This window comes from Pelobates fuscus, chromosome 8 (genome assembly GCF_036172605.1).
Source record: "Pelobates fuscus isolate aPelFus1 chromosome 8, aPelFus1.pri, whole genome shotgun sequence".
Taxonomy (NCBI): Eukaryota; Metazoa; Chordata; class Amphibia; order Anura; family Pelobatidae; genus Pelobates; species Pelobates fuscus.
This window is the reverse complement of record NC_086324.1, coordinates 45,295,072-45,367,160: the sequence shown is the minus strand read 5'-3', so window position 1 is coordinate 45,367,160 and position 72,089 is coordinate 45,295,072. Positions and strand designations below refer to the sequence as shown.

General features: G+C 41.1%; 2 protein-coding genes and 1 long non-coding RNA gene across 4 annotated transcripts; 1 reads left to right on the top strand and 2 right to left on the bottom strand.

Annotated features, from left to right (window-relative positions):
• Positions 1-16,669: 16,669 nt before the first annotated feature.
• NFE2L2 (NFE2 like bZIP transcription factor 2) lies at positions 16,670-39,133 on the top strand. Its single transcript, XM_063429776.1, has 5 exons — positions 16,670-16,886; positions 35,890-36,165; positions 36,261-36,353; positions 36,754-36,921; positions 37,241-39,133. The coding sequence occupies exons 1-5, from the start codon at positions 16,845-16,847 to the stop codon at positions 38,429-38,431; spliced, it is 1,770 nt and encodes a 589-aa protein (XP_063285846.1). The 5' UTR covers positions 16,670-16,844; the 3' UTR covers positions 38,432-39,133.
• Positions 39,134-42,995: 3,862 nt separating this feature from the next.
• LOC134571490 (uncharacterized) lies at positions 42,996-47,750 on the bottom strand. Its single transcript, XR_010085199.1, has 3 exons — positions 47,151-47,750; positions 44,162-44,247; positions 42,996-43,720 (listed from the first exon to the last, which is right to left on the bottom strand). It is a non-coding gene; the product is annotated as an uncharacterized LOC134571490 (long non-coding RNA).
• Positions 47,751-50,092: 2,342 nt separating this feature from the next.
• HNRNPA3 (heterogeneous nuclear ribonucleoprotein A3) lies at positions 50,093-57,080 on the bottom strand. Of its 2 annotated transcripts, XM_063429774.1 has the most exons (12): positions 56,999-57,080; positions 56,031-56,057; positions 55,530-55,652; positions 53,640-53,786; positions 53,346-53,556; positions 53,007-53,096; positions 52,797-52,913; positions 52,098-52,178; positions 51,720-51,854; positions 50,748-50,870; positions 50,592-50,661; positions 50,093-50,501 (listed from the first exon to the last, which is right to left on the bottom strand). In XM_063429774.1, exons 1-11 carry the CDS (start codon positions 57,017-57,019, stop codon positions 50,609-50,611), a joined length of 1,128 nt encoding a protein of 375 aa, XP_063285844.1. In that variant the 5' UTR covers positions 57,020-57,080; the 3' UTR covers positions 50,093-50,501; positions 50,592-50,608. The 2 variants fall into 2 exon arrangements, with proteins under 2 accessions (XP_063285844.1, XP_063285845.1); XM_063429775.1 differs by lacking the exon at positions 52,797-52,913.
• Positions 57,081-72,089: the final 15,009 nt, after the last annotated feature.

Here is a 72,089-nt window from a genome sequence, read left to right as displayed (position 1 = left end):
GTTAAACCCCCGGGCCTCCTGATGCCTCTGTCCATACCCAAGAAACCATGGACTCACTTATCCATGGACTTTATTGTTGATCTTCCTTCATCCGTTGGAATGACAGTAATTTTGACTGTGACTGATAGGTTCTCTAAGATGGCACACTTTATTCCACTCAAAAAACTACCTTCTGCGGTTCAGTTGGCTCGGGTGTTTGCCAACAAGGTTTTCCGCTTGCATGGTATACCACAGGATATCGTATCCGACAGGGGTCCTCAGTTTGTCTCTCGGTTTTGGAGGGGCTTTTGTGCTGAGATGGGGATTTCCTTGTCATTTACCTCCTCCTATCATCCACAATCCAATGGAGCTGCCGAACGGGCAAATCAATCTGTGGAGTTGTATTTACGCTGCTTCACGAATGCACACCAGGACAACTGGTCTCACCTCCTTCCCTGGGCTGAATTCGCCAGAAACACTGACTCATTCGTCCACTGGCTTAAGTCCTTTTTTGGTTGCTTATGGGTTCCAACCCTCTGTCCTTCCCGGCGTATTCTCCGACAAGGGAATACCCGCTTTGGACGAGCACCAAACCTCCTTACGGAAGATGTGGGATCAGGTCCATGCTACTCTTTCTCGAGTGGCTGTTGCTCAGAAGACATTTGCTGATCGCCGTAGAGGTGCTGCTCCTTCTTATGTTCCGGGTGATAGGGTTTGGTTGTTGTAACGGAACCGCTGGCACCCCGACCGGGTACCCTCCGCTGACGGATGCTCCTAGTGCTTTCCGAGGTCTCCAAGCACTCCACCAGACACCATAACCACTGTAGACTCCCACGAACGGCCGCAGCTTGGTTGGGGTCTCGCCACGCTACCCACTCTGGACCCAAGACCAGGGTCTAGCTTCCAGTAGATGGACCTCTCCGAATTCCAGAGAGCAGGAACAGGAACAAGCTCTTAGCAGAGCTCAGCGATAATACCCTGGGGAGTATAGTGATTATAGCAATCCCCAGAGTGTAGTTCTCCAATCCCCCCAAACATGAGCCGAAACTTCATGAAGGTACAAGATGATCTGAGGTGCTAGCACACCCAGTCTGGTTTTTATTACAGTTGTACACTTACAGGCCACACCCAGGGGGAGGCATAAAACAACCAATCACATACATGGTTCAGCCCACACATCCCCTCCCCTCAGATAACAGTAAACCCAATTATATAGTACACATTTTTAACCAAGTTCTGGATGTACCCCAAAACCAGGGGGTACACCTTTAAATCCAGCATCGCTGGATAGCCCTTATTCAGGGGGACAACATATTCAAAATTCAAGTTATTCGGATGAACGGTTCGTGAGATATGGGGTTCAAAAGATTTGACCGACCGCATGGGTAAAGTATCCGAAAACAGTTCCATGCATTTTGGCCCTGCGGTCGGTCACAAACAAGGGAATGAAAACAGGCGAATTTCCTGTGTTATAGAGCCTGGAGAGGGTTTGAATGAATTCCCTTGTTTGTGGGGTTCTTTCTACCGAACGGCGGGTCATTCGGTAGTTTCCATACGAATTTCTGGAAGTATGGAGGTCTCAGCGGTGTTTGCCTAGTCAAGTGTCCGATTTTAGTTCCAGACACTCGACGGCAAAACACCGCTGTTCGGTAGTTTAAGATGGCCGCCGCCACGTGTTTGTTTCCCGAATGGCGGCCACCCAGAGGACAAAGAATACATTACCTGGATTGCCAATTACCCGTTTGCAACATTGTTGCAAACTGTAATTGGAGGCACACTTATTCCTGGGTGGTCTGGTTGTTCGGTAGTTTCACTCAATATAATGAATGGAGTGATTCTACCGAACAATCAGATGAATACTGCATACAAATCACCCAGGTTAAACTTAACACATAAATACATATACAATATTACAGGCAGTACACTGAAATATGCTTCATAGTCTTAAAGGGACAGTAGTCCCAAAAGTCCCAATCTGTTCATAGATGATTTTAAATGGCCAGTAGTCGCACAATAAAATACAATATGCCCAAATATAGTTCTCTAAACGTACCAATTTTCAAGGGGCCATAGTCAGCAGGTAGGAGGCGGGCAAACAGGCTTCTCCAATGCCCAGTGGCGAGGTTGGTTTCGTCACAGTTGTCCTCTAAGAATCTCCGCCTCAGGGTCCCCTCGATGAAATTCGCACCCAGGTTCCTTGGCCCCTACAAGGTATTGCGTAGGATCAATCCTGTGTCCTACTCCCTGGCCTTACCTCCTTCCATGCGTATTCCTAACACCTTTCACACCTCCCTTTTGAAGCCCCTGCTCTGTAATCGATTCTCTGGTCCTCTCAGGCGTCCGGATTCCCTCCGCGCAGCCTCTAGTGACGTGTACGACGTGGCTGCCCTGCTTGATTCTCGTTTTTCTCGGGGTCGCTTGCAATATCTGGTTGACTGGAAGGGATACGGCCCTGAGGAGCGGTCCTGGGTTTCTGCCTCTGACGTGAACGCGCCCTCTTTGGTCCGCTCCTTTCATGTGCGGTTTCCTTTGAAGCCTTCAGCTTCCCGCCCGTTGGGCGGTCCTCGAGGGGGGGGTTATGTCAGGGGTCCGCGGGCGGCTAGTAGGGGAGGCTGCTCGCAACTCGCAGCACTCACCCTCAGTCCATCGCCGCCCGCGGTCTCCCCTCCTCCTACCTGTCGGCGAGCGGCGTCTCCTCTCCGCCGCTCGCCGCTCGCACGTGAGTGACCCGGCGTTAAAGCAACAGTACCACAATCACAGTGGGAGGCTTAGATATCTCCCACGTGTGATTGTTAATTCTGATTGGAAATTATCCAATCAGAATTTAACCTAGGGTATTTATACTCACCTTTCCTGTTCCTCCCTGCCCTGTTGTGGTCTTTGCTTTATAGTATTGATTCTGAACTTGTGATTTCTGGTTACGTACTCTCTGGCTTGTTAAACTGACTTTGTGACTTTCTCCTACCCTTTGACCTCGGCTTGTTTATCGTTATCCTGTTTTCTGGTTCCCCTGACTCGGCTTGTCTCCTGACTATTCTGTGTGTGCTTAGCCCGGCCACTCTAAGGTCCGGTACGGCACCTTTTCTGTGTGTGTGTGTGTGTGTCTGTTAGCGTGTTGGCTTCCCGGGATCGTGACAGTCATCTATTTTGTATGCACTGTTACTATTTATTTTCATAATAAATATTATTTTATTAAGTTCTGCCATATCTGGCAAAGAATTGACTTGTTCTATATGATTAGGCTAGTATACTAATGAGGTCTAGTCACTAAAAGGTGAAGTGAGGTGAATTGTTAAATGAACACTCCAGACCCCTAATTCACTTTAGCTTGCAAAAATGCTTTATTTGTGAAGAATGTGTCATCTCGTTTCATGTAACAAAAAGTGCAGCTTTCAAGAGAAATTGACACTTAAATTAACCTGGTCCACCCTCTCCCCTGTCTTTTAAGCAGATAACCAATCCTGTTACTTCCTGGCTTGATTAGCTCAGTGGAGATACAGCTTGAGGTGTTGCATGTTTATTGGGATGCAGCTTGGGATGTTCCATGCTTGTAGAGAACCTGATTGTTGAGTTGCATGTCTTTGGGGATATGTTTGGAAACATTGGAACAGCAATACCGACATCAACACCAACATCAACACCAACATCAGCATCAACAGAATGTAGTGTCTATGTGTGTGACTGGATAGAGGCTGTATTGCGTGGGTGGATGGGTGGATAGTGGCAATAGTGCAGAGGGGGACAGGGGCTTGGTGTCTGAAGGTCATAATAATAATAAAAAATAATATATATATACCGGTATATATATATATATTTAAAAAAATAATAATAAAGCTTATTGCCTCCTATCTTTTGCTTACCATGGACAGGGAGGGTGGAAAGTTGATTATGATCCGGTGTACCATGTATGAGAGGAGCAGGGCCTGGCGAACCCATGTACGATATCAAACCATTATGAATCGGTTTATCTACTTGCAATTGAGGCTCTTGCAATTGAGGCTCTTGCAATTGAGGCAAATGTTGGAGCTTTATAAATGATAAAAAGTTATCACCTGAAAATTCACCAAAGAAATTACTGGACATGATTTATTACATTTATACTTTGGCGTCTTTATAAATACAAAAAGTAAAATTTTCCCTCTATAAATACAGTCATGGCGGATAATGCCTTGCCATTATCGCGTGTCTTGGTTTATACGGGAGGATTTATACATTTGTAAGATGTTAGTAAAGGATTTCTGTAAAAAGCCACAAGCTTAACAAATATAATGTATATATATATATTTTTTTTTTCAGAAAGCTACAGCCAGTGCAGTGTAACTGAACCGGCAGTCCGCACACCACATCAATGCTAATTAAACATATTTAAAAAAAATGTTTGGTGATTATTTCAGTCTGACATAATTACAAATGATGAAAGTTTTAGAAAACTGACTCCTACCACCCACAACATCCTTTTGTGTTCATGAATGGCTTATTACGCAATAATTATGTATATGATGTATATGTTATGTATACGACTATATCTGCTTGCCTGTTATAAGTTAATTTAATTTTGTCTTTTTTAAATGAAGCTTTTGCACAAGTTTGAGGATTGTATGTACATTTTCAGTAGGAGCACTAATTTTAAACACCGTCCAGATTACATGTAGAAGTGAATCATAGTTTTAATCCACTGAACCCCAAGGCTCTCTGGCTGGTACGTCACCAGTTACAGGTCAAAATCTACCATGCCTACAACCATAGCTGGCACTACGTTGATTACAATGGCTGTTAGGAAGGCACCATTCTCCTAGTGCTCAACCAATGGTTCCATTGTGTACCCACCCAGATCCATCCACTCCAGTCGGAGAAAACAGACCGGCAATACCATCTTCTCAGAAACGTGAATGCAGTGTAATTAGTATAAAGAGTGTATTTTTCCTGATGTTGGATGTTTATTAAAGGGTTACTATAACACTTTTCTCCATATCCTATTTACGTTTCATTATGCTTCACTTGACATTATTAACAAGGTTCCCCCTCCTTATTTTTCTATTAAAAAAACAAAAACAAAAATTAAATAATCTTTAAATTTAGCTTGAATCCAGTGCCGGACGAGGTCCTAGTTGGCTGTTTCCATACCCCTTCTGTCATCACACCATGTCATGCAACATCCAAATATTCCTACTCCATGAGAGGCATATGTTTGGTGTTCCCCAGATCGGTGCGCACGCACGCTGAGTAAGGGAGGGGAGAGAGGGAGGCCCTTTAATATATATAAAAACAATGTTCTAAATCTAAATAATAGCGGGAGGCAAAGTGGGATGGGAGAGAGTGTGGGGGGTCTTTGAAGCTACCCCTTTCAGGTGTACTGTCAGTGCTGCCTGCAAGGGTAGAAGCTAATTATGTCTGTCACCTGTATGCATAATAATATGCTGTCGACAGTGGTAATTTTTGCACAGAACTCACATAGTAGGCAGGCTGGAGCAGTGTTCTGGGCTGCATAAGTTGCATTTGCTGTGGGTGCAACTTAGGCACAAAACAGCAAATTGCACATATAGATTGCTTATACCATAACCACTTAAAAAAGCAGAAGTGACCATGATGGTTGGAGTAACCTGTTAAGCAAAACTGGAAAATCGAGTTTGCTTGTGTACGGAGTGCTGCTGAAGTGTCCTGTATTTTACTCCATGTGCAGTGCAAACACGCCTAAAAATGTCTCTTGACACCGGGTAACAGAGCCGCTCTGTTGGTTCACTAGGAGAAGATTAATAGAAGGAACTTTCGTTAGCTCTCCGACCTAAGCACTGCAGTGCAGGGCCAGCTCAATGACTGAGCTGACATCAGGACATTAAAGTCAGTGCTATGGTAATGGGTCAAGTTGAGTTCTGGGACTTACATGGGGCCCTTTAATGCTATGCAGTTCGGTTTGTTAAGGTCGATAGAATTCTGTGTGTCTGGGAGTATCTGTCTGTGTTTGTCTGGGAATGTCTCTATGAGCTTATACCTGTGTGCATGTGTTAGTGAGGCCCAGCAAAATGGTTTTGTGAGTGGTTTGCCTATCCACATTATTTGGGCACTCCTGTTGTGGTGGAATCTCGGTAAAAATAAATTTAGTAGGCCGAGATTACCACGTGGCATGTGTACGTGCATATGCTGACGTATCGATCAGTTGGTTGCACGAGGCAAGATACGATCAGTAGTGTACGGAGCATGTGCAAGAATACAGGATGTAGTATTCCCCTCCTCCATTGTGCTGGACAAGCCATGCGGTCAAGCAGGAAGTTAATTCTTATTTGTATTGATTGGTCAAGAGAATGTGCGGGTGGAGCTTAATATGGGAGGAGTTATGTGCCTATATAAGGAGCCTGCACTATTGTCCGGGGCTCAGAATTTGCTGTATTTTGGTGACGCTAGTCCCTCTGAGTCCCGATCGGTGATCCAATAAAGAATCTCTTCCTTCCTGAAGAAACCTGTGTCCATCTCTCTGTGCTTGGCTTCCGTCAGTTTCTCCGGTATCATTTGGTGCATTGGCCGGGAAACTCATCGTTCAACGGTAGCTGAGAGGCAGAGGCGTGAGACGGTCTATCTTTGCCCACGTTCTCTACGGCTGCACCCCTGAACTTCTGCGTGGACCTCCCTTCGTCTCAGCGCCACTGGTCTGTTGTCCAGGAGATCATCGGCCTCTACGTGAGAAGTGCTGGGGTGTCCCCGTCGATGAGTGTGAACTCAGGTTCAGGAACGAGGAGGTAAGACAACTGCTGTTTTAGACGGCAGGACCCACTAGGGGTATACCGATTGTGCGGTAGGCCCAAAGGGGTTTGAATCTGTGTATCTGCCCCCTCTGTCGGAGGGAAGGAGCGAAGGCGCACCGCTCGATCGAACGCTCTTTAGTCAGACCGTTTGATTTGGTTAGTCAGGCGGGGTCCTGGTGTAAATAGCCCTAGCCGGACACCGGTGTCTTGTCTAGACTAGCGTTCTAGGGTGTATATTACGTTCGCTAGGTCGGAGGGACCGGGAGACTAAGCGGCGCCTGTGTAAATTCGGTTCGCTAGTTCTCATCCTATCTGGGCTAAGTGGGAAGGCGTGTAAATTTGGAACCCACTAGACTTTTGATAGTGCGACTAAGAGGCGCCTGTGTAAATTCGGTTCTCTAGCTCGCTATATATGTGGTGATTGGGCAGTGTGGCTAACCAAAACGGGTGTATATAGTTTTAGGTAGTCCATTCAAGGTACTGGCCAATAGTTTAGTTGGGAATTGTAAATGTGTTAACGATTGTTTAGTAAAGTGTATATCTTGTTAGATAGCGCGAGCTCAGCCGTCTAGCGAGAGTGTTAATAGTGTGTTGCTGTATTATAGTGCACGGTACCATAACCCTGTATATTTACTGACACTGTATATAAGTACTAATCATTGTTGTCCATTGCATGTTTAACACCATAACCACTAATAATTGTATTGTGACCTTAACTTGTGCTTTGACCTATGCTAACCGTACTGTAACCGCTAATTGTAAAAGACGATGTTACTGGGGTGTGTTATAGACGGGTAATTCGTATATAGAGAATTATAGCGTGGGTGACTGTATAGTTACGCCAAAGGGCATAATATTGATTATATAGTGACTGGTGTAACAGCTGTGTGTGTACGGGAATTCCCTGAGTGTTTATTGTTATTGTGTACGTTTCACTTGGTAACCGTACCACGTGGTGCTGTTGCCAGAGGAAACGGGTGTGACTGTTGAATAGTACGCGTGTATAGTATTCGTTGTCGACGACGTTCCATTGTTAAGTATGGGTGCGTCGCAGTCAACGATTCCGGATCCCTTAGGTTGTATGGTGAAGAATTTTAAAAAGGGATTCAAAACTTGTGATTTTGGGGTTAAAATGTCTCCTGTACGTTTGGTCACTTTGTGTACTAGGGAGTGGCCTACTTTGGTTGCGGCATGGCCGCCACGTGGCAGTTTGGATCTAACTCTGGTACAGCGCTTACACGTGGCTGTATCAGGTAGGCCTGAACTTTACGGCCAGTTTCCTTATATTGACTGTTGGAGACAGGCCGTAAATGACTCGCCAAAATGGCTCCAGACATGCCACGAGGAGCAGTGTCGCCTCATGGTAGCTAGGACTTGTTCGTCCACTAGGACTGGTGTTAGGCCCATTTTGGACACGCCCCCTGAGTCCGAGATCCCTTTGCCGCCCCCTTACTTTCCGTTAAGAGGAAGTGACGCAAACGCAGGAAGTCCTGCAGCCCTCCCCTCATTACCCCCATCCACTTCCGCTTCCTCCTCCAGTACAGGATCCACCCCCCCTCGTACTAAATCTCCCCTTCTGGAACCAGAACCCACCCCCATTAGAAACGAATATCCTGATTTGGCGCCACTTCAGCCTTCCGGTCAAGCTTCATCTAGCTCGGCTCGAAGTGTTTTATTTACGACCTTTTCCCAAAACCAACCTCCCACATCCCCATACCCTATCTCTCCCCGACCGGAACCCATGACTGACGCCTCTCTACGTAGCCCCATCCAAACCCGACAGTTGACTGGTGCCCAACAATTAAAGCACTATCAGATGCCTCTTCGTCTGAATCCCGGGTCAGCTTATATCGATGCCGCAGGTCAAATGGCACACGCTGACCCAGTTTTCGTATATGTCCCATTTACCACAACCGATCTTTTAAACTGGAAGACCCATAATTCCTCGTATACTGAGAAACCACAAGCTATGACTGATCTGTTCACCTCAATAGTACAGACGCATAATCCGACATGGGCTGATTGCCAGCAGTTACTAATGACTTTATTTAACAATGAGGAAAGGACAAGAATAAATCAAGCAGCCATAAAAGCACTAGAGGATAGAGCCCGTGTTTTGAACCAAGCTAATCCACAGCATGGGCCGCAACACATTATCCCAACACTGATCCCGATTGGAACGTAAATGGTGCTGATATGGTTCAACTCAGAGCCTATAGAGACGCTATAATTGCTGGCATGAAAGCAGGAGGAAAGAAAGCCATTAACATGTCGAAGACAGTTGAGGTGATCCAGAAAAGCGATGAAGCGCCCAGTGTCTTTTATGACCGATTATTGGAGGCATACCGCTTGTATACCCCCTTTAATCCGGAAGACGCAGACAATTCCCGAATGGTTAACTCCGCCTTTGTCAGCCAAGCATACGGAGATATTAAGCGCAAGCTACAAAAGTTAGAAGGGTTTGCAGGTATGTCCATCACCCAACTAATGGAGGTAGCAAATAAGGTCTATATGAACAGGGATACAGAAAGTAAGAAAGAGGAAGAGCGCAAGATGCGTAAAAAGGCTGATATGCTAGCGGTAGCGATCGCAGGCGTAGATAAACGGGGCCCAGATAGAGGCAATAATAGATGGAGTAGAGAGCCTTTGAGTAGGGATCAATGCGCGTATTGCAAGGAAGAAGGGCATTGGAGGAACGAATGTCCGCAAAGAGAGCAGTACGAGAGAGACCAACCCAGGGCAGGCTACGGAAACTTTAGAGGCAGAGCGAGAGGTAGAGGAGGCCCCGGAGGGAGTAATGGTTATAGAGGGAGTAATGGAAACAGAGGAAGTGTTAGGGAAGACAGGTATATTCCAGCAGCGCAAAGGTCCCGCGATAGAGAAGGTAGGGACTTTGTAGGATTGGCTGACACGGTCATGGAGGACTATTGATACCGACCGGGCTCCATCCCCCTTGGTCGAGCGGAGCCTATGGTCGATGTATCAATAGGGGGAAAAAGGAGTGCGTTCATGATCGACACTGGTGCTGAACATTCAGTGGTGACTAATCTAGTTGCTCCTCCATCTGGAAGGACTATTACTGTGATAGGAGCAACTGGAAGAAGTGCTGAAAAACCGGTTCTTAAAAGTCGACTCTGTACATTGGGAGGCCACGTAGTAAAACACCAATTCCTTTATATGCCTGAATGTCCAGTCCAATTGCTGGGACGTGATATGCTATCAAAATTACAAGCGCAGATTACGTTCCTACCAAATGGAACAACATCCTTAAAGTTTAATGGACCTTCAGGTATTATGACTTTATCCGTACCAAAGGAAGAAGAGTGGCGACTTTATACAGTGTTGACTAGCCAAAACCCTAGGAGTGATGAGACATTGTTTAACATACCAGGAGTTTGGGCAGAGAACAACCCACCAGGACTGGCCCGCAATATTCCACCTATAAAAATTGAACTGAAACTTGGGGTTTATCCAGTAAGCCTAAGACAATACCACATCCCACAGAAGGCTAAGAAGAACATCCAATCCTATCTGGATAAGTTCATACGGTATGGTATCCTAAAATTCTGTACTTCCCCCTGGAACACCCCATTGCTGCCTGTTCAAAAGCCCGGTACAGATGAGTATCGACCTGTGCAGGACTTGAGAGCAGTCAATGATGCGGTTGTTAGTATACATCCAGTTGTACCCAATCCATATAACCTGCTTGCTTTAATTCCGGGCGGGGCTACTTACTTCACAGTCTTAGATCTCAAAGATGCCTTCTTTTGCCTCCGAATTGCCGCAGAAAGTCAATGTATTTTCGCTTTCCAATGGGAGAACGCTGTAACGGGCTCAAAACGCCAAATGACTTGGACAAGACTGCCCCAAGGGTTTAAAAATTCACCTACCCTATTTGGTTCAGCTCTAAGTCAAGATCTACTGGATTTCGAGTCTATCCCAGGAGAATGTGTATTGTTACAATATGTAGATGACTTGTTGATAGCAGCAGTTACAAAAGAAAAATGTCAGCAAGCAACGCACGATCTACTACATATTCTCTGGAAGGCAGGATACAAGGTGTCCAGGAAGAAGGCTCAGTTGTGTTTGCCAACTGTCAAGTATCTGGGATTCCATATCTCTGAAGGTCAAAGGATTATGGGGCCAGAGAGAAAAGAAGCTGTCTGCCAAATACCAATACCCAAGAATAGAAGACAAGTGCGAGAATTCTTGGGGGCAGCAGGCTTCTGTAGGATATGGATTCCCAGCTATGCGATACTGGCAAAACCTCTGTACGCAGCTATCAAAGGTACAGAGCACGACCCCTTCTTATGGACCCAAGAACAGCAAACGGCATTTGAAGATGTGAAGAAGGCTTTGATGAGTGCCCCAGCATTAGGTCTACCTGATCACACACGACCATTCTACTTATATGTACATGAGCAAAGAAGAATGGCTGTGGGAGTATTGACACAGTACTTGGGATCATGGCAAAGACCTGTTGCCTATATGTCTAAGCAATTGGATGCAGTGGCCAGCGGACTTCCACCTTGTCTAAGAGCCGTAGCTGCAGCCGCCCTGCTAGTAGCTGAAGCCGATAAACTCACTCTGGGTCAAGAACTTTATGTACGAGTCCCACATGCAGTACAGACGTTGTTGGATTACAAAGGAAATCATTGGTTTAGTAACAGCCGTATGACCAAGTATCAAGCAATGTTGTGTGAAAACCCAAGAGTGCATTTAGAGACTGTAAACACCTTAAATCCAGCTACCCTTTTGCCACAACCTACTGAAAGTCAACATGATTGTTTGGAAGTAATGGATGAAGTATTTTCAAGTAGACCAGATCTTCGTGATTTTCCCATCCAGAACCCCGATGTTCAATATTATACCGACGGCAGTAGTTATGTGAAAGAAGGGATCCGCTATGCAGGATATGCAGTAACAACAATAGACAAGGTGACAGAAGCTCGGCCACTGGCGAAAGGAACATCAGCACAAAAGGCAGAATTAATAGCACTAACACGAGCGTTACAATTGGCTGAAGGTTTAAGAGTGAATATCTATACGGACTCTAAGTATGCGTTTTTAACCACTCATGCCCACGGAGCTTTGTATAAAGAAAGAGGACTACTGAATTCAGAAGGCAAAGAAATCAAATACGCAGCCGAAATCCTACAACTATTGGAAGCAGTGTGGGAGCCGAAAGAAGTCGGTATCATACATTGTCGAGCGCATCTGAGAGGAGATGGTGATGTAACCAAGGGAAATCGGATGGCAGATAGTGCAGCTAAGCGTGCTGCTGAATCAGGAAGACAGGAGTATGTGGGGCATATAGCTGCTCTTATACCAACTCCACTGTCCCAATGGACTCCAGTTTATACAGCTCAAGAAGAGGAGTGGTTAAAGACTGAACCGGGAAAGTATTTGGAGAACAAGTGGTATCAGCTAGAAGATGGAAGAATAGTTATACCAGCATCACTAGCGGTAGAAATTGTCCAAAATTATCACAACGGGACACATTCTGGGAGAGACAGTACTGAAGAATCTCTCAGGAAACATTTCTACATACCAAGATTGTCCAACTTGACTCAGGCCATTGTACGCAGATGTGTAACGTGTGCTAAGAATAATGCAAGACAAGGACCAGTAAAGCCACCAGGAGTCCAGTTTATGGGGGGACTCCCCATGTCCGATCTACAAATAGACTTTACAGTGATGCCTAAATCGGGTGGACATCGTTACCTGTTGGTAATTGTGTGCACCTATTCAGGCTGGGTAGAAGCATGTCCTACTCGTACAGAGAAAGCAGGAGAAGTTGTAAGATTCCTGCTACGAGAAATAATACCCCGATATGGACTACCCTGTTCTATAGGATCGGACAATGGTCCAGCTTTTGTTCACCAGTGCCTACAACAACTGACTCATATGCTTGGTATAAAGTGGAGGCTTCATACTGCATATAGACCCCAGAGTTCTGGTAAGATAGAGAGAATGAATAGAACTATTAAGAACCAGTTGGCTAAAATGTGTCAGGAAACCCAACTTAAGTGGAACGTTCTCTTACCCATAGCTCTATTGCGAATCCGCAGTACCCCTACCAGAAGGATGGGCCTCTCTCCTTTTGAAATCATGTATGGGCGACCACCTCCCGTACTTGGTAACTTAAGGGGGGATTTGAGTCAGTTGGGAGAAGGAATTACCCGGCAGCAGGTTGTAGAGTTGGGTAAGACTATGGAGGAGGTACAGAAATGGGTACAAGATAGATTACCTGTGAATATTTATCCCCCTGTTCATAGTTATCATCCAGGAGACCAAGTGTGGATTAAAGAGTGGAATAATGTACCGTTAGGGCCCAAGTGGAGAGGTCCTTATGTTGTTCTTTTGTCTACCCCTACAGCGATAAAAGTAGCCGAAGTAACTCCGTGGATACATAACTCCAGGGTTAAACCAGCAGCAGTCGATTCTTGGCAAGTTACAGCAGATCCAGAGAATCCCTGCAAGATCCGGTTGAAACGCACTACTCAGTCGGAGTAACGAGGAATTATTGTGGATTACAAATTTTATTGTTACAGGTGTGAGTGAGAAGGCCATAATAAAGCCTGTCCGCTTACCAACACATAGTGTATAAGCCAGGAAAGTCTCGAAGGGACACCTGTGAAGACGAGCAGAACTCCATTCCCTGCAGCCCTCACATCCTGGAAGCTGAGGTTCCATCGCACGGACGAAGACTGAGGATGACGGCGAAAGATGTGCTTTTGATTGTGTTTATTTATATGTGTTTTTATATTCAGGAAGGTAGAGGTACCGACACTCCTAGCTGTGAGGTATGCATTAAGACTACGAGAACAGGTAACCATATTTCCCAAACCCTAATTTGGCATTCACAATACGAATGTAAAGGAGAGGTATCAAGATGTAGATACCTAAATATAGACTATAGTGTGTGCCATTTAGGAGTAGGAGAACCTAAGTGCTTCAGTCCAGAGTATCAACCTCGTACAATTTGGTTGACTCTCAGGAATGGAGATCCTCAGGGGACCCTAATTAATAAGACGGTGTTAGAATCCGTATATTCTTCGGGTGTTCTGCTATTTGATGCGTGTAAAGCGATATCAAGTGGTAGAAAGCCGTGGAATGTATGTGGGGATCTTATATGGGAGAGGACGTATGGGTCTAATGATAAATATATTTGTCCCAGTAGTAAAAATAAGTATGTAAGTCCTAGATGCCCAAATAAAGACTATAACTTTTGCCCATATTGGTCTTGTGTGGGGTGGGCGACTTGGGGACAGACAGTAGATAAAGACATGATAGTGACTAAGTTGCCGACTAGCCCTTATTGTAAGTCTATGGAATGCAACCCAGTCCATATACTTATTAATAACCCCGACAAGTTCCTAGATAAGTATGGAAATTTATTTGGGTTTCAGATATACGGGACGGGTTTAGATCCTGGGACATTATTGTTTATAGGAATAGAGACTGATACGGTATCCTCCCAGACTCATCAAGTATACCATTCCTTTTATGAAGAGATGAGTATAGATAATAAGATCCCCCATAACGCTAAAAACCTGTTCATTGACCTAGCTGAAAGTATTGCCGGTAGTCTTAATGTTACCAACTGCTATGTGTGTGGAGGTACTAACATGGGAGACCAATGGCCTTGGGAAGCAAAGGAGGTAATGTCCGGTTCTGAGGCAGTTGACCAACTAATATCTACACAAGCCGATTATCATTTGAGTGTTAGAGGTAAATCTGAGTGGAGATTAAAGACCTCCATCATAGGTTATGTTTGCATAGCAAGGAAAGGAATAATGTATAATACTTCTGTAGGAGAATTAACTTGTCTAGGGCAAAAAGCTTATGATGATGATACAAAGAATACAACTTGGTGGTCGGCTTCAAATGTCTCAGAACCATCTAACCCGTTTGCCAGATATGCCAGTTTAAAGGATGTGTGGTTTGATTTATCCATCACATCTACCTGGAGAGCCCCAGCAAATTTGTACTGGATCTGTGGTAAGAAAGCCTATTCGGAGTTGCCACAGGACTGGGAAGGGGCATGTGTGTTGGGTATGCTCAAACCATCCTTCTTCTTGTTACCGATTGAAACAGGTGAGACTTTAGGTGTTAAAGTGTATGATGTGAATCATAGGAAGAAAAGGGGACCCATAGAGATAGGCGCCTGGGAAGATAATGAATAGCCTCCCCAGCGTATCATAGATTATTATGGGCCAGCCACGTGGGCAGAAGATGGTACCTTTGGTTATAGAACCCCTATTTATATGCTCAACCGCATTATAAGATTACAGGCGGTGGTTGAGATTATCACCAACGAGACGTCACAAGCGCTCAATCTTCTAGCGAAGCATAACACCAGGATGAGGACGGCAGTCTACCAAAATAGATTAGCCTTGGATTACCTTTTGGCAGTAGAGGGAGGTGTATGTGGGAAGTTTAACCTAAGCAATTGCTGTCTTCAAATAGATGACGAAGGGCAAGCAATAGCTGAGCTTACTAGCCATATGGTTAAACTAGCGCATGTGCCTACTCAGGTATGGAAAGGGTACAATCCAAGTAGTTGGTTTGGTAGCTGGTATGAGTGGTTTGGAGGGCTTAAGGCAGTGGTAGGTGGAGTCCTACTGATTTTACTGTTGTGTCTACTCCTACCGTGTCTTATACCCTTAGTAGTTAGGTCTGTGCAAAGCCTGATAGGAAGTATAGCAGAGAGGAAGGCTGCTGCACAGATAATGGCGATATATAAGTATAAGGCTCTAGATCAAGGAGAACCAATGCAGGAAGATGAGTGTTAAAAGATTCACATCATAAGATAAGTCTGGTCTGGTTCAAGGTAACTTGCGGTGTAAGCAAAACTAAGGTTATGTGATGCCTCAAGTAATTGTAAAATATCAAGAGGCATCAAAGGGGGGAATGTGGTGGAATCTCGGTAAAAATAAATTTAGTAGGCCGAGATTACCACGTGGCATGTGTACGTGCATATGCTGACGTATCGATCAGTTGGTTGCACGAGGCAAGATACGATCAGTAGTGTACGGAGCATGTGCAAGAATACAGGATGTAGTATTCCCCTCCTCCATTGTGCTGGACAAGCCATGCGGTCAAGCAGGAAGTTAATTCTTATTTGTATTGATTGGTCAAGAGAATGTGCGGGTGGAGCTTAATATGGGAGGAGTTATGTGCCTATATAAGGAGCCTGCACTATTGTCCGGGGCTCAGAATTTGCTGTATTTTGGTGACGCTAGTCCCTCTGAGTCCCGATCGGTGATCCAATAAAGAATCTCTTCCTTCCTGAAGAAACCTGTGTCCATCTCTCTGTGCTTGGCTTCCGGCAGTTTCTCCGGTATCACTGTAACCATAACCACTACAGCACACTGTTATGGTGGTTATTGTGCTCGGAGCGTTTGTTTATATTTGTACCCAAATAACATAACTAATATGGATAGATATGTGTATATGTAAATGTGTGGCATGAGCAAACAGTCCAACCAAAAAATTTGAAGTTAGAAATATTAAGTATATTCATAAAACATGTATCCACTTTCATGAACCCAAAATAAAAGAGCCAAAAAACATATATTGAATACTGCATTATTATTATTTTTATTCTTAATACTTCCCCAATTAAATATACAATCTGTTCTGTTAAATATTTGAGGAAGTGGAACTAAAAAATATTACAGTAAAGAAAAAACATACCAATAATAAACACAACAATACTATGCATATACAGTACATATACATAAACACAATAAACAGAGTAAAACTTCTTTATATTTTAATAAACACAATGTCTTGGAAACTGTAACAGTGACAGGAATCAATCCAAATTTCCATCCGGGACATAACGTGTTAAAACAAAGGGGGCGTGGTTGGAGGGTGAGGGGTGAAGATGTCTTCTTCCTAGGTTTCGTCATTCCAGTGTGGGCGTGGCCCGCTTAATGCCGGTTTCCTATTGGCCAGCGGGCTGTAACCGTTTGACTTTGGCCGTTCTTGCCGTACTTTCCTGTCAGATCGGCACTCGGGACGGAGACAGCGAGCGGAGCGGCCGGACACACGGAGACCGACACACTGCATTCCGCGTATATTGGATTACACACCCGGCCAGGGTTACGGGCCAACACCATGACGGACATCGCCACACCGCTCGCCCAGCACACACAGCAGGTACGGGGACTGTCCGGTGACTGACATGGGGGAGGGGTGGACTGTCCGGTGACTGACATGGGGGGGAGGGGACTGTCCGGTGACTGACATGGGGGAGGGGTGGACTGTCCGGTGACTGACATGGGGGGGGGGGGGAGTGGACTGTCCGGTGACTGACATGGGGGGGGGGGGGAGTGGACTGTCCGGTGACTGACATGGGGGGGGGGGGGAGTGGACTGTCCGGTGACTGACATGGGGGGGGGGGGGGGGGGGGAGTGGACTGTCCGGTGACTGACATGGGGGAGGGGTGGACTGTCCGGTGACTGACATGGGGGGGGGGGGGGGGGGGAGTGGACTGTCCGGTGACTGACATGGGGGGGGGGGGGAGTGGACTGTCCGGTGACTGACATGGGGGGGGGGGGGGGGAGTGGACTGTCCGGTGACTGACATGGGGGGGGGGGGGGGGAGTGGACTGTCCGGTGACTGACATGGGGGAGGGGTGGACTGTCCGGTGACTGACATGGGGGGGGGGGGGAGTGGACTGTCCGGTGACTGACATGGGGGGGGGGGAGTGGACTGTCCGGTGACTGACATGGGGGGGGGGGGAGTGGACTGTCCGGTGACTCACATGGGGGGGGGGGGGGAGTGGACTGTCCGGTGACTGACATGGGGGGGGGGGGGGAGAGGAGGGGAGAGTTGAAAGCTTTCACCTTATAGGACACCCCATAATCACCCCCCCTCCCCACATCCCATCCCAGAGAGCTGTCACGGTTTCCTATGGGAGCTGTCGCCTGTCTGAGCTGTCACACCCACCTATGGGAGCGGTTACCCCCTTCCTCTCCGGGTATTTTATCAACACAGCCCGCATTGAAACCCACCGGATCTGTCACCCCATCTCCTTCCGCATGACTACCCGCCCCCTTATATGTACGGATCCCCCTTCATGGGAACAGACAGCTCTGAAACCCCCTCACACATGGCGTGTGCCACCATCTCCTTATCCTGGAGAGCTCCATCTGCCCCCCTCCATCTAGTAAGGGACAACCCCAGACCACTCACGGAGTGTGCTCTCCCACTCCTGGGCGAGAATCCCCCATTGCCCTCTCCATTCCCGGGAGTGCCACTCCTGGAGTGTGCCCCATCTCTAACATGCCCTGGGAGTGCTCCCCCTCACTCCTGGAGTGTGCCCCCCTCTCTCTAACATGCCCTGGGAGTGCTCCCCCTCACTCCTGGAGTGTGCCCCATCTCTATCATGCCCTGGGAGTGTCCCACCCCCTACTCCTGTCACGGCAGCTGAGCGAACATGTGATTCCTGGATCTGGTGATAACTGTAAGGGGGGAAGCGAGATCGTATTAACGCATTGATCGCCACAGAGAAGGACTCCAGGCTGCCCAGGCACTCATCATATCACCCTGCATGGGGATACATTAATTACAGACGTCACCCTTACCAAAGCCATCTTTATTAGAGGAAGTGATGCTTTCATTCCCTATAGTTTAAACACTAGATCCAGGTTGGGCAATCTGCAGCTCTATATGTATTTCAGTACCCTGGGCAAGGATGATGGGAACTGTATTGACCACAACACTATCCGTATTACCCTCTTCTCTATTGGCTTCTGTTTAAAAGGTGCATACTGGTTGCTTCTAAAGTTATAAAACCATGTCAAGTCTTAAAAACCCAAATATTATATCATTTTTATTTTATAATTGTATTTCTGATACACTACGATTAACAACAAATAATTAACCTTGCTCAATCTAACATGCATCAAAGATCACATTTAACCCTTTCATATCTCATAATATATCGGGACAGGACAGGTATAGCAACAAAAAGCTGATCATCTTGGTTTGGTAGTTTTACAAATGTTTCTGCAGAAGTTGTGGTGGCCAGATGTAGAATTTGTGGGTTACAGCTGACTTACTCCCACTGATGATTCATTTTTTTCCTGTTTCTCTATGTTGAACCAGTTTGATATTATGATACATATGAGAAGCTATTTTTTTGGCACTGCGACCATTGATGTTTATAGGACTTGCATTAGTCTGGAAAATTATTTACTAATGGTTACTCTTATCTAAACCAGAGATGGTCAAATGGGGAGAACCAAACTTTCATAGGACTACACCTACCATAAGACTTTGCCAGCTTTAAGGGTGGCGTAATCCTAGGAAAGCTGTCATTTGCTCTTTCTCAATTTAACAGTTGAAATGAATGTCTCCGAATGTCTCAAACTAATGTCTGTCTTATGATTTGGTTTCATTGGTCTCTCTTGCTTTTGTGCTGTTAAGTACTTGCTGTCTCTATCCTAGGCAACTGAATAGTGCATAGTCACTCGAGGGGCTCCTTGGGGGACTCACTGATCTCGGTGCCCAGTATTTTGTAAGAAACATGCACTCATTTTTCAAAAATATACTGGCCATGGAATATACACTTTTAGCATATAATTAAAGCCAAACAATGTAAAAGTAATATCAGGGAAACCAATTTAACATTTTAATTATTACTTGCCTGTTTCTCCCCTTCTATCGATAACATACTTTTTCAAATTAATTCAATGTAATTAATTGGCTCATACATTTTATGGGTATTAATCAGGAACGGACTGGGGCATAAGTTTAGCCTGGGTACTTAAAGGCAGAGCAGCAAAATATGAGGGGATGGATCCAAAGAGGGGGCGTGTTGCGCCATGAACAATGACCACACCCATAACAAAAGTGGGCACGCAAGTTTGATGTCCCTCCAGGGCAGTCCATGGCATAGAGCTCTGGTATGGGAAAAATGCCCTTTGTTTAGTACAGTGCAAGCAAATCTAAAGACTTGCTGGTAACTTGTCTCTGTAGAATACCAGAGGACAAAAGAGGGAAAGGGTTGGGAAGGTGGGATTGCATGTGTGGGGATTCTGTTTTGGGGGGTTACATTTGAGGGGTTGTGTGAGTTTGTAGGCTTTGTGTTGGGTTATGTGTCTTGGGATGGAGTGTGTGTGTGTGTGTGTATGTGTGTGTGTGTGGTGAGGCGAGGCTTGTCTATTCCTCATTCCCTGAGACTTGCCTTGGGCTGAGGAGATCCCTTGATCTCCCTTCCAGACATATATGCCTGATTTGCCCCATGACCAGTTTAGGCTTGGTAATAACTATTTTAGTTCTGAATCTGAAATCTTATCAAAAAGGAAGCAACAATATTGCTGAGTGAATATATAGAGTGGCTATAGTTGTAGGCGTATCCTATATTTAGCAGCTTTTCTGTCTTCACCTGTATGGAGTGGCTGGCCTTTGCATAATCATGAAAAAATAACACTGCAAAAGGATATTACATTAGGTGCAGAACGGGTGGGTATGTGTTTTCCACTGTTTGCAGTTTAACAAGCAAATGTTTTGTGAATATTTTTAAGTATTTTTAATGGCTTGGTTAACCCTCTGGGTGCTAGATTAGTGTGAATACTCATTATTTTATGATCTAAAATTGTTTAGCCAGGAATGGTATATTTAGCTTATCACTAGTGTAGTAGCCCAACTTAATAGTACTTATTTGATCAACCTTGGATGGATGACATACGTTAGTCACTTGACCTTACTTGGAATTAGATCTGTGACTTTGAGACCCTAAACCTGTAATCCTATCAATCAGTCTAGGACACCAACATTTAGTGTTTAACTCTGCCGTTGTGTTACTTGGAGTCTTTGAAAGATAAACCAAGTTTCCTGGGATTAGTCCCTAGCTATTTTAAATTATGACTTTATTTAGGTCTAATACCCCATAAAAGTTTTTTTTTTTTTTTTTTTTTTTTTTTTTTTTTTTTAAAAGCCTTTTTAAAAATGGATTTAAATCTTTATTTATGAATATACTGCTTCAAACTCTTAATTTCCTTATAAGGAACACTTTAGGCACAATAACCACTACAGCTCATAGTGGTTATGGTGCCAGAGATGCTGTTTAGTAAGGTTTGACTTCTTATCTGGGGTCCTCCAGGCACCGTGTGCTGCTTTCATTACTTCCTTATTGAGAGCCAGAAGCTTCTGTTTTCTGTCCTTAGCGAAGCCTTGCATTGCAGTGCTAGCCCATTGGCTGTGAGTGTTCACTTATTGTGCTCAGTCAATTGGCTAAGCACTGCACAGACAGACTACACTCAGTGAGGAGCGCTTCGAACACTTTCCATAGAAAGCAGTGGAGGTGAACAAGAACATGCCACAGACCCTTGTTCTAAAATAGTTTGACTCCATATGTTGGGGGCAGGGGGAAGAGGCACTCCTAGCACCATAACCACTACAGCTCTCTGTCGTGTTTGTGGTGCTTGGAGTGTTACTTTAATTCCCAATACATTTTGCTTGCCTAGTCTTCGAACTCTTTTTTTGTGCATAAATTAAACAAGATATGAGTTCTCGGCTACTATGTTCAGTAATAGAACTGTATAAATGACAAGAACGGAAATCTCTTCAAATTGGTGTTTTTAATGTTTTGTGGATAAGCAAAAGAAGCGGAGCTATACAAACTTAATGGACTATTCTTTTCAGCCTATGAAACTATGTAGTTATGAGTCTGATCTTCCATAGTGCTGTTGCTGTTTTGTATTCATTGAGAGCACCTGACTAGTGTACAGGACCAGTTAGAGGAAAGGTGATGCCGTACAATGCTCACTCTGCCCTGTCCAGTATGTTTGCTTCTTTTCACCACTCTCATTGTATATTACCTTGACAAGGAGTACTTTTACCAACATGCCAAAAGAAAGGGTGTGAACTATTCAGCCAAAGCCAATACATATTTCTGGTATTTCTTAAAGTAATTATTATAGTGTCGCCATATTTTGTGTTACTGTATAATGGGTAAACAAAATCTACATGTTTAGCCTAAAAGGAACTTGGATAAATTTACTCAAGAGGTAAAAATAAAGGTTGCATAAACTGGTGATCCAGGCAGTAGATACCATCATAGGTTAATCATGTCATGAAAGTGAATGCATGTATCATTGCATCACTATTAGATAATTTAGATCAAAGTGCAGAAAAGAACAACTCACCTTTTATTTCCTCTACTATCTTTTATAAAGTTTGTTGCTTTTGTAAAGAAAGATTGCACAATTACAATGTGCCTTTAGCGGCAGGTGAAATGTGTATTGGTAGCAAGAATATCATCAAATATCATTGGTTGACAGAATAGAGCAAATAATGGGCATGTGTCATTTGGCTACTGGGGCCAAATCTGTCTATCCCCATACCTGTCAATATGTTGCCACTTTGTGTTTTTTAAGAATCTTGAACAACTTTTCACTTCGACACGTAATAGACAGTAGGGAGATTTACAAAAAATAAGGCTTGGTTCTCGTCTTTTGGAAATCGTCTTTTAAAATAATGGAATGTTCCTATTGAGTTTATTGGTATAGAACAGGAGTCAGCAACGTATGACCATGTGTGCCATGCACGGCACTCGGGGTGCTTTTGCACGACACTCAAGGCAGCCAGAGACAAACAGACTCTGGCCTATCAGGAGTTCCAGTAGGATTTCAGATATTTTCTAGTGCAAGCCGAGCGAGGATTACAGGTCGTGAAGGACAATCCTCAATTCACACATTGCAGAACTTAGTTATCTCTGATCACTTCATCTCAGCACTTGTGAATGGGAATCTGCACTGGAGTAGAGCAGAAAGTAGCAGTTATCGCAGCTCCTGTCCTTGGCCTGTGCTTGGCCAGCCTGGTCCTCAGTGGACCTTGGGGAAACCACCCACACTGCTAGATATATACAGAACGGCAGAATAACACTCGCCCTCATACAAATAATACTCCAAACAGCCCACACAAAACCACAGTTACCACAAACGCAACACCACTGACAACCCACATACACACACACACACACACACACACAACCCCATAAGCAGTCTCTCACATGAAATACCATAAGCAGCCTCACACATACACACATCTACAAATACTCAATGTGACATTTCATCCACATACACCATTCCACAAGCAGCCCCCATACACAGCACACATTCATAGGTATCATACACAATACTGCAAAGTGCAAACTAGTCAAAAGAACCCAAATACAACATTACAAAGCAACCACAGAACCCATAAATTACACAAGCACAATATGGCAACATACACACCTCAGTTTAAAAAAATAAATAAATAAAGGACCGGTACGCCAAGCAACTTCAAGATCTTGCTTTGGCACAGTACTACTAAAATGTTGCCTTCCCCTGGTATAGAACTTTGTTCCATTCTTCTGTTACACTTTATCTTTCTCAGTCTCTCTTTTCCATCTCTCACATTTGTTGGTAAATTGAGCCGTGAGATGTTTTATTCTTAACAGAATTCATTTGCTTGTTTGCTAGTAGATTTTAAAGAAAATAGAAATGTTGGAGTAATCTGCACTTTGAAACCAATAAATATGCATCTGTTAATAAGATGTCTTTAATTCCAAGAAAAGTGAAGGAAAAAAAGGAGGTGGGGAAGGGGGTTACATAGCAATCAAGGTTGAGAAAAGACAAGTTCAGCCTTTCAAAAATCTAAAATCTTTGTCAAATGCTCGTGCTGACTGGATTGGAATTTCTTAGTATTAAACATGCAATCAAAATTATAATATTGATTCCATCATCAGCCTTTGTCAGTTCCCACTGTCCTCTTTTGTGATGCCTGTGAGAAGGAGGTATCTTCTCTTTGGTTTATCAAGGACCTCAAAGGAGTATATTTGCTCATTCATGAGTAGAGCAGTGTCAAGGGCTGCTGGCGAATAAAGCCCCAGGAGCTGAAGGGCAAGAAGGTGGAACCTGCTAGGGAGAGCTTTAGGTAATCATATTTGTTTCTACCTCCAGCCATGGCACACATGATAGGCATCTCACCAAAAGTGATGGGGCAGCCATAGTAGACACATATAATTGGAAGCAGCTTTTATGTGTTTCTGAACAAAATGCCAAATATATCTTTGAATTATTGCTCTTACATCTATGTCGCCACTCCCAAAACTTCTTATGGCAACAGTATAAACATTTCTGGTGATAAGTAGCTGGTTTGTTGATGCACTATGATTAATGGATACAAATATTTTGAAATGTGGTTAAAATAAAGTTTTCTAGATGATTCTTCTGTATGGTTGACTTGGTCAGTTTGTAACATTTTGATGTTATCAGAGGTTTGTTTAACTTTAAAGTGGCTCTGTCAGCTAAAACTTACCTTTCTCCTATTGTTATCTCTTCTCTTTCCCAATCTGCTCTTCTTCTTTTCTTAATTTCGGAACTATTTCTCGTTAAAACATAAGACAAAGTAGGACTACTACTATTTTTCCCGTGCCTGACAAATGTGACACAACGGTGGAGTTTAACTAAGAATGTGATGGGGTGAGAATGAGGGAGAAAAAAGTAAAGTTTAAAAATTAGAAATATTAAGTAAAAAGAATAGATTAGACATACGTGATGATTGATGGGGGTTACAGAATTATGATAAAGGCAGAAGAATAAGGATATTTTACCAACTCGTCCAGTTGCAAAATGGAGAAGACTGGATGTAATGGGAGTTAATATGGAGGGGGGGGGGTTCAATAAACTTTATTTAAATACATATTTCAGGCTGTAAAATAAATATATATATATATATAAAATAAATAAAACCAAATTGCATGACAGAGGCGCTTTAATAATTTAATAAAAAAGAAACTGTAATAATGGCATTTATTTTGCTGGCTTATGTTTAAACCTGTACGTTACTAAGGAGTGATTTGCTGTGTTGTGTATTGTTATTCTTTGCTTCTTTTCACCTTTTTTTAGTGCTATATTTTCTTACAGACCCACACTACATGATGGCTTGTAGTTCTTTTAGATGGCTGTGTATGTTAGCAGCAAATTCACAACCTCAGTTGTTTTAATTCCTATCACAGGAACATCTGACATCTCAGTCTACCATTAACCCTATTTTTATATAGTATAGTAAAAGTATATTTCAAACAGTACTGTGCAAGTCGCTTAGTGTGGATCATTAGCAATTTTAGCAGATCGTGGATTTATATAACTGGTAGATAGCATGCTTAAAATCCCTGGTGACTTAACATTTCCCTAGTGCTTTAGACATTGTGATGGGAGTAAGAAACCAAACTATTATTGTGTGCATTTAGCTCCAAGTATTTTAATATGTGCAAATGTGTTATCTAATGCTGTCTAGAGATAAGAAATGGCTAGATTTAGTTGTTGGAGCCTTTTGAGAAGCAAAGAAAACAGTGGTCTATCTACCTGTGTATTAGCATAGGGAAGGCGAAGTTCAAGTTTGCATTGATTCTGTGGTCATTGGAAAGCGGTGTTGGATGTTGACTACCCCCTTGAAGGATCCCTATTCCTGTGCGTGTGAGCTGCTATAGTCTCAACACAGCAGGGAGTTGTTGGGAAACTTGCGCAACCAGCCATGTGCCCTCCCCCTTCCACTTACTCTTCCAAGGACAGCTTTTCTTTTTAATGTGGTTTTTCTTCTCCTAATTGCCTACAACATTGATATTCTACAGACTGTAGTTAATGTAACAATACTGCTTGAACATGTTTAGGCAAGCAGCAAATTAGCACTCCCATTAGCCTTAGCCTAAGTGCCCAGCAGTATCACAGAAGTGAAATCTGTTGAGGCAGTGGTATGGTTTGTAGTATTACCCAAACCTTGACAATTCTTGTATTTACTAAAATTATGTCGATTCCATTTCGTCTGCAATTAGAGAAGGAAAAGGGGCAAATTTGGATAAAATCTGGCCAATTGATTAACTAATGTCCTTCTGAAAATATTCTTAAATCTTCCAGAACCCTGTTTTGTAAGTAAAAGTATTGTATAGTTTTATACAGGGTGAATAAAAAATCAGGACATCGTACTATCCGTTAAAAAGAGGAACTTGTTAGAATATGCTATTTTCTGTTTGGGTGTTTTTTTTGGAGGAGGGGTAGGACAGTTTGCATTATACTCAATATTCACTTGTATTGGAGAATACATTGGTGCCAAATTAATCTCCAATCAATAATTTAGTTTAATCTTATTGTTGCTGGATTGTTGGTATAGCATCTGCTTCTCTTCTTGTTTATTGAACAGGTTAACAGGAATGAAGCTTCGTTAAGTCTTGTATGTATGGTGTGGTCTACTGAAAGATATTTAGCGGTGATTCGCTTGGTATTTAGAGGGTTAACCCAAGCAATATTTTTTATTTATTTATTTTTGTGTTATTTGAAGTGGTCATGACCCCTGGAGTTTGTATGCACAGTGTTTTTGCAACGAAGTGCTGCAAGTTGAAGCAGTAGTCCCTGCTCCACTTCCATGTCAGCGACATCCGTTTTGTCTGTTTTTGGACAGAATCCATTGGCCGAGTGTCAGCTGTCACATCTGGACAAAATGTATATTACGAAGGCAGAATCTGAACTTCTGTGTTCGTGATATCTGTAACAAGGGACCAAAATTCAGGGAATTTTTGGTGTGACTCTCTTAAAAGTAAGATGACACTAGGGAGAGTGCTTGTAGTGGTTATGGCTTAGAGTGCCACAATAATTATAAACTCAATTTCTATACACCATTACCTAGCCCTAGTGTGTTGTGTTGTGAGTTGACAACTGCCAGATTCAGGCCAAAACAAGCTGAGATGAAAAAACAGATAAACAATTTGAGCTTAACTGTCTGGTTCCGAAAGGCTAGATGTTCCTCATCAGCCCCTGCCATACACTTTTTACCACTAGTATGGCTAAAGCACAATACTGTACTGTTCTTAAATATAAAGCACTTGTTTTACGAGGTACATTGTGTGCAATTTTACATGAATTGATGCAAATTTAGTGATAATGCCCCACAAAGACTCGTGTCCATCAAGTTCAGCCATTCCCACTTGTGGCCGACCTCTCTGCCTATGGATTATTATTTAAAACCTGATTTGTTTGTTTGTTCGGGTATTGCCACCCAGCTGGGAAGTGTGCTGCTCATTAACCTTTCTGCCCTCATTAACAGTGTGGTTAACCGCAGACACTTCCAACTCCCGAATGGTCGGCTGGGTGGTCGTCGTTCGTGTGAACGAAATGTGGCGGCGGCCATCTTGGACAGTCGAACGCCCAGCGGTGTTCATCGACAAACCCATGGAACTGATTTCGGACACTGCTTCCCACGAACACCACTGAAATCACGACCATCCGATACTCTGTTCCAAATTCATACGAACGCCGTGCCTTTCAGTAAATTGACAATGCATGAAAGGAACTGTACCAGATAGTAGACCCATGGAGCTCATTCGTTTAGTCGCATGCACAATGTACAAGACTTTAACTCCATGGCGATTGAACTATATGTATGGGATCTGAGCACTGTTCAGTTTTATTGAGCGCTCCGATCTAAGCTATCTGGGGATACGTTGAATGTGGGGGTTCCGTTCGATATATTTGGAAATATGTATTTTTATGTGTTTTTACCCGTATTGTAAAATGGAGGATATTCGTTAGGTCTGGAGGTAGTTGCTTCAAGCACTTAACCCAATTATCTCCAGGATAGAGAGGAGGAGTTGTACTGTTCTTGTGGGAGTGTTTCTATACTGTAAATGCATGTGATTGGCTAATGTAAAAATTGTCTCAGTCTTCCACAAGGTCCCTATGAGAGTTTCCCTTGCTGGAAGACCTGCATAACATGCTGACATGTAGCCCCCATTAAACAGATCCTGCTTGACCCTCAATACAGAGCCTCGTCTCGTACTTGGGGGGGATAATTCGTATGATTCCTGTTCGGCGCTTAGGAGTGTTCGGTAGCTGAGTTCACGTTCGGGAAAAAGAACCGCTTTGGCGGCATTAACCCCTTCCCTACTCGGGGTGCCTTTATGTTAGTATTGGAACATTTTGCTACATTGCATTTGATTTTGCATGCTGTAGTATCATTCCCAGAAGACATATTTTTTCTTATTGCATTAAAAATGTAAAATGTCAGCACTATCTCTATTAACAATGAGTACCCAGTCTTCATTTAAAAAAAACTAAAACTATTTAAATAGTAGTCCTCACAAAGTTACTGGACTGAAAATAATATTATAAGCGTTGGTCATGAACACCTTAAAATATAGTGCAGCTATGAAAAGGCCGTTCTACTTATCAGAAAGTATAATTGATTTAAAGACCAATGTAATTAAACAGCATTACTTAATTGTTATATCATTTACAAGGTAAATCCTGAAACATAAATGTAAGCACAGTTTTAACACCTGGTCAATGCAAATTCATGTGAGCGAGACTAGTGTTGGCATTGAAACTAGGGTGGAAGTAAAAAGTATGTTCTACTGTGTAATCATTCTGCTTTCTTCACAATGACCCCGTAGTCTGTAGGCAGCAGGGGAAGGTAAGTTTTACTTGCCTCAAGCCGTTTTTCACTGCTTCCGCGATGTTTTTTTTTTTTTTTTTTTGGTCCTCTTCGGCCCCTGGTGCTTCAGTTGCCAGGAGCAGCATCAGTGCGCTAGAGTACAACATGGAGGTCTATGGATGATCTTCAATACATTGATGTCTGAATCCCAAGTGACGGCTGCTGGAATTTAACAAAAGTCGATGGCGAAACGTTGCCTTTCGTCAACCTCAGGCTTGTCAATAAGACAAAGTAGTCCTTACGTTGTCTAATGGGATCTTTAGATTAGGTTTGAATTTAAGTTAAATTCCAACTCCATATTGATCAGTTTATATCTTTATGAAATACTGTGACAGATCTGCATTAATATTCATAGTCACAGTTTACCAAGCTTTTGGTAACAGTAATGTTAAAATGTCTACAAACACTCACAGCATTAACAATATGACTATGTAGTGATATTTGTAAGTAAGTCTATAGATAAGCCCCTAAAGTGAAAGGCTTTATTTTGTGTGTGTGTTCCAATGCTTGTATTTTAAAATTAAATTTAAAGGACAACTGTCCCCTCAATACTATTTTAATATAATAATCCTTTAATCAAGTTTTGAGATTAAAAAAAATATATATATATTTTTTTTTAAATGAAGTATAAAAAGGAGAAAAGCTTATCCCTCTACCTTTAGTATATGACAGGATACTTTAACGTACATAGACAGTGTTTGAAAACTGAGTCAGCGTGTAGCGTATGAAGCAAGGAAGAATATGGAGACTAAGTGTTGGTTTTCAAGCACGGTCTGACCCAAGTTGCATGTATATTGCTTAACTCCTAAATGGCAGAGAATTGAGCAGTGAGAATGCAGGGCATGATCTATACACCAAACTGTCGCATTAAGCTAAAGTTTTTGGTGACTATGGTTTCCCTTTAAGGCATTACCTACTTATACAAAAAAAACAATAAGCTTCAACTGTGCTCTAAGAATACACATTACTCAGGCGACACCGTGTCATGAAAGATGATTGGGGAGGGTAGAGATCAGAGGCTTGCTGCTTCCCGGGATTATTTTCTAGTCTGTCCTGAATGTTTACAGTAGGCTTGACCATTATTACCTTAAATTCTTGTACCTTCAAACACTTATAAACAGCTTGCTGTTTTTTTTTTTAATTTGCTGCACAAACTTGGAAACCAGGATAATTTCAACATTTTACTAATATGACGTAAAGTCCTTATTTTGTTAAGACACTTAACTCAAAATAAAAAAATAAAATAAAAGTTGAAACTTCAAATGTCCATATATAACATTAGTATTAAACATGGGCAATGTCACAGCCAATCAGAGCAACCCATAGTATATAACACCTATAGAGTGTATGTTTTTTTGTTTGTGTCTCTCTCCGTTTCTGAGGGAATAAAGACAGAGTTAAGCATAATATAAGGCTCTGTGTCTTTATAAAATTACAGGCTAAACTAGCTGTTCACATTTCTTAAAGGAACACTATAGTCACCTAAATTACTTTAGCTAAATAAAGCAGTTTTAGTGTATAGATCATTCCCCTGCAATTTCACTGCTCAATTCACTGTCATTTAGGAGTTAAATCACTTTGTTTCTGTTTATGCAGCCCTAGCCACACCTCCCTTGGCTATGATTGACAGAGCCTGCATGAAAAAAAAATGGTTTCACTTTCAAACAGATATAATTTACCTTAAATAATTGTATCTCAATCTCTAAATTGAACTTTAATCACATACAGGAGGCTCTTGCAGGGCCTAGCAAGCTATTAACATAGCAGGGGATAAGAAAATCTTAATTAAACAGAACTTGCAATAAAGAAAGCCTAAATAGGGCTCTCTTTACAGGAAGTGTTTATGGAAGGCTGTGCAAGTCACATGCAGGGAGGTGTGACTAGGGTTCATAAATAAAGGGATTTAACTCCTAAATGGCAGAGGATTGAGCAGTGAGGCTGCAGGGGCATGTTCAAAACTGCTTCATTAAGCTAAAGTTGTTCAGGTGACTATAGTGTCCCTTTAAACATTGAGTGCATTGTTTATTCTCCTAGCCTGACACTTGATATGGTAGTTACCAGGCATCAGAGGCTATCACAGAGGCTGCTAGATCTGTTTCAGAGGCTTTGTCTTTCTCTTTAATTAGCTAAAGGTTTATTAATGAGTAATTACACATCCTCCCTGAACCACGTCATCAGAATGTTGGTGTCATACAAAAGGACACTGGCTAGAAATTGTACATAAGCAAAATAGTTTTACAGGCTTATTTAAATCTTTAGTGGTTTTATATATTATATGAAGATTTCCCACTATATATCTTGACAGTCGAGTCCAATCTGTCCAGATGCAACTTCTTGGAGCTTAAAGGGACACTGTTGGCACTGTATCTGCTTCATCTACTTAAACTGGTTAGAGTGTTTGGAATCCCCTGGTGCCATCATTTCATTCAGCATTAAACATCATTAATGCATTTGTTTTAATGCTAAACTAGAGCCCCATGCGGCCCATGCCCTCTGTGCTGCTTTGGTTAATGAGGAAGTATTGGCCTGAGCAGCAATAGGAAGGATTGTTGGTTGAGCGTTTCAGCTGGCTGATTTTAGCCTATCAGAGCTCCAGCTGACAGTATGAAGGGAATGACAACAAGGAAATGTGTAATGTCTGCCTTAGCCATTCCTCCAGAATGGGCCAGAATTTGGACGGCCTTTTTTTTTAGTGTTAAACTGCTTGAAAATTCTTTAATGCTGAGTGGAGGATTAAAGTGACTACAGTTTCCCTTTAAAACAATACAGTACAATATTATTCACTAGAGTGTGCATTGACAGCGATTCAGAGTAAATTTTAACATTTAGTACAAAATAGGTGACTTGGAAACATTCCTCAGTCCCCTCTGGTTTGTTTCTCGATTACCAACAATTCACACTGCGGCAGTTAATGCCTTTGCATGATCAGATAATGGATGTAATTTGAACTGCTGTAACGTATAGCATGGCGTGTTAAGTACATTTGTTTTTATACTGGCCTAGCATGGGCAGAGCTACTTTGTGTATTAGTGTAATATGAGCTGCTGGTTACGTCTCTTCCTAAAATACTAATGTGGAATAATAATGAACGTACACAGAAAGATTGCTGTATAATGTGGTTCTGATGCTTGTTCTGCCTTTTCTACTACCCATGGCTTATGAAAGCCAGGACTTACAGTTGCTGTGGATTAAAACTATAATTATGCTTAGACAGGGTTGGCTGGGTGTCATGAGATGTGAAACCACACCATTTGCCAGTTCCCTTCTCCTGATGTTGCCCAAAGTTCTGCCCTTTCTTTGTCTGTTACTGTTGAAATATTTACTGGAATCATGTTTAACGGTGGCAGTTCCTTATTATTGCTATTTCGCCTTGATCAGGACCCTTCTAACTGTATTCTTACACATTTAACAGACATATATTAAATTGAGAACATAATCAAAATGTTATTTCTAAAAAAACTGAAAATTGATCCTAATCATATTAAAGGCAAACAAAGTTTACCCGCCACTGCAACCATGGCATGCTCTCCAGGACTGATTACCAATGGCAAACATTTGATGAGCATCATTAAAACCCACAGATAAATCAGCAAACCTATTTGTCCCCTCAAAATCCAACAATATTAATACTTCTATTGGAGATATGGTCATACAAAGGAATCCCTTAATGCTAATATAATAACATCTTTATCCACATGATATATAGATCCCATTAACATCTGTACAATATTAAAACGTGTGTGTGTATATGTCAGGATTATTCGGAATGCCCTTCTCTCTGATTAAATAGATTGGCTTCTTATATTACATATAACGTGACACTGTTATTTGCTGACAAGATAACTAGTAAGCCTTTTAAAAGCTTGAAATTCCTGAAGTGCAAATTATTTATTATACATGGGGGTGGTTGTCAAAGTGTGTGTGTGCATTCGTTCGTTCTTCAACTGGCAATAGACCAAGTACCCCATAAAGCTCTCTTTCTATATGGGGAATAGTAAGGACAACCAAGACAGTTGAGTGGGTAGACGGGTATATCCTCACATAACCACTTGTAATAGGAAAACTTAACATGGCATTTTTGAGCAAGTGCATATATATTCTGTATTCTGTGCTGCAGTGCTATGGCTTTTTCTCACTACTAAAGTGTTTGTATCCACACAATTTAGAGTTAATTAGTTTTTTTTGTTTTTTTTTCCCCATGCCTTGAATGTCAGTATTTTATGACGTTTTTGCTAAACAACTGCATGAAAATTGTGTCTATTTTTCTCACTATGGAAATGAAGCACTAGTCCACTTAGTGTGGACTGAATTTACTCATGGGAACTTTTTTTGCTACTGAGAAGTGCCTGTAGAGCATCCATGCTTTTTGGAAGATATATATATATATATATATATATATATATATATATATATATATATATATATATATCGTTGACGTTGTGGCAGGCTTATGCAATGTATGATCATATAATGTAACTAAATCCCCATTATTTTTTTTTGCCTAGATTAGGTGTTTTTAAAAACTAATAAAATCTGTCAACATTGAAGTTGCTGTTTAGTAGATAGGAGAGTGCGCTGGATCTTGTGTATTGTTTATTATATATATATATATATATATATATATATATATATATATATATATATATAAAGATTTTTGGAACAAATGGTTGTGAGATGATCTCATTGGACGGTGTTACAGCATTTTTGGTGTTAATTTAACATGTTGGTGTTCATCTGTCTTTGTGGGTAACAGAGTTAACTTTAACATATGCACACATTTTAAATTACAGTGTTATCTCTTCTACCAACTGCACAACATCAGAATTCTGAGAAATTTACCATTTACTGACTTTTTATATTCTCATTGGCAGAAACACCAAGTTCAAACTTCAATTGTATCCCTCTCTTTAATAATAATTTTAATAATTCTTCTCTTAATTTGAGAATTGATTATTAGTTCTTGGTATTTTAAACCCCTCCTATGTTTATTTTGCTTTTTTCTTAATGCGGTCTGTCAGTCATCAGATATAGAAAGGAATGGCGTGCCGGAATGTGCACAGACTTGATTCTGAGGGTGGAGCCAAGACTATGAATTGTGTACTGTGGAACTTTGTACTTGTATCCTAAAGAATATGGTGGGTTATATTGGGGAGTGTGGGGGGAAATAAGGGAGTTTAATGCAAGCCAAGAACAGGAATCTGCAGTCCTGTATTGCTTAGAGACCACACAATTCATTCCTCACAAGAGATCCAGGAATAAAAAAAGTCTGTTACAAAAATACCAATCTGTTTGCACATAGATGTATGTTGCCACCAACTGCAGGTCTGCATGTTTCCGTTCCTGTGTGGCATTATCAAAAACCTTTTCCAACTTTCAAGATTTCAAAAAAAAAATTTTTTTTTTTTTTTATAATGAAGTATATATTTTAAATAATGCTGTGTTACAGTGGTTTCCACATCAGTTCTGAAGGATTGGCAAAGGAAGTTAGTGATGACTCAACTCTGTTCTAATGAGGACTCTAAGATGTTTAAACTACTAGAATCCAGCTTTCAGAACAGATGTAGATTCTGATTGGTTGTAACACGGTTTGTTCTTCTCTGGACTGGGCTCTGATATAGACCTTTGACAAAACTTTTGTCACTGAAATTGTATCATGTGATCTTCTAGAATTCAATAAGACAAGAAAGAGGCAGGAGTATAACTAAATGTACTTTTAAACATTTCCATCAGACACCCAAATTATTGAAGTTTAGTCTGTTAGTCTTAATCATTTTTTGGTATATAATACTTTGTAAACTGACTCATGGGGGCGTAACAAGATTAATTTACAAAAGTGCAAATTTTTATTGAAATCTGCTAATTTTTTTTGTAAAAAGGGAGGAAAAAAAAGCACACGTTTCACATATAAAGCAAGCTGAATTGCGTTTGGCGTCTGGAGTGTCCCTTTAATTATTTGATACTCCTAACATAGTTAAAACTACTTAACCATCATTATAATAAATAACTTTGAGGAAAATAACTATGAATAGATAATGTTGTGCTCATTTTCATATTCTAAATGGCTGTAATATGTAACAGATTGGCTACTGATCTTAGGGTGTTCGCTATTAGGACATGTATAAATCCATATTCTCTTGTGTTGCTCGTGACACAAGCTTTCTGTCCCACTTCAACTATCTCTTAAATCTACAGTCCTTTTTCCACATCATTGCTAGTGGCTCCTTTTTTAATTTTTTTTTATATTTTGTCAGTGCTGCGATTCTGGCAGGTCTGAGATCTATAAAATTCTAATCTTCGCTCTGCCCTGAAGAGCCTAGTTGAAGGATACTAGGAACTGTGGAAAAAGGTTAATCATTTAATGTAATGTTTGGTGATAAGAAGCGGCTTTCTTCTCAATAAACTTTGATCCGAATAAAGTCCTGTTAATTGTAACCTTTCACACAGCCAGAAAAAATGCTTTACTACTTGTTTTTCAATAACTACATTGATGCAGAGAACAGACTTCCTGTAGTCGTTCCTCCTTATTTTCTCATTTTCATGTGGCATAATACATGTGACTGCACCTTGTGAGGGGAAAAAAACCCTTATATTTCAAGTCCTAGGTTTTAAAGGCATGGTGGACTCAAACTGTGCAAAACTTACTTTGTTTGGCCGACTGTAATCTAGTTATGTGTTTAGCATAGGTTTGCTTTATATAAATTTCACCTAATCAAGCAGTTGTACATGTAGCTGTAATTAGCAGTTGGAATCTCAGTTTTAAATTGTGGGTGTACCCAACTTTTCTTATTTTTAGAATAAAAAAAAAAAAAAGACAGACTGCAAGATCTGCTTAAAACTTGCTACACACGGTTTGAGCAGTTTTTAAAGTGATGTCTAAAATTACCTGCCGGCTGCCAACTTGGGTTACCTCCCCTGACTACATATGTACTTCATATGTTCATTATTGGTGTGTGTGTGTGTGTGTGTATATATAATTTCTTTTAAATGCAGGCATGTTTTCATTTGGGGCATATCTAATAAACTGTGATATAGATTTTTGATTTGATTTTTAGTTTATTTTTTTTTCCCAGTGGATTGTTCCTTCTATTTTTTTATTTCTTGAGTTGAGTGATTAAGTTTACTGCATAACATCTCATGTGAATTCTCCAAACATGGAACAAGCAGCTGAGAACTTGATTTTGGGGGGTAGGAAGTAGGCGCAAATGTAAATCATGTGCCTATAAACACTTGAAATGTAAATCTGCCTTGGGCACAAAATAGATTTCTTATGGCTGGGCCACTTTAAGACCTCAATTTAGAATTCCCAGTCCAGTTTTGATGGATTGTAAAGTTCTAATGTACAGTAGAACCTTCTCTTAGCTACTGATGGTTTAATAAAAATCTTTTTGCCACTGATTGTATAATTAAACTTGATACATATAATAACCAGAAACCCACAAACCACTGGTAAATACAAACACTGTTTGTATTGTTTGTTTACTTGTCACGCATTTAGTATTCGCGTATTACTTAATATGTTGGACAAGAAGTAACATTTCAAAAAAACCTTGTATTCGCTGTATTCCAATTGATAGATAAAACATAAAAAACTAGTTAAGTGTAAAAGTATTTCTTTTAATTTTTTCTGTTACTATACGATTATTTTGTAACTTTTATACTATATTCTCGTGTTTTCCTTTAGGATATGGATCTCATTGATATCCTTTGGAAACAAGACATTGATTTGGGAGTTGGCCGTGAAGTTTTTGACTATCAACAAAGACAGAAGGATTATGAGCTTGAAAAGCAGAAAAAGCTTGAAAAGGAGAAACTAGAACAACTCCAAAAGGAACAAGAGAAGGCATTTTACATGCACCTGCAATTGGATGAAGAGACAGGCGAATTCATTCCTATGCAACATGCACCACCTGTGGAGATAGCAGCAGTAGAATCTGCAACACTTACCAATTCCTTGCAGGTAATTAGCTGTTGTCTTTTTCAGTGAAAGGACTATATTACTAAACACATTTTTCAAAAATGTCAAAATAACATTTTTTTTCCTTTTAACTCTAGAATAAGGATAGTCTGGGAACAGAATCCACCCTGTCTTCTGAGGACTTAATTTATCTTCTAACTGATGCATTCCCCTTTGCGGCTGATAGTGAGGTAAATTTTGGCAAAAACACCTATATTTCTACTCTTGTTAATTGCTTTCCAATATTACTTTAGTTTGTATTCAAAAAGGGTTTGTTTCTATTGTAATTAGAATGTTCTCCTATTTAATCAAATAAAAAATACCCATTTTGAAGAAATGCTATTGAACCTAACCATTCACCAGTTTTGTAGAAATTTAGATATTTATTTTTTTTGTAGTGGAGCTTGTTTTTAAAAGAAAAGGCTTGCTATTGAAAATTCTGTCCCTGGACAGTGGAGACCAATCATGATCAATTTTTTTTATTTTTGCATTCTAAAAATTAGTCTCCACAATCTGACATACTAAGTCCAGGAGGATGGATGAAAAATGTAATCAAACCAACTCAGAATGTATGTATGTTCTGTTCTTCAGCCATACCAACCATGGGTACCAGAGGCACCAATTGAAGGCAACCAGAACTTTCTTTATTCGGGACCAAACGTGGAAACAGACAGTTTGAAAAACACTGTTGCTGGTGGAGAGAATGTCCATGAAATGGAACAGGCTTGGCAGGAAATAATGTCTATTACAGAGTTAAAGGTACTTTTTCTATCGTATTCTAGTAAATATTTATAATCTACATAAATGCAGTTTATAAATTTATTCTAGTAATTTAATCGATTAAAAAAAACCCACTGGAACCAGATGTTTAAGATTAGGTTAAGAGTGGATGTTTGGTTGCTAATAATCATGGAATTTGAAGTGACAAAACACAGGCAAATACAATTATCATTTTTTTTTTTTGGCAATTAATGGTGTGTACCAAACTACATTACCACTTGTGCAATATTATATGTCAAACGCTTGAGAAGTTCATATGTGCTTCTAATGTACATTTAACCTTTTTTTTTTTTTTCAGGGTTTGAACAATGAAATGAATAATATGATCGATTTGAGTATGTATTCAAATACAGAATGCCCGGCCATGACAGACACTGCAAATAATTACAGCTTTCTCAATCCAATGCCGGCTATTGAAAAACCAATTAACAACATTATTTCAAATCTCCCCAACAACTTAGGGGCCTCTTTTGCTACTGGAATCCCTGACGTAAACACAAATGCATCCTTCAGCATGGATTCCTTCTGTGACAATCTCTTGACCTTTATCGACACAAAATTGACCAATGTTGTGCCTTCAGAAGTTGCTTCGAACCAGTGTCTAAAAGAACTTTTAAATGACACAACTGACATTAAAGACTTGTCATTATGTAAAGCTTTCAATGGGAACAGTACACCAGAATTTAACGATTCTGATTCTGGGATTTCAATCAACACAAGTCCATGTGGGACATCACCAGGACAGTCTATGAATTCCTCACACTATGGTGATGGTCATTTTGGCTACAGTGATTCCGAAATGGATGACATGGACAGTGCGCCTGGAAGTGTACACCAGATCCTTCCAGAAAAAAACAAAAGTACAATTTCAGAGGATGCATTCTTTTCACTCTCACCTTTCATACCACAAGACATGGTTTCTTTCGAAATGGATGATCTCGGCCCATCCGCTAATGACCTGGTTACTGCCCCTGGCCACTCAAAAGCTCCATTTACTAAGGACAAGACATTAAGTCGTCTGGAAGCTCGTTTCACTAGAGATGAGCAGAGAGCCAAAGCTCTCAAAATACCATTCTCTGTGGATAAAATTGTTAATCTTCCTGTGGACGAATTTAATGTAATGATGTCCAAACATCAATTCAATGAAGCTCAGCTTGCCCTCATTAGAGATATCCGGAGGCGTGGCAAAAATAAGGTGGCTGCCCAAAATTGCCGAAAGAGAAAAATGGAAAATATAGTAGAGTTGGAAAACGACCTGGACACGCTGAAATATGAAAAAGAAAAATTACTTACTGAGAAAGGGGAGTACAATAACAGCCTTTTTCTTCTGAAAAAACAGATTGGTACCCTCTATATGGAGGTCTTCAGTAAGTTACGGGATGAGGAAGGAAAGCCATATTCCTCTCAAGAATACTCTCTTCAACAAACAAAAGACGGAAATGTTTTCCTTGTTCCCAAAGCAAAGAAGCTTGAGATTAAGAAAGAGTAGTAGTGTGCTAGTTTTTGTAGTTTCTTCTTGTTCATTTTGAATCATGCTTAGGGTGGGTAAATGGGATCTGCGTAAGGGGTATATAGCTCTCTCAAAACTAGCATCCTTTTTACTTAATATGGACAAAACAAAGACTTCTTAAGAAAAGAAAAAAAAAATTGCTATGCCAGCCCAGTTCAATTTATTTTTTTAGACTGTCTCAGGATTCAATATGTATAATCAAGTGTAATAGAAAATTTTATTTTAATGTAATAAATATTTACTTTTGTTTTGTCTTTTTGTTTGTTTAGAGACTAAGTTTGAAATGCTAATTCCACATTTATGTGCTTTTACAAACTTTGAATACATTTTAAGTTTGCTACCCACCAACTAGAGCCAAAGCAAGCTTTCTTATTAATATTCTCTCTATCATTATTTGGCATAGAGAGGTTAACTTTGTTCATAGATACTGACCCATCTATAACGCGAATTAAACAGGAAGGGTTTTGTCTTTTCATTTGGCCTTTTTAGGCCACATTTAGTAAAAAAAAATCTCTCCAGTTATTCAGTAAAATGGAAATACAATTATTTTCAGTAGAAGTTATCTTCTAAAGGTAACTAAAAATGAGGGCATTTTAACTGAACACGGGCTGTGTATGTATTGTGTACCATGTTATCTTCTTCAGACTGTGTGCACTCTGCAAATAAAATTCAGTTTAAAAAAAATAACTTCCAATGTATAGTCTCGATTTAATATTTTTGGATAAACGAAAACTTTTAAATTTTCCTTCAAAATATTCAATGTATCTATTTTACAAATATACAGTAAATCATTTGAAAAGCTTTTCCAAAGATATTAAATTGCAGCCCATGTAGGATGTTGCAGAATATAAACATGTGCATGCTTTTATACTACATGCATTAGTTCCTTACTAGCACCCTAGTGTCTTTATTAAGAACTGTAAATAGCGCAGTACATCATATTTATATGAATATATAGAATTCCTATTTTGTTTGTCAAAAAATATATACCAAAAATTTACTACACTAAGCATAATTTGATGAATAAATTTGTACATTCAAGTCTTTTTGTAGAAAGAGCTTTATTTCTTTAACGCATCCTTTTTAATTTTAATGGTTTTATTTGTATGTTTTCATTTAGCAAGACAGATGACCATAAATAAAAAAATTAAAAAATCAATTTGTTATTGTAGTCCCTGTGTTCATTTTAAATTGTAACATTAAACTTTTGTCATTTATATATGTTATAATCTATATACTAGGCAAGCACACAGAACAGATTGTAATGACCTTCAGACATGCCATTATGGGTTAAATGAGCTTTTTGATCAAATCTGGTTCTGGTTGTATTATAGTCAAATTAAAGTTCCATCCAAGTTTTGGGGGGTCAATTTACATCCTTTATAATCTCTTAGAATGCTGTTGGGACATATAGTGTTTAATAGAAAATCTTAATTAAACAGAACTTGCAATAAAGAAAGCGTTTATGGAAGGCTGTGCAAGTCACATGCAGGGAGGTGTGACTAGGGTTCATAAACAAAGGGATTTAACTCCTAAATGGCAGAGGAGTGAGCAGTGAGGCTGCAGGGGCATGTTCTATACACCAAAACTGCTTCATTAAGCTAAAGTTGTTCAGGTGCCTATAGTGTCCCTTTAACATATCTAGTTTCTCCTGTTTATTTTTATGATCAATGTAATATCAAAAAAGGTAAATCACTGCTGTATTTTAAATGGGTCATCTGGATCCAATATTAACTTGAAAACGAGAGAGACAGAGATCGATCGTGTGTGTGATCTCATTTAATTTAAATGGGGATTTACCAAGGTGTAGTCACAATTTCCCAGTAACTGTATCATAGCTTTATGGGAAGACTTAGGAAAAAATTATACACACTCTAGTCTGAGTGATGTCACAAAGCTACAGTAGGTTAAATTATATACAAAATGGTATCACACACCTATCTAATCTCCCCCCCGTCCCCCCTCCTTTAGTTGAACTTCCTCCTGTCCTGTCTAGAAGTCTCTTCTACTAATCACATCCCTTTTTATTAACATGGCCCTCTTTATGAATAGCAGTGAGCATATTGGCAACATAAAGATTGATTGCATAGGTAATGAATTTCACAAATCACCCTTAAACCATTTCTCTTTACTATCAACTTTGCTTATGGTATGTGTCTCCAATTTAGCTTCTGCTCCCTCTATAGCAGGGGTCTCAAAGTAATGACCTGAAGGCCATTTCCTGTCCCATAAATACGTTTATAGAGCCCTTTTCATTTCAGGCTGCAGATCTTAACCTGGCTCTTTAGAGCTCTACTGTTACAGTCTTACACTTACATCTCCTACCCATATCTTGAGGTCCCTCCAAGCTAGCTGCTAATGGACACCCAATTTTTGCTTAATTTTTATACTTTCTATAAAAACCTCGTCCCAATTGTTGCATCAGCACAAAAGCTCTGAAGTTTTCTTTTGTATTACTGGTTGCTTATTTCATGTAACAGCACAATAATGTAAGACAAACTTAACTAATGTCAGAGGCTGACAGTTGTATGCTACAGCCAGCTTCACTGCTAATGTTTTAGCATTCTGTCACATGTCGAATTTATGAGACTTGTCAGTGCACAAAGGATTCTGAAACAGATCCAATGTCCATCAACCTAACAGCTATGCTACAGCTGCTGGGAGTAAGTGTATGTATATGTAACCCCTAGGTAAGTGGACTGTAAAACTCCACCTAGCAATTTAAATTTTTTTTCCCCAATGCTTTATAATATAAGATTACATTTTGTGTTTTTTTGCATATATGCCTTAGTTTGAAGAAAGGAAAAGATCCTTCCAAAATGTTTAATCTGAAACTCTTTGCAGCCTATTATAAGCTTAGAAAATTAAGGGAACAATTACATTGTTATATTTAACAGTTTGAGATGTAATTACATTTAGAAATCCACAAAACGGGATTCTACAGGGCATCATCTTGACTTTATCAGTGTGGTAAGAACTTCCTCTTCAAAATAGAATCAAAGTTGCCATTTATAGTGAAGTTAGTTCACCATGTTTATATTGTCTCATTCACAATGTCAAGTGTAAATACTACAGCAAAATCTTTCGATTTGACAGATTTTAATAAATTGTATGGGCCAGTGATATTGAATGTTTCACTGGCTCAACTTTTGTAAGTTCTCCATCACTGCTACACTAGAATAGTACATTTAGTTACCTGTGCTATACACCTATAGTTATTCTTATCAATACATATCTTGTAGCAAGACCGTTTTACTTTGAACCTCACACGGCTGAAAACTGGGAGAGAGGAGGAAATTCCTTTATATCACACAGTACAATTACTCAAGTGTAATTGCATTCAAGGGATTTCCCAAAATAAAGTCAGGGCTCTTATGTAGGTTTACTTGGAGGGAAAAAACAAAACCTGAATATCAATACACTTCCAAGTGTCCCATCTTCTAGCATGGTATCTCCTTGTGCATGCATGAGGACAGTGGAGCTAATCAGTCTTGCATGATTACTCAGAAATTGGTCCAAGAGTATAAAGTAGGTCTGTAAAGACATTAGCCCTGGCATGACAGTAAAGAGGATCAAATTAGCAATAAAAAGACAGAATCCAGCCAGACTATTTTTGCTTTACCAGCGCCAGTTAACTTTGACACAGTAGGGGAAAACAAGTTTACGATGACTATATTTTTGCAATTAAGCAGAAGTTCCTAAAATCAAATACCCCCCATTAGTCCCATGCTCTGGTATAATTATAAGAACACTCCAGACATAGAATGAAAAGGGTTAATATGATTATAGTATCCCTCTGCTGACCGCCCAATATGCTATCAAAGGCTAAAGAAACTACCCCCCACTTTCCTGTGCTGGCTCAGTCTCCTCCGACATTGCAAGCTGAAACCAAATGCGCAACACACAATGGGCCTTCCCCTTAAGAAATTGGGATTTAAAAGACGCTTATATCCTCATGTAATGCGTGAGGAAGACCAGTGTCGTTTCACAGAATAAAAGTTTGATAAACTGCAGGAAGCACCTCCATTGGTTGTCCCCTTAACTCTGCAGCTGAAAAAACAGTTTCCCTAAAACTGCAATGTTTTCAGCTGCATGGTTAAGGGGACAGGGGCAGTTAAGTGTAAGATAATTTACTCACATTAACTCTGTTCCAGCTCTTTGCTAAACACCCACCTGGAAGTGCCAAATATGGAGTTTCCATAGCAACCATAGTATGTGCACTGTGGTTGCCATTGGTGGAGAGCAGAGGTTTTTTCCTCCTAATCTATACATTTATAGATAGAGTTGTATACTCAATCTAATGAGCACAAGTGGCTTATTGTATGGAAGGACCCCTTTAAGCATAGGAAAGTCATGATCATATGTTCACTCAATACATCCTCCTCTCCCCCCCCCCCACCCCCCTATTGCTCAGTTCCCCAGCACAAAATAAAAGCCTGTAACTTATCTAAAGGAAAGGGCTGCAGACAGGAGCTCTGCATTTTTTGTAAGCCGTGCCAAAAATGATTAAATTGAGTGTCCCCTTAAGGGAAATGCAAGACTGCCAAGGGTTTCGCCCTGTGGTTTTTCTCCTAAATTAATAAATCCTGTAGTCAAACTTACATTAAGCCAATATCCAACACAAAAATTAAATATGGTGAAATGTATGGCGTGAATGTTTGCATTTCTCCACATAATGTCCTAAAGCACTAATAAAATAAGCCACACTTCACCTTTGATTAATTTATTAAATAAAAATAAAAAGATTTCCTAGAGGAGTGTACCTCAGGAACATCCAAAAGAATTACAGTACTATGCTAAATGCTTAGTAACAAAAACTTAATGATACATATACATTCAACAGAAAAAGGAGAGGAAAAAAATGCCATAGTAACAGGTATGGCAAAATGACAACACAATAGGAAGATGACAGGGAAACAGGGTAATATGCAAATTAAAGGAGTGTTCAAAAAGTAAACCAAGTACAGGTTTGTCCAGAATGAAATGAAGTATGGGAGGGGAAATTGATTTCAAGCAACACTGACAAAAGTGAAACTAGAGTGTATATCAAATGTATAAATAAATAATCAGTATGCTTAATTACATAGGAAACTGCAACAAAAAAAAAACGCAACAACTTAATGTCTGGTGTGAGGCGAGTGTGGTTGTCCACATTGCTTAAATCAAGTGATAGAGGGTGTATTGATTTAATATTTAGGAACATTTGTAAAATGCTGTGAAGGTTTTCCAGTTGCTGTAGTCTCATGTTCTTCAAACAAATGCATTAATCTTAAAGAAGGAAAATAATTACATTAGTAACAATTAATACAATCAGCTGTTAACAAGTACAAATAACTGCAAATTCTACGGCTGAAAGGCTTCCAGTTTTATTTTAATCACTTAATCCAAACACTCGACAAAAGTAGATACTTAACTCTGCAGTTATCCACCCTCCAACTTAAACTGGGTTGTCTTCAAAAACCATTTAAAAACATGAACTGCTGAACAGTTTGGCAAAAACTTACAAATACTAAACCATAACAGCCAAGCTGAATGTGCAGATTTCAAATTAAAATCTATGTAAATCTTAAGTTTAGTAGACTACGCCCAAACAAAAAACTCCCAAATAGTCCAGAATGCCCATTTGTTATAGCACTAGCAGCTGTTTGGACAGAACTCCTATGAGCCTCAAACTGTAATAAATAAGTTATACAAAAATAGAATACCCACCTTTCTGGTTTGTCCCGACTAGCTCTCTCAATCACCAAGTGCACGATCAACTTTGTTGTGTCCAAATGCACTTAACGAAATTCTCACTACACAGAAATGGCAAAAAATCTCCATGAATACAAACTAAATATGAATACATTTATAGTTAACACTGCAATGCGGAACTGAAATTTTACACCATCTAAAAGCCTGTTCAATAGTAGAAGGTTGGGGAAAAAAGGCACACTTCTGATGCCAGCAAGCAGCTTTCTGTTCTGAGCCAAACCGGGACAAAATCAGCAACTTCAGGCTTGAATACAAGCAAGATTTTACTATATTTAAGGAGGCAAGAGGGGGCCCCAAGGGGACTAGATGGTGATTTTAACATTATAGGGTCAGAAATACATGCTTTTGTTCCTGACCCTCTAGTACTCCTTTAGGAAGTGTGTCATGTGCCTAGCGAGGCCACAACTCAGATAAAATAAAAATTAAAAAAAATTGTGAAAAAATTCATTCCAATCTCCACTAAATCACAGACAGTGGGTCGGGTCTGTTGTGACCTTTATTTTGCCATATTGATCACATTTGTTGAATAACCCTGGATGTCCCCACCTACACTACAAACACCCCTTCATGGAACTAATTCACAGAGTCTATCAGCTCTTACACACCAGTGTTACAAGCTTTTAGCAATCTCAACCTAAAGCTTGATAAAGGCCTAACAGAACTGCAATCAGGAGACATGTTACACCTGCCAAACTGCCCACTGTTCAAATGCTTAAAGGGACACTATAGTCACCAGAACAATTACAGCTTATTGCATTTGTTCTGGTGAGTAGAATCATTCACTTCAGGCTTTTTGCTGTAAACACTGGATTTTCAGTGAAAATGCAGTGTTTACATTACAGCCTAGTGATAACTTAACTGGCCACTCCTTAGATGTCTGGTATAGCCACTTCCCATCTCAGTCTTGCCTAGTTTGAATAACATCAGTATCTCCTCCCTCTGTATGCAGACACAACTTTCCTCAGAGACACTGATTCAGTCATCACTGAGGAGATACTGATTGGTCAGGACTGTTTGACTTGTGCTGGCTCTGCCCCTGATCTGCCTCCTTGACAGTCTCTACCAATCCTATGGGGAAGCATTGGGATTGGCTCAGAACCACACTTCTGATGCCAGCAAGCATCTTGCTGTTCTGAGGCAAACGGGACAAAATCAGCAACTTCAGGCTTGAATACAAGCAAGATTGTACTATATTTAAAGGAGGCAAGAGGGGGCCCCCAAGGGGACTAGATGGTGATTTTAACATTATAGGGTCAGAAATACATGCTTTTGTTCCTGACCCTCTAGTACTCCTTTAGGAAGTGTGTCATGTGCCTAGCAAGGCCACATAACTCAGATAATACTTGCATTAACATCCAATACCTTTTCAAGGAAGCCTGGGACTGGGGAAATAGATACAATTCAACAGTTACAGGTTTATAAAAATGAAAAAAAAATTAACAATTTTGTGTAATTCTTTTAGGCTAGTGATGTTTTGCCAGGCAGCCATTTTCCTTTTATGACTTGGCAAATGGCAACAGATTAGATTAATATGGATTATTTCTTGGGTACTTTATAGACTCTCATAAGCACCATACAGTAGATGCTCTGGCTATTTTAATAAGGGAACATAAGGGTGAGGGTATTGCAGAGGACAGAAGCCTGCATGAGTTTAGAGCTTAAAGGACCACTATAGGCACCCAGACAACTTCAGCGAATGAAGTGGTCTGGGTGCCGGGTCCATCTGGTTAACTCTGCAGCTGAAAACAGCAGTTTCAGAGAAACTGCCATGTTTCAATGAGTGTTAATCCAGCCTCTAGTGGCTGTCTCCCTGACAGCCACTCGAGGCGCTACCACGATTCTCACTGAAAAATCAGTGAGAAGACGCTGGATGTCCATAGGAAAGCATTGAGTAATGCTTTCATATGGGCTGTTTGAATGTGCACGGCTCTTGCCACACACATGTGGATTTGACGTTGGCAGGGGGTGGAGAGTTCCCTAGCACAGAGAGCCTGACGCTGGAGAAAGGCAAGAGGCTGAAGGGGTTTTAACCCATTCAGCCCAGCGGGAGGGGGCCCTGAGGGTGGAGGGGACACAATGACCCCATAGTGCCAGGAAAAAAGTTTGTTTCCCTGGCACTATATAGTGCTCCTTTAAAGCACCAGACCGCCACTGGAAGAACTACATGTTTTGGTCACAATCAGCCATGTTTCCAAATGTCTGAAAAGTCACATGAGATACTAGAACCTACATTTGTTTTTCCCCAATCAACAAAAAGACTGTTGGAACCTTTAACCCAACAAGGCAGTGTGTGACCACTGCAGAGTTAAACTTTTAGGTATCACACATACAGAAAACACTAGACATGCGCACAGATCCTTTCACATGCAAATAACCAAATTCCTGCTTATCTACAGCCAAAAGAAATGACTGGTTGTATAAATCCTGGGCAGATTGGGCGTAGATTAAAGGACCACTATAGTGCCAGGAAAACAAATTCATTTTCCTGGCACCGGGCTGAAACTCTTACCTTTCTCCACCGCCGGGGAACTCTTCCTCTTCCAACGTCAGTGCTGAATGCACATGTGCGGCAAGAGCCGCGCACGCAATCAGTCCATAGGCAAGCATTTCTCAATGCTTTCCTATGGACGTCAGCGTCTTCTCACTGATTTTCACAGTGAGAAGCGTCCCTAGCGGCTGTCAATGAGAGCCACCAGAGGCTGGATTAACCCTGAACATAGCAGTTTCTCTGAAAATGCTATGTTTAAAGCTGCAGGGTTAACCCTAGATGGACCTGGTACCCAGACCACTTAATTGAGCTGAAGTGGACTGGGTGCCTATAGTGGTCCTTTAACAGGAATTTGAGTCATCGCAAGTAAAAAAAAAGATTTGCGCAAAAGTCTTGAAAATAGACACTTGCATAGTTTGAGATTAAACGAGTCAGAAAGAAAACTAGAGTACTCACCTTTTGAAAGTCTTGCTTAGATTTTAGAACCACGCAGTTGGACACTCAAATCCTCGGTCACAAATTGCCACCTGTGAATTGAGATCCAGTTAGTAAACCCAACTGAAGATGCTGCTTTCAATTGGTTAGACTAGAATGAAATCACACCTTACCTATACTTAGGGCCCCTGCTTTCAGGTCTCATTGCTAGACCTATTGGCTTTTTGGTCACACCTGTAGTAGCTATCATTCTAGAAGGTTCCAAAAGATGTTGCTCTCTTGCTAGACTTTCTTCGTTATTTCAGCTGTAACTAGCCTTGGGAAAGCTGCTCACTATCAGCATTGTAACTGCTGCCATCTCAGGAACTCGAAGCTGTTGCTGTAACTCCTTTATTAAAGCTGACTGGCTCCATAGAGTAAAGGCTGTAGAAGTCCTGTGCTAGAGAAGTCTCATTTAATCCACTTTACTATTAGAGGTACATCTCAATCTTAGTTAGAAAAGAACAAAATATGCTCTTCAATTCCAGATAGAATCTTGATCAAAACCCTGTTCAGGATTAAACCATACTGAATATATACCGATGGCTGAGCATCACTAAGTAGTGTGCAGTAGAGCACATTTAGGTATAGGTTCTACAAGTAGCTAGAAGAATGAAGAAATATGCCACTGTCTAATATATAATATGGACCTTAAGCTGAGCTTTCCATATGATCACACTTGGCAGCATCTTTAGGAACGGCAGCTACCCCATAGGAGATTCAATTTCAACAGATTAGTAAAAAAAAAAAAAACAGACTTTTATTCATCCCTATGTAGTTGTTGCGGAGCTACACTGAGGGACGTTATGTGAAACTATCGCGATTAATGGCATCTCATACACAGCAATTGTTAAGCCCATTTTATATATTTTTTGCCAAACTAAGCATTCAATAAAGTGGGCAGTGTACGCCATCAATCCACCAGTTAGAGGCTAGTCTTACTACACTTTACTTACTAAAAGATACTTTCAGGATAATATAAGTCAAGGTTAGTTCCAGGAGATGACAAACTTTCGCTTGTCAAATTATGCAAATCCATGGATTATTTTTATATATGTTAGGCAGGAGCATATTAATGACTTCCTGCCTTGTTTAGAGTTTGAGATATTAAATCTTATTAATATTTTCAATTGATAACATCTCTGCCCGCACTTAAACATTTGGTGTTCTTTGCATTGTATTGTATAATACCCATATGTTACAAACATGCATGTATTAAAAGATTTATGGGGCAAATGCAGTTTAAATTAGCATTTCATGAACCTTTGACTACTGTACACTTTCATATCATGTTTTAGACTAAAACTGCATAGAAAAGAAACTGAAGAGTCAGCCACAGGAATACAGTACACTTGTATGCAGAATTTTACAGAAAGATTTGATTTTTCTACAACCAATCTATGCTGTGATAAACTGCCACAACCTAAAATCTGCAGCAAACTCTCTCCTAAGGTGTTTCCTATATTCAGGAATCTGGTTGGTTAAAATAACAGCTTTCAAAAGTTGCTACCCTACCAGAAATTCAAACAATGTGTGTCTTGGCAAGATGCTCAGCACATCACTAGCAATAGTCAAGCATTGCTCAGATCTTTTGATGAGAGGCAACAATGTTGTGTAAATGGCAGCTCAATTTGAAATCTGCTAGATTTGCTTTGCAGTATATTTGGTAGAAAGCCAAAAACCCAATGAAATCCAAAACCATTTTCATCATGGTAATTTGGTGGGTGGCACATTTATAGACCCAATGAAGAACATGGTCAAAAAAAAAAAAAAAAAGTTCTCGGAAGTTGGGAGTTAGAAATTGAACAACCTAGCACTAATAGCAAATCACAAGACTAGTTTTCTGATGCAACTAGTGCTTGGAAATACAGGTAGTTCGTAGAATAAGTACTTCAATGTTTAAACACTAAAGGTTGACACACCTGAGGACTGAAACTAGAGAGTTTGACAGCCATAAACCACAATAATTCTTTATTCGCATTAAGACACTGGATTTGCCACGTGCAGATATCTGTAAGCTTTCCTCAAACGTCATGAAAAAACAAGTCTTCCATTTTTTGGCCAATTTCAAGTAGATTTAGCAATTTGAAACAAAATTCTATTAACTACACCTTTAAATACTTTGTTTTTGCACGGTAGGCTAAAGCAATCCACCCAGAAAACATTATGTCTCCTTCCATAAATTAACAAAATGTTGTAAGAGGGATGTAATCTGATCAAGAAATTAGCCTTAAACAACTTTATTGTAACAATCCCCCAAGGACACTATGTTGATGTAGCTTTAGCAGGGAAAGAACTAGGAGATTTTACATTATAGAAAACTAGCATTCAGTACATGGAAGGATAGTTTTAAAATGAAAAAGGCAAGCTTACAGACAATCCAGTTTATTAGTCTGCTGACAACATCATACAACATAAATAAGCTCACTGAAAGTGTTACCCACACAAAATATAGACCATTCATCTGGTATAAATTACTGTTCTAGAGAATACTAGGTGGAAAACTAATAAACTAAAGTGTTTAACTACAAAACGGAGTATCAGATCTGAATTTTAAAGCATAATGAGGCATTTTACAGAATGGGCATCTCCAATAGATGTCATGATGCAGGTTAACAGTTCATATTTTAAACTATGCCCCCAACAACTGGATTACTGTTAGGGGCTGCTAGTTCCTAAAACACAGACATGTGTGTTATATAGTTTGAGCACAGAATGTCTTATTGCATTCAAACGCCATTTTAAAATTAACAGAAGGTTGACATCGGAAGTGGTCTAGTTTTAACATCGAAACACACGGATAGTGTTTAACATGCACCTTCTCGGTAAATTATGACATTTAGTAAAAGGGAAAAAAAAGTTTATTTTTTGGTTGAGCAATGCTTAAATGCCCAGATGAGAGCAGAAACACTGAACTACACAAGTTTTTTAAAAGTTAAAAAATTCCTTATTTCTTTATTCCTGGTAGTACTAGCACAATTTACAGGGCAATATACCTGATGTAATGGGGAAAAAATATATAATAAAAGGAAATGGGAGACACTTCTACAGATATATATATAAAAAAAAAAACGAAAAAAAAAAACGACCTCAGGAATGTACATCTAATCAGCTCTACATTGCATTAATTATCAGCTGCACTGATTGCAAACTGTGGCTATGACAGTCCTGAACAAGAAAAGCCTCCTTTTTAAGCTGTAGTAACTTTCTGACTATGGATCATCGTTCTTCCTGTGGTAGATTTTACAGTTCCTCTAATGCACATGGACGACTGTCTCAAAGTAACCTGCAGCTTTCCTGACAACTCCTCGCTCTCTTGCTAAGAACTGTAGCCTGTTGAATGATATAGGACAAGAAAGTTATTACTCAATTGAACCTTTACCGAAATGTTTTAGCACAAGCAAGATACTCAACATACATCACCTTTTCTGCCGCAAGTCTTAAAACCTTCTGCTTCCGTAGCTGCCGCCTCCACCACCAGATCCATAGCCACCTGAAAAACATTTAAGTTAATACAAAGAAACACATACAGTATATTAGATACATTTCTAGATAGATATGGACAGCAGTTGTACACACCACCATAGGGGCCACTGCCACTTCCTCCAGAGCTTCTACCGCTGAAGCTTCCACCGCCTCCCTTCATGGGCCCATAACTTGATGGCTGCTGCCCTCCATAGTTTCCAAAGTCATTGTAGTTACCTGAATTGGCAAAGGAATTCAAGACTTAAGCAAAATACCCCTTTCTTGTGAATTTTACATGCTTGATGCATTTAGGACTTTAATCCGCATCTAACAGAACAAAGTTTTAAATGTTGAATAAATGAGCCCTACTAGCACACAGACCACTTCTCAACGCAGTGGTCTGGGTGCAGCGGCCCTTTAGTTTTAAGGCTGCAATTGTATAAAACTGCAGTGTTTACACAACCTGCTATATTTCTTTTACAGGACTAACACCCCCCTAGTGGCTGTCTTCCTGATGGCCTCTCGATGCATTTCCCTCTGAGAACCAATTTAGACTATGCGCACTAGCCCCCCCAACTTAGAAGCAATGGATTGATGGAGATCAATACATTGATCTCAGCCAGGGAGGCGGAGCAGCCACAGCAGGGAAGCAAGGCAATAACTCACCTTTCAAACCCTCACATAGGGAGAACAGCTAAACAGGTAGGTGAACACTGGTGTAAATAAATCTGCGTATTCCTAATGCTACAGTCTTTAGAACCATTACTACACAGAAAACTAAGAAAGCTACTAAACTAGTGTATTGGTTATAAGTCAGTTTTAAACCCTCAATTTAAAACCGCCATTTTGGAGTTATACACACAGCCAATACAGAAGGCTTCCTTAGTGCAAACAGAGTCTGACTCATGTTGACCAATCAAAGCATTTGATTGGACAAAATGGTTGTCAAGCCAGAGTACTAGAAAATGGAAAGGCTGCTTAAACGAGGTAAATTGTTAACGCAATGAAAAGCTAGGGAACCTGAAGTCAATCTTCCATATGTTCCTTTAAGTGACTTGTCTAGATTTGTACTTTGTAAATTCTTACCACCTCCAAAGTTTCCACCTTCACTGTAGCCATCATATCCACCACTGCCACCATATCCACCACCTTGGTTTCCATACCCTGGGCTTCCACCATAACCACGTCCTCCATAGCCAGGGCCGCCACCATAGTTACCACCTTAAAAGAAATAGAATGTATTTTTACTATATAACCATACAGATTGTGGAGACACAGGAAACCCCTCTAGTGGCATTGTGAGTCACAACCACTAGATGTGTTACTAAGCACTAATGTAAATATTGCCTTCTTGAAAAGGCAGTGTTTACACTTAATAGGACAGGTTATAGACACCAGAACTACATTATGTGGTAGTGGTTCCAGCAAAGTATCCCTTTAAGAAAATAAATCTTATCTACTCACCATCTCCACCAAAGCCATTATATCCATCACCACCACCACCACCACCGCCACCATAGCCACCACGACCACCGCCATAGCCACCTGTTGGGAGAGGGTGGAAATAATTGATAAGCCACTTCAGTTTACTTAACATGTAAACAAATCTTTGTTAGACAAGTCAAAGGGGAGGAAAAATAAAATAACTCCAGTCAGTTCTATGACTTTTGAATTGAATCCATCTTAAAGAGTTCACTTTAAGCTTTGAATTTTTCTTAACATACATTTCATGTAGGATCATAACAATAAACACCCACAACTCCCTTATGGACTAAGAGCATGCGTGCTGTGCCCGTTAAGAGAAGCCTTTCATTGAAATGAGTTACTCCAGACACAATTTGTATCTATATTCCAGTAGTTAGGAATGTTTTTATCATGTGCTCTCACCCACTATGTTAGTTTGCTCACTATAACGGTGTTTGGTTGAGTGACTTGACACAGTGTGCCATTTGTAAGAAACAACCCTTGCGGATCTATGGTTTTATTTTAAACTCTAAGAGTCCTGCACAGCGCTTTATAAGAGCAAACCGAGAGTGGCAGGACACAATGCCAATAGGGAGTTATAATTAAATACATAAAACCCATTGAAGAAATACTCTATATTAAAGTGCCAGTACGATCATTATTGAAAAAAAAAAAGCCAGACCAAAGTTACAAACTTACCTCTATTTCCAAATCCACCACTACCACCTCCACCACCACCACCTCTGCCAAAGTTTCCACCTCCACTTCCGTAATTTCCGCCTCTGCCCATGAAGTTACTACCGCCACCTCCACGGCCTAAAGAGGTTTTGGGGGTAAAAATAAAAGTTGTAAGCTTGCATAAAACTACCCTCATAAGATGCCTCAGTTAAAAATTTGAGAAAAACTCACCTCTTTGAGAGCTTGCAGTCTGCATCTCTTGTTTGGAAAGGGCCTTCTTTACTTCACAGTTATGCCCATTAATTGTGTGGTATTTCTGAACTGAAAAATAAATTTAAAGGAGGTGGGATGAGTACCATCTATAACCCATAATATAAAAGGAAAATTGCACTTTTAAAAGAATGCTAACTGGAAAAACATGAAAATTGACCGTTCAAGTGGTTTCAGTTAAAAGTGAGCTCGCTGTATTAACAGTTTGTGACAAAGGTTTAGGAAAGCTTCATATATCATTGACCTGGCAAGACACTTAACATTAATCGGCTCTTAATTTATACCACGATTTTAACTTACCAACAATTTTATCAACTGTATCATGATCATCAAATGTAACAAAAGCAAATCCCCTCTTCTTCCCACTTTGACGATCCTCCATAACTTCGATAGTTTCAATTTTGCCATAACCCTCAAAGTAATCTCGTAAATGGTATTCTTCAGTGTCTTCTTTAATGCCACCAACAAATATCTTTTTCACAGTCAAATGTGCACCAGGTCTAACTGAATCCTTAAAAATAAAGTTGAGGCATTTAGTTTTCAAGTCATTAACTACTTTAAGCTTTTTTTGTTTTTATGTAAATAAAGACTTACTTCTCTGGAAACTGCTCGTTTTGGCTCAACAACACGTCCATCAACTTTGTGTGGCCGGGCAGACATGGCAGCATCTACTTCTTCTACACATGAGTATGTGACAAAACCAAAGCCCCTGGAGCGTTTTGTTTGAGGATCTCTCATAACCTGGAAGAACATTGATACATTGCGTCAAATTAAAGGAAGGAGAAAAAAGAAAAAAAATGCATTTGCTTTAATCTTGCAAGCAAACCAGGGTCTTCAGGGAGAGGCAGGCCAGGTAAGTTTTCATAAGAAGAACTTTAACTGAACTGCAGATCCCAGAAGACCATGATCTAAGCAAAACAGATAATGTGCACAGAGCTCTGAAAAAGGCCAGTCAGTCCTTCATGACTAACAATTAAGACTCCCTCAGAGTGAGAAATTTGCCAAGCTCACTACCAATAATTTAGCAGAAAAAATACTTTCAAAAGTATTATTGAGGGAAGAGAGCCTGAGCTTCAAGCTGACCAGACGTGTACAGGGTAAAACACTGGTGGAATTTGAGCACACACCTAAGCAGCGGAACAAGGATTTGACCCCTCCCCATATCCCGCGATGGTGGCAGAAAGCCATGTTTCATCGCCCACGGCGGGGAAACACCAGGCATCTGTGTACACTAAAGATCTGGACTCAGCGCGAACTCTCAAGGTAGAGCTGCCGACTTTTGCCCATATCTGGAGAGGATGTGAAGCCCTACACCGACAAGCTGCACCCCCTTACGGACTACCGTATTCTCCACTAGGTCTGCCGATGGTCGGAGTGGGTTGACGCCTCAGCAGAAAAAGGGCCTACTACCTGAGCGGGCGACCCAGTGAGAGTTCCAGATACAATCTAATTTTGTTTCTTCCTGTTTACTTTGTGCAGTGATAGCTCATTTATTTATACAGACAGTATAGAGCATTCATCCTGACTTTAGGTTCAGTACTAGTAATACAAGTATTTCCAGATTTATTTAATCAGACCGGTTGTCTTTACCTCTATTTTCATATTTAACTACACCCTCCTGCCCTTATACCTAAATGAAGCAACGCCTCTAGTTTACCCCCCCTTGGAGCGAGCATAATGTCTGCCACCTAAGATTCGAGCCCCCTAGATGATAAAGGGAGACCATATTGCCTGCACCCACTACAGTTTAATCTTGAATTCTCACGTTCTGTAAAATAGTAGCTGTGCAGTTAACTAGGCACCAGCAGTGTTTTCATTCACTTCGGTTGGTCTTACAGGTCGGAAAACAATATCACTCAGTGAGTTCTCAGGTCTAGACTAATAGCCTGTATTTAACTTTTTTTTTTTTTTTTTACATGTTTGCCTTGCATGACTATCATACTATAAAATTGAGCTGAAATCTCACATTGCCATAAAATTGTTAAGCTCTGTTTCCTGAAGAGCTGGCTCTAGCTATTGTGGCATTGCAAGCCTGCCAGTATTATCAATGCACAACAAAAAAAAAATTAAAATATTTTAAAACAGGAACAGGACATTTGAGTGTCCCTTAAAAGACCACTATAGGCACCCAGACCACTTCAGCTCAATTAAGTGGTCTGGGTGCCAGGTCCCTCTAGGTTTAACCCTGTAGCTGTAAACATAGCAATTTGAGAGAAACTGCTATGTTTACACATTAGGGTTAATCCAGCCTCTTGTGTCTGTCTCCCAGTGACAAGACGCATAGAAATGCTTTCCTATGGACTGATTGAATGCACGTGCGTTGGAAGAGGGAGGAGAGTTCCCAGCGTCAAGGGAGCCCAGCGCCGGAGAAAAAGTTCAACCCCTCTTGAGCTGGGCAGGAGGGGGGCCTATTGGAAAAAATGGTTTTCCTGGCACTATAGTGGTCCTTTAAGTTAAACATTGGATTTTGTATTTAGATCTTACCACACAGTCTGTTAGCTTCCCCCATTGCTCAAAGTGTTCCCGTAAGCTATCATCTGTAGTCTCAAAGCTTAAGCCACCAATGAACAGCTTACGCAGTTGCTCAGGTTCCTTAGGCTCATGTCCCTGTAAAAAAAAAAAAAAACCCAAGACAAAACACATTAGAAATCTTTATAGAACAAAAGATTTAATATTATTCCCCAGATCAACAGGTATATGGAAGGACCAACGTGCTCTTAGCAGAGGACAGGGAAGAATGAAATATACACAGACTATGCTTTTCATGGTAGATAAGGAAAAGTAGGTGCACAGAAGGACTCTGCCAAAACCAAATAGAACATGGTTTGAAAATAAAGTATCACTTGAAGTGGCCCAGTTATAGTAAGAACAGAGACCACAAAGTGTGTAAAAACTGCAAAACAAGGCCCTGCAGCTTACATTTATTTGCAGATGTGCCTGTCATGTAATGGGGACCCAATCATTTATAAAGTAAAGCATAAGTACCTGGTCTTCAGACGAAGTCCAGTGATCCTAAAGGAATGCAAAAAACATTTGTTAGGATACAAACCAGTAACATTGGAGACAGCAAGTCCTATTTTACAGTAAACCATATCTTAACCCCATTCTCCAAATAGCTAAATACATCGAATGCAGACACATTTCAGTACGAACTCCCAGAAACCAAAACCTCTGCAGCCGGGATAAAACCTTGTGGGGGATTGAAAATAGGGATTGTTTTTAACCAGCACCATCTGATTTCTATTTTAACATGAGAAACTATCCTTTTCCAATACATTTCTTTAGAGGATTATATTTTCACCACTGACCCTTCTACCACAGCAGTTACAAAGCAGACAAGCTTTTCCTTAGTACACTTTGTAAATGGAAACCCACTATCCCTGGCATCAACCCAAAATGTATTTATAGCGGAGAACTAGTGGGACAGCGGCCACATGTGGCCAGGATCTCCCAGCGGGGCCCAGTCACAGCGTTACCGGCAGCCTCCCCCCAGGGTTATCGGCAGTGGGAGGCTGCAGCGGCAGTTAGGGGGGGTCCGGCAGTGACCCTCCCTCCCCACGGGTTACCGGCAGTGGGTGTCGGGTTACCGGCAGAGAGGGGGGGGGGTTACCGGTAGTGGGTGCCAGTCACACAGCCGGCTCCCATTTTCTCTCTGACGGCGGCCATTTTCAGGCTCCAGTCTCAGGCGGTGGGGGAAGGGCGGGGGTGGCCGCACGTTGCAGGCCCGGTTCTCGATCCTCGGTATTACCGGTGACTGAAAGCCCAACCTCCCGCCGGCCGGACTCACCCCCCACGTGATTCCCCGGTTGGATCCCGCACGGGCCGCCGCCGGGGCCCAGAATCACCGAGTTCTATCCCCTGGAGCCCGCCCTCCTCCTCCCCGGCCTCAGAGAGCCGGCTCCCGTTATCTCCCGCCGCCCTCCCCGCACACAGAGCGCGCCAGGCCCGCTTACCTCCATCGAACCGCGAGGCATCGTTCACCCGCTGCTGCCGCCACACACACACACCGAAAGCGAGAGAGAAAGGACAAGAAAGAGGCGGGAGGGAGCGCGCGCTGACTGCTCACGTGAGACACGTCCGAGTGCGCGAGCTCCGCCTCTTCGCCTTTCTCAAGCGGTCGCCGGCCACGCCCCCTCCGTCTCCGGCTCCTCCCCCCGCTTTGCGAGTCTGACGTCATTGGAGCTCCAGGGTATCACGCGCTGCTGCGGCGCCATTTCCTCAGTGGAAGAGCATGTTACAACACCGGGGGATTGGGGGAGACAAACAGCAGCGGGATTATTACTGCTATGTGGCCCACAAAATAAATAAAGATTCTCACCCTGATATTCATTGTAAAATGTGTCCTTTTTAACCCAATGTCCCTGGATGGGATGATGGCAGTGATAGACAGCTGGTTAAAATATAAATAAAAAATAAATGGATAATGTTATCAGTTTCTTTAACCCCTTCAGGACCGGCCTGTTTTTGCGATGTTTGTACGTTAAGGACCAGAGCAGTTTTAACACTTTTGTGGTGTTTGTGTTTAGCTGTAATTTTCCGCTCTCTCATTTACGGTTCCCATACAAGTTATATATTGTTTTTTTCAGGACAAAAGGGGCTTTCTTTACATACCATTATTTGTATTATGTCCAATATTGTATTTAAAAAAAAATAAAATATGGTGAAAAATTAAAAAAAAAAACATGTTTTTGGACTTTTACTTGAAAAATCTTTTACTTATCTACAAAAGCTAATGAAAAAAACTGCTAAATAGATTCAAAATTTTGTCCCGAGTTTAAAAACACCCAGTGTTTACATGCTTTATTGCTTTTTTTTGCAAGTTATAGGCCTATAAATACAAGTAGGAAATTGCTGTTTCAATATATATATATTTTAAATGTATCAATAGTGACCTTGTAACACCGTTATCTGTCATAAATCCCTGAAACACACCTAACATGTACATATTTTTTTTAAAGTAGACAACCCAGGGTATTCAAAATTGGGTATGTCCAGTTTTTTTTAGTAGCCACTTAGTCACAAACACTGGCCAAAGTTAGCATTTATATTTGTTTGTGTGTTAAAAATGCAAGAAACGCTAACTTTGGCCGGTGTTTGTGACTAAGTGGCTACTAAAAAAGGCTGAACATACCCCATTTGCAATACCTTGGGTTGTCTTCTTTTGCAAATGGTATGCCATCATGGGGCTAATTCTCATTCCTTGGCTACCATACGCTCTCAAAGGCAACCTAACCAATCCGACAAATTTCAATTAAAAAAAAAGTAAAATCAAGCCTTATATTTGACCCTGTAACTTTCACAAACACTATAAAACCTCTACATGTGGGGTACTGTTATACTCAGGAGACTTCGCTGAACACAAATATTAGTGTATCAGAACAGTAAAATGTATCACAGCAATAATATCCTCAGTGAAAGTGCTGTTTGTGTGTGAAAAATGCAAAAAACTTCACTTTCACTGACAATATCATCGCTGTGATATGTTTTACTGTTTTGAAACACTAATATTTGTGTTCAGCGAAGTCTCCCGAGTAAAACAGTACCCCCATGTACAGGTTTTAGGGTGTCATAGAAAGTTACAGGGTTAAACACAGTGCTAGCAAATTAAATTATCTGGACTTTCGGCCTGGGTTGGCAGGCAGGTCCCTCAAATTGCAATCATTAAAATTACTTAATTAGGTAAAAATATTACATAAATACACATGTAGAATTTTAATATATATACATATTTATATATTTGACGTCTACGTGTATATTTATGAAATTATTTATGTAATTATGTATATGGACATATGTATATTTCGTATTGTTTTTATTTATTTATTTATACATAGATATATATATCATTACATTCTAAGTATATTTTGATATAAATATATATTTATATATATATATCAAAATACTGTTAGAATAAAATTGCATATATAAATATTTTTTTATAATTATTAAAAATTATTTTTATTTTTTGTTATTTATTTTTATTAACATATTATTTGTATTTTATAATAATATATATATACCATATATATAGCAATTATATATATTGTATATATTCGTGTGTAATTTAAATATAAGTGTATTTTTATATTAATATACGTATATATAAATATAAAAATACACTTAGTGTGACATTATATATATGATACATATACATATATTATATATAGATATAATACATGTATATATATCATATATATATATACACATATTATTATTATTTTTTTACACTGATTTTACACTGTTTTTTTTTAACTTTATTTTTTTGATTTTTCACTTGCAGGGAGACTGCCTGTCAGCACAGACAGTCCCCCTGCAGGCAGATACACAGACACCTATTGCGGTCATGTGATCGAGTGATCACATGGCCGTGGGGTCCTGATCTGCCGAGGGGGGACTGCCCGGGCAGACAGGCAACCCCCCTGGACCGGGTGGAGCACTGATCGCCGCCGTGGGACCGACGGCGATCAGGTAAGTAGCCCCAGACCGTTATGACGGTTCAGGACCGTCAGCGGTCCAAACGCATGTTTTACCGCTGACGGTCCTGAACCGTCAGCGGTCCTGAAAGGGTTAAAGTTACAAGTTTGCAAGATAATCAGTGATACACAATACACAAGTCCTCAGCCCCACAGACAATTGTTTGGAGAGCTTTATTAATGTGTGTCTGTCTGTCCCCCAGTGCCGTTAGTCTGTTTATAAAAGCGTTAACACTGGTGTCATTGTCCACGCTACACAGATATCGGTTATCAATTATGTTGCATATTTTGCAAACACCCCCAATGGTGACATTACCATTTAGGGGTAGGTTGGTCCAGGGGTGCGTCAGATATAAATTTGTATATTCAGGGCCGGCCTTAGGCTATTGGGCGCCCTGTGCGAAAAATCTTCACAGCGCCCCTCCCCTTCCCCCCATTCCCATGCACCCTTTCACACACACACGCAGACAGCCACACGCAGACAGCCACACGCAGACAGCCACACGCACACACAGACAGGGCCGGCGCGTCCAGGGGCGGGCTGGGCCGGGGGGCAGGGTGGCAATTGCCCCCCAGGCCGCCCTAAATCCAGGGCTGCCCACATCCAAAATAAAAATAAAAAGTTCCCCCCAGTGGCTGAACTACCGGGTCGGAGCTGCGTCCAAGCCCATCACACCAGGGGGCCTGGCTGCTCTGTAGACCCCTGCTGGCAGGACTGGCTCCCCTTGCAAAACTGCTATTTAGTATATTGCTAATTCGGCAATATACTAAATAGCAATTATCCTAGCTCACTGATTGGCCGATCGGCCAGTAACCTCAGTAAGGGGCAGAGTGGGGTGCAGATGGAAGTCCCGCTGCATTCATTGTTTGTGTGTCCCGCGGAGGCACACCGGAACTCAATGCCTACCCTCACCTCTTCCTGGGCGGAGTTCTGGCAGAGCTGCCTCCATATCCTGCCTGCAGGGCCCCTGCCTCAGTTCCCAGGATGCCAGCACTGGGACTGCACAGGGGAGCACAGAGCAAGCCCAGCAGACCTAAGGCCCCCAGGATTCCCTGTCCCAGCTTGCAGCAGTGGCACACAGGATCAAGGTGAGTGAAATACTCTACCTCACCTCTCCCTGCACACATAGGAGGCTGTCTCTTCCTGGCTCTACTTCTTTCTGTGTGTCTCACTTCCTTTCTGTCTCTCTAGTTTTTTAACTGTCTTAGGCTCTCCTTTTCTTGTGTCACTCTCTGTCTCTATGGTTTTCTAGCTGTCTCTGGCTCTCCTTTCCTTGTGTCACTCTCTGTCTCTCTAGTTTTCTAGCTGTCTCAGTCTCTCCTTTCCTTGTGTCACTCTCTCTCTCTCTAGCTGTCTCTGTCTCTCCTTTCCTTGTGTCACTCTCTGTCTCTCTATGGTTTTCTAGCTGTCTCAGTCTCTCCTTTCCTTGTGTCACTCTCTGTCTCTCTATGGTTTTCTAGCTGTCTCAGTCTCTCCTTTCCTTGTGTCACTCTTTGTCTCTCTCTAGCTGTCTCTGGCTCTCCTTTCCTTGTGTCACTCTCTGTCTCTCCATCTCTTTACATGTGTAGCTCTGTCTCCCTTTGGCTCTCTGTCTCGGTCTCTCCCTCCCTATCTGTCTTCTCTGGCACTCTATCTCCCTCTCTGTTTCTTTGGCTCTCTCTCAGACAGCCACAAATACAATCACACTCAGCCAGCTCTCACACCCACACAATCACACTCATCCAACTACACACATACATGTAACACTTACTCAGCAACAGTACAATCACACAAAGAAACCACACACATGTCAACCATGTGTATTGCTTAGTGGGGAGTGACGAGGAGTGAAAATATGCACCAGGTAGAGTGACAAGGGGGCCCTACTTTAATTCTTGCACAGGGGCCCAGTGGTCCCCAGTTATGCCCCTCGTTGCCCCCAATGGGCCCGCAGTGCTGGTACTGTGGTTGAACTGGGGCCCACACACTAAGGGGGACCACCGGGTGGCCCATACACAGCAAGAAGAGCTAGACCCCAACTCCCAAGCACCCTTGCCAGCACACTGAACCTCAGGAAAGGTACCAGCAAAGGTAGGAAACTGTCTTTAAAAGTGTAAAGTGTGTGTGTGTGTGTCAGTATGTCTGTGTCTGTGTGCGTGTGTGTGTGTCAGTAGGTCTGTGTGTGTGTGTCAGTAGGTCAGTGTGTGTGTGTCAGTAGGTCTGTCTGTGTGTGTGTGTCAGTAGGTCTGTGTGTGTGTGTGCAAGTATGTCTGTGTGTGTGTGCAAGTATGTATGTCTCTGTGTGTGTGCCAGTTTGTCTGTGTCTGTTAGCCAGTATGCCTGTATGTGTGTGTGTCAATTTGTATGGCTGTGTGAGTCAGTATGCCTGTAACAGTGTGTCTGTCAGTGAGTTTGTGTGTGCCTGTCAGTGAGTGTGTGTTTGTTAGTGTGTGTCAAATCAGCAAGTGTGTGTGCCTGTCAGTGAGTGTGTCTGTTTAGGTGACTGCCCCCCCTTTCAATCACATGGGAAACGTGTTTTTACTCTCCTCTTGGTGCGATGGGCCACTTGACTGAATTTGACCCCCAGGCCTAACGCTGCCAGTCCTCCCCTGGGCGCGTCCATAAGGCGGCACAGGCGGCCGCCTTAGGGCGCACGGGCTCTGGGGGCGCAAGATTTCATTGACCGGCAGGAGGGAAGCTCCCAAACACAAACACACAGGCAGACAGCCACACACAAACACACACGCAGACAGCCACACACAAACACAGAGGCACCTAGGTCCGGGCACAAAATAATGATGCAAAAATAGGTAATATGGGGGCCTTAGGGGCATTTGGGGGTGAATAGGGGGACAATTAGATGTAGTGGATTTGGGAGGGGGGTTAAAAAACAAACAAACTGGATTCGGCCATGACAGTGCCGCTTTAATTCGTTTTTGTTTTTCATTTTTATTGTATTATTAATATTGTAATTGTTACATTCTACACTTATTGTACTACTTGTTACTATTGATATGTACAATTATTTTATTGTGTAAAATTAAAAAAAACATATAGATGGAGTAACACATCAACGTATCGACTTTAACTGAGGTCTTTATCAAATGTTGAGGTTTTTCTCCAATAAATCTGCTTTATATACAACCTTGAATGCGTGGACCTTCTTGTTATTTTACCTACTATTTGAGGTTTTACGCACTTCAGGTCCAGGAAAGTATTGGAAGAGAGTGCGGTTTTCCTACTACAATTGCTAGAGTTAGAATTTTATCACTGCGTGCATTGAAGATTCAGTGAAATTCCAACAAAGATTTTTAATGTTCTAAAATGCTCAAAAATATATATTTTTGGGGTGAATGAGCCGGTTTACTATCTCATGCAGTGTTTTTTTCTACAAAATATGTACAATTTTAAGTTTCATACTATCATGTCTGAAGTATGAAACAAGTCTAGGCTTTTTGTGGGACTACATCTAGATTTATGCTTGAACAGCTTATAGTAGCTTCTCCACACATCTTTCTGAAACCCCCCCTCCCCTCCACCCCCCAAAAAAAATCAAGCCTTTTATTTTTCATTATTTGAATTTGTATATCAGGAACATGTATGCCTTGATTGTTATTTTAAATTATGGCGTTTCCCATTCACTCACTCCAATATGGCCTGCAGTGGTGTATCCTGGTTTTGTGCTGCCCTAGGCAGGACAAAACTCAGGCGCCCCCCCTCCCTCTGCGCCACCCCCACCCAACCTTTCCCCCCGCCCCGCATTCTAAATACACACACATTCACTGACAGATACGCATACACTAGCTAACAGAAACACACACACACTAACAGACACACTCACACTCAGTAACAGACAAACACTCACTAACAGACACACACTAACAGACACACTCACTCACTAGCAGACACAAACTAGCACACACACACACTCACTAACATACACACACACTAACAGACACACACACTAACAGCCACACACACACACACACTAACAGACACACACACACTAACAGACACACACTAACAGACACAGACACACACACTAACAGACACAGACACACACACACTAACAGACACACACACACTAACAGACACAGACAGAAACACTAACAGACACACACTAACAGACACAAACACTAACAGACACACACACTGACACACACACTAACAGACACAAACACTAACAGACACACTAACAGACACACACTAACAGACACGCACACACACACACTAACAGACACAAACACTAACAGACACACACACACACTAACAGACACAGACACACACTCACCCACCCACATTAACAATTTTTTTTTAAATTTATTTTTAACACATTTTTTTTAATTTTTTTTAACACATTTTTTTTTATTTATTTTTAACACTTTTTTTAAATGAATTTTTCACACATTTTTTAAAATTTATTTTTCACACATTTTTTTAAATTTTATTTTTCACACATTTTTTTTAAATTTATTTTTCACACATTTTTTTTTTATTTAACACCTCCCCCCCTCCTTACCTTTGGGAATGCTGGGGGGGGGGGTGTCTCTTCCTCCCTGGTGGTCCAGTGGCTGCTGGGTGATCGGGCGGCACTGCCTGGCGGGTGGGCGGCCGGCGAGGAAGCACTTCCCCTGAGCTGTCTGTTCAGCTCCCTCGCACGCCTCAGAGTGAGGCTGGGAGCCGGAATATGACGTCATATTCCGGCTCCGCCTCCCAGCCTCACTCTGCGGCTGGCGAGGGAGCTGAACAGACAGCTCAGGGGAAGTGCTCCCTCGCCGGCCGCCCGCCCGCCCACCAGGCAGTGCCGCCCGATCGCCCAGCAGCCCGCCGGCATGTCTGTTAGCCGCAAGGCTAACAAGACATTTGCCTTGGGCATTTGGGGGCGGCTTTTTTGACGCCCCCTGGAAAATGCCGCCCAAGGCAAATGCCTTGTTTGCCTCGCGGCTAATACGCCCCTGAGTGTTTCGAGCATATATAATATTTCTGAAGATGTCATTGCCCTCAGATTATGACCCATTAAACCGTAATATTGACTGGTACCTGGGTAAAACTAGCAAAATCACAATTGTGTGGGTATCTAATTTGAACTGCTCTTTATAGCTAGTTAAAGAAGTCTAGTCACATCAGAAAGCGAAAGGTAAGTTAATTGTGGTAAAATTGGAGGGTTAGCATTAGAGTAATAGGATGATACGTGTTAGCATTAAAGAATTTGAGTTAGTTTTAGTGGATTAAAGTTTTAAGGGAGGCAGAGTAAATGTCTCAGTAGCATAATAAATCAATCATACTGTCATTTTTGTTATGTAAAGAAATTCAGAAAAAATTGTGGATAAAACGTTGTTGGAGTGAGAGGCACGATAGTTTGGGTTGACATTGGTTTTTATACATGGCAGAGCGATAGTTACTGCTAACAGCATCAGTGTAAGCCAAGCATGTCAAACTCAAGGGCTAGCACGGGCCACATAAACAAGGCTTACGTTTATGTGGGCAGCAACAAAATAAAATAAAAATACTTACTGTAAGTCTTCATAGAAACGTAGGTTTGTTTTGAAAAGTACAGTATAAATGAAACAGCATCCCCTCTACTAAACCGTAGTCCCCCCTCTGTATTAAATCTCAGTCCCCCCTCTGTACTAAACCATAGTCCCCCACTCTATACTAAATTCCAGTCCTCCCCTCTATACTAAATCCCAGTACCCAGGGATGTATTTACCACAAGGCAAACAAGGCATTTGCCTAGGGCGGCACTTTCAGGGGGGGTGCAAAAAAGCTCCAAGACAAATGCCTTGTTTCAGGGCTGTCCTCCTTACTGTGAGTGAGTGAGTGAGTGAGTTTAGCTGTCAGTGTGTGTCTGTGAGTGAGTGAGTGAGTGAAAGTGTGTGTCTTTCAGTGAGAATGGGTGTGCCTGTGATTGTGTGTCAGTGTGTGTATGTCATTTTATGTGTATCTGAGAGTGTGTGCCTGTCAGTGAGTGTGTGTGTCAGTGTGTGTCTGTCAGTGAAAGTGTGTGTTGGTTAAACAGTGTGTGCCAATGACTGTATGTGTGTGCCAATGACTGTATCTGTCAGTGAGTGTATATCAGTGCATGTATCAATGAGGGCATGTGTCTGTCAGTCATAAAAGCGGCCTTGATACGAATTGGAGGGGCAAATTTAGATTTTGGGGGTGCCCAAATTTAGTCGTGCCTAGGGCAGCACAAATCCAAAATACACCACTGCCAGTACCCCATCTATACTAAATCCCAGCACCCGAAGACACACTTTCTGACAGACACACACACACTAACATACACACACACTCTCTGACAGACACACATACACACTGACAGACACACACACACACACACACAAATCATTTTATTTATTGCTCCCTACCTTTGGGAGCTGGTGTAAGGGCCTCTCCCTGATCTTCTCTCAGGAGCTCAGTCTTCCTGCTCCTTCTTCCTGCAGTGCTCCTTCCTGCTCCTTCTTCCTGCTCAGTCTTCCTGCAGTGCCGCGAGCTTGACATGCTTGGTGTAAGCATTATAAAATTATTACTATTTTCCTAGCCGGAAACAATGTATTTCTAATACTGTTACTGTTAGAAAAAAGGAGTAATAGTCCAAAAAGTTTGCAATCACCGTGAAAAACTATTGAAGCAGCACGAATATTTATTTTGTTACCATCGTTACTGGATAATTTATAGAGGTTTGCTCCACTTTTCAGTTGTCGACAATTTAAAAAAAAATTTCATCAACATTTTACAAAACTGTTTTAATAACCCTTATCATGTATTGTCCATATTATCTATCCCCGTCCACTGAGCACTGAGGATTGAGGGAAGTGCATAAAACAGGAATGAATAGACCCACACGGGATTCCTGTACACCAAAATATGTAGTTTCAACTTCACATATTTTAGCTTATTAGTATAATTTAACAATAATACTCACTAATACTACCAAAGGTACTGGGGTTATTTATGAAGAGCAGTTAATAGGCCTACCATTGGAATAATCACTGTGGATTTATCCTGCTGCTTTGCCCACCACTTATTACTCCAATTTGTGAACTATGATATAAACCTACTCCTTAATAAATAAGTACCAATTTATTTTATTATAGAGCTGGATTCTATTAAAGTACAATATTTCAGGTAATTGAATACCAGTTTTCTCATAGAGGTCAGTGAGAGAACTACCACAATTAAAGCAACAGTCCGAGCACCATAACCACAACAGCACACCTCGTGGACCCCTTATAAGAAGTGAAACCATTTAAAAATTGGTTGATTCCTTACAGTGGAGGGTGGGGGCACACGCTGTAGTGGTTATTGTGCTTGGAGAATTTCATTCATAGAATCAAACTACTAATTTGCATGTGACTGATTGCATTTAGGACCATTATAATATTCACAGTATTTGGGACTTGTTTGAGCTTTTTGTTGTGATTTTAATGCTTTATCTATTTACAGTACTGAAATCTGATCAGGTTAAACTGTGGTGACTGTGCCCTTTTTATTTGTTCTTACAAAATAAATGGATCTATCTATTGTAATTAAAAGTTATCTGACAGGGTCAATACTAGTCATTGTTCCATTTTCTGTAAATCCCCCATGCAGTGCGCATATACTACATGCAGCTGTGTTTAATCACTTTGAAATTTGCATAGGGAACTGTGAGCATGTACATACAGCTGAATTATGCATTTCCTATTTACTTTTTTATTTTTATTTTTAAGCTCATGTATTTACACTGGCCTGTCAACACGGAATAAAGTTTGACCATTAAGTAAAGGAACACCCAAGTACCACAACTACTACCCCCCACCCCCCATCTAAATAGTCAGATCATTTGCTAATGTTTTGAGTTCTAAGGCATTGGCAGACACTGTAAGCTCCTGCATGAAGCTTCTTTTAGTGCTCCTTAGCTACTCATTGGCTGACAACATATATAGTGTAGAATCCCCTGTATACAATAGTTAATGGATTACTTTTTTTTTTTTTTTTTTTTTTTATAATTTGTATTTTATTTGGTTTTGTACACACAGTATCCATTTTTCCATTGTATGGGTTATTGAATAGGTTATGACAAGATCGTGTAACATTTCGGTGGGATGCAAACATGGCATTAATCACAGTATTGGTGAAATATGTACATCTACATTGCGAGGTGTCAAGTTGCTTATTCTACTTTTCACATTTATATTTTTATACTGTTGTTACTGTTAAACTTTTATTGCTGTTATACGAGGATCCCTGCTAAATGAGTATGCAGAAGTGTAGCGTTCTCTACCGTCACCTTCTGTGCCTGTGAAGTCAGGTGGATGGTATTTATGCATGGGGTAGTAGATTAGGCGTGTAAAACTTCTAAACCTTCTGAAACTATATACATAAACATAAAGACACCTGGATTACAGCATCATATTAATTAAGTGTTGCAAGACTAAGTATTGTGTTTTTCCATTCTCTTGCTGTGCCCGGTGGCTAGCAAATCTAGCTTTTTGAGGAAAGTCTCTGGGTCTGCCCCTGAGGACAAGGTGAGTACGTCAGTGCCCTGTTGCACCACCAGTGAACTGTCTGTGCCCCATCGGTATCGGACGGAGTGCTCTCTCAGTCTCTTTGTGACCGGAATTAGTTGTCTTCTTGCAGCCAACACAGCGAAAGGGAGGTCATTATACATAGCCACCTCGTTTCCCTCAAATTTCACCGATCCCAGTGGTCTGGATCCGGCCATGATGGCGGCTTTCGCCGCTATGTCTCTAGTGGTAGCTATCGCGTCTCTGGGGGCACCGGCCGGTGCTGCTGGCAATTTGCGTACCCGGAAGGTGGATAATATCAGCGGGGTGTCTGAGCTGCATCTGAGACCCATGGAGGAGATAAGTCTCCGGACAAACGGTAGTAGGTCTTCTCTGCCTATTGTCTCAGGGATGCCCCTGAGGCGAATGTTACAGCGGCGGTGTCTGTACTCTAGTGTTACCACCGTTCCTTGCAAGCGCCGGACCTGCTCAGCAAGTCCTTCCACTTGTTGCTTAGTGTCCTGGAGTTGGACATCCCTGGATTTGCCTTTGGTCTCCACCTCCTGGACTCTCTGCTGCAAGACCCCTATGTCATCCTGGGTCTCTTTTAGACCAGCCTTCCAGACCTGTCTTAGGTCAGTCAGCAGCCTCCTGATGTCTCCTTTAGTGGCTGGGGAGTCATCTTCCTCCGAGTCAGACCTGGGAGTGGGGTCTGGGAGTGCGGTTTGGGAGTCCCTCTCTTCCTGGGAGTCGTCAGACATCTCCACCTCACTCAGCGGTTCCGGCGCCATCTTGGCGGGCCGCGCCTGTGTAGGCCTCTGGAACGCCAGCCTTATGTCGGGAGCCTCGGGTCGCTCCGTGTAGTTTTGTCGTTTGTGCTTGCGCCCCATATTGTCCGCTGTCGGGCGGCAGGTAAGCTGGGTGATTTTGGAGCGGTTTTCTCGGCTTTAGGTCTCTGAATCTGTGGGGCTGAAGCGGAGCTCCACAGATATGCGACTGTTCAGCTCCGTGGTCAGCCACGCCCCCCATGGATTACTTTTTCATGTACGAAGTGATTACTAGAAAGATCTTTGGGATGACATCGTATTTACACTGAATTGTTCCTTCTATTCCTCCCATTTGTATTAGGGATCGACCGATTATCGGTTTTACCGATATAATCGGCCGATATTCGGTATTTTCGGCAATATCGGTATCGGCCAATAGGGATACCGATATTGCCGATAATACTTCCCAGTACCGACGGGCTCATTACAAGCCCGGCGGTCCTGGGGGGGCGGGCAGCAAGCGTTTACTCACCTCCCAGCAGCTCCTCCAGCTCCCCAGTGTAAATCTCGCGAGACCCGCGGCCAGCTCTGACGGGCGCGGGTCTCGCGAGATTTACACTGGGGAGCTGGAGGAGCTGCTGGGAGGTGAGTAAACGCTTGCTGCCCACCCCACACCCCCTCCCCTCGCTAAGCTAATGCCACTGGACCACCAGGGATTAACATATCCCCCCTCCCTGGCAAGGCAACAAGCAGGGAGGGGGGACAACAAAAAATAAATAATAATTAAATATATTAAAAAAAATTAATATAAAAATAAAAAAAAATGTTTTTTTTAAAAAAATGCCCCCTCACACATACACTTTTATTATACACATACACTACACAAACACACTGTGTATATAATTCAGTGTGTTTGTATAGTGTGTGTGTGTGTATATATAATGCAGTGTGTTTGTATAGTGTGTGTATATAATGCACACTACACAAACACACTGTATTATATACACACACACACTATACAAACACACACTGCATTATATACACACACACACACACACACACACACACACACTATACAAACACACACTGCATTATATACACACACACTGCATTATATATACACACACACACACTATACAAACACACTGCATTATATACACACACTATATACACACACTGCATTATATACACACACACTATACAAACACACTGCATTATATACACACACACTATACAAACACACTGCATTATATACACACACACTATACAAACACACTGCATTATATACACACACTATATACACACACTGCATTATATACACACACACACTATACAAACACACTGCATTATATACACACACTATATACACACACTGCATTATATACACACACACTATATACACACACTACATAAACACACACACTATACAAACACACTGCATTATATACACACACACACACACTGCATTATATAAACATTACACAAACACACTGCATTATATACACAGTGTGTTTGTGTAGTGTGTTTATATAATGCAGTGTGTTTGTGTAGTGTGTTTATATAATGCAGTGTGTTTGTGTAGTGTGTTTATATAATGCACACTACACACACACACTCTGCATTTTATACACACACTATACAAACACACACTCTGCATTATATAAACACACTACATTCACTATACACACAACACAAATACACACACTCTGCATTCCTTATATGCACACACTACACAAACACACACACTTTGCATTTAGTATATACAGCATTCACTTTACACACACTGCATTCACTTTACGCACACTACCCACACACTACACAGACACGCTGCTTTCATTATATACACACTAGACAAATACACACTGCATCCACTACACAAACACACACTGCATCCACACCACTCACACTACACAAACACACACTGCATCCGCTACACACACACTGCATCCGCTACACACACATACACACACATACACAGCTCCCCTGTCTAAACACACTGCATCCACTACACGTGGCATGTATATTTTGTGCATTTACTTTTAGAAATAGTTTTTTATTTTCCAATGGTAAATGTACAGAATATCGGCAAATTATATCGGCTATCGGCCTGAAAGTTCACAGAATATCGGTATCGGTATCGGCTCTAAAAAATCAATATCGGTCGATCCCTAATTTGTATATTTCCCTCAATATAAATTGATCTAGAAATGAACTATGTTTATTGAAATAAAGGGGCACGCCAGGCTCTATCTGAGCCTTTTTAATATGCTTTATGGATATTTGGCATTACAATAAACAATACACTGAAAATAATGTATAATTATCGCACATTTTCAGGTGGTAAAGCCCCGCAACTGGCAGATATGCATAAGCATGCATTACATTACAAGCTCTTTGGCACGAAATTTGGGAGGGGTGGTTGGGTATATCGCTGTGCTGTTATCCGTCAATTGCTATAGCTTTAATGAAAAGGTTGAGTTGTGTGGGGTTTAGGAATGGGGAATTCACTGCCCTATTACACATGCAGGGAAAACAAGTATCTACGACTCCTAGAATGTCCCTTTAATGAAGTTGACCATTTTCCAGTAGTGCAGTTGGCTTACCACGAATTTACAAGAGGAAATAACCTTTTTTACCTGTGCATACGCCAGCTTTTTATCAAACATGGATAATATACTTAAAATGGAACCATCACGTTTTAAGAAATTGCACAATTGAGTAAAACTGTGAAAATCAACCATCAATTGTGTTGGTGTTTTTAATTTCATGCTCTGTTTTCCTTTAAATGCATGTTAAAGGTTTAACAATTTACATTATCTTCAGTGGAGAGAAAAGAGAAGAGAAGGAGCAACCATATTTGTTTATCATATTTAGCATATAATTCCTGTATGCTGATTTACGAGAGAATAAGGCAGAGTTTATAACATTGAATGCCAGGGAGACAGTTCCAGTACAGATGAAAATACAGCCAGGGGAATTTATATATTTCATTTAATTTCTAGAACGTAAAAAAACACATTTTAAAATATTAGAAATAATAATACATTGGAAGCTCTGATAAGGATAAATATATTCTGTTATGTTATGCCCTGATTGTCTTATTTGGTTAGTATTAATTTAAACTATCTTTGGTTGAACTGGTTTATCAAAATTTCTCACAGTGAAATAGTTATATTTTAAAATAGTTGCTTGCTCACATTTTTTAAGTATATTCGATCATGCTTAACATCTAGGTCAAATTATGAGGGATTGTGTTAAAAAATGCTGAATATTACAAATACCTGTGGCAATATATAACAGGGTGACATGTTTGCCTCTAGGATACACATCAT

Bases quoted from the DNA above. Each gene is read 5' to 3' on its own strand.
- HNRNPA3 (XM_063429774.1), bottom strand. From the start codon at position 57,019: ATGCCTCGCGGTTCGATGGAG. The intron at 52,914-53,006 runs GTGAGTTTTTCT...AAACCTCTTTAG, and splicing joins GACTGCAAGCTCTCAAAGAG to GCCGTGGAGGTGGCGGTAGT. The intron at 50,871-51,719 runs GTAAGAATTTAC...TTGCCAATTCAG, and splicing joins AGGTGGAAACTTTGGAGGTG to GTAACTACAATGACTTTGGA.
- NFE2L2 (XM_063429776.1), top strand. From the start codon at position 16,845: ATGACGGACATCGCCACACCGCTCGCCCAGCACACACAGCAG. The intron at 36,354-36,753 runs GTAAATTTTGGC...TCTGTTCTTCAG, and splicing joins CCTTTGCGGCTGATAGTGAG to CCATACCAACCATGGGTACC. The intron at 36,922-37,240 runs GTACTTTTTCTA...TTTTTTTTTCAG, and splicing joins TGTCTATTACAGAGTTAAAG to GGTTTGAACAATGAAATGAA.